The sequence below is a fragment of the Rutidosis leptorrhynchoides genome, chromosome 4 (assembly GCF_046630445.1).
Source record: "Rutidosis leptorrhynchoides isolate AG116_Rl617_1_P2 chromosome 4, CSIRO_AGI_Rlap_v1, whole genome shotgun sequence".
NCBI lineage: Eukaryota > Viridiplantae > Streptophyta > Magnoliopsida > Asterales > Asteraceae > Rutidosis > Rutidosis leptorrhynchoides.
In genome coordinates this window covers 170,656,933-170,729,021 of record NC_092336.1, presented here as the reverse complement: position 1 = coordinate 170,729,021, position 72,089 = coordinate 170,656,933, and the positions used below count along the sequence as shown (strand labels likewise).

The window sequence follows — 72,089 nt, the reverse complement described above, 5'->3', positions numbered from 1 at the left end:
CATGCAATCCATTAAACATTACCTCATTCGTAACAATCCAAATCGTCCAAAAGGTGGTTGGACCAATTAAACCCAAAATCATCGCCTATATACCTATTCTGTTACAACAATCGTATGAAAATTTCAAAATAGAAGATGGCATAACCTAACAAATGTTCCACAATTAAACAAAGCCGCCCAAATAATACACGTCCACAATCAATGTAAAAGAAGATGATCTATCGATTCACCATGTTCTAAACACCATCCACATTTATTATTCGATCCTTCCCTTAGACAATGTCTATAACTTAGAACTTATTTAACCGGGACACTTCCTTTGAGGGAACATGCTTATTTCAAATCACTTTTACCCATCAAACTCTAAATCCAAGTTTGAAACAAATCGTGCCAACCAGGGAGAAATGTGATACGAACATGGTTACGGTTTTTATATGTTCATTTGTGTTACATGTTCAAACAAGAAGAAGTCAAGAAACTTCCTGCGATATCCCATGATTTCCATATTCTAATATTTCATGCACTAGTTAATTGTTAGTGGTTAACGTGTCCCACTTTCAAATGTAGTAGTTTATTTTAGTTTACATTAGTAGTTTTATTAACTGTCTATCAGTTTAGTAACCGTATGTTATTAGCATTATAAATATGCACTTTGTTTTGTATTTGAGGATATGAATGAAAGATTGGTTTAATCCAAAAGTCAGTTTCTCTCTTATTTTCTTTGGAGACTCGTCATCTCGAATCGGCTTTATCCTAGGTGTGACGCCCCGTACAAAATCATCGTGTACGGTACATCAACAACAGGATCATTACAAGGTCAAACACTATATGCTGTTCGAAAACCAGTTTTGCATTCATGAACAGATAACGTTTTACAAAAGATGAATAGGAAACATTAACATGAGTACATGATACTAAGGTCATTACAAAGCTATTGTTTTGAAAATAACATAAGTTGGGAATGCAAAGTAAAAGTTTCATGCTTGAGACATCTCTAAGTAATGCAGCGGAAGTCTAACACAGCAAGTCTATAACAGCAAGTCTAACAGCAGAAGCAACAACGTCTAAACACCTGAGAAATACATGCTTAAAAAGTCAACACGAATGTTGGTGAGCTATAGTTTGTTTGTATTCAGTAATGTAATGTAATGTAGGCCACGAGATTTCAGTGCTTCAAACAAGCGTTTCAAATCAGTAATTCAAATCAATATGATAAAGTATATGTATAACCGTGGGCACTCGGTAACTAACTTAACGTTTATACCCCCTGAAAGTACACTTGGCAAGTGCGTATGTCTACGAAGTATTAAACACTCGTTAAATGCTAGCGCGACTAGCCCGAGTGGGGATGTCAAACCCTATGGATCCATATCTAAGATTCGCGTTCACGGTTCAAAAACCAATGATTAAACGTTACCGAGCTAAAGGGAATGTTTATGCCGTTGTATAACCCACACATATATAAGTTTAAGTACTCGTGCCTAGTATGTAAAACATAAAATCCGCATGTATTCTCAGTTCCCAAAATAAGTTAAAGTAAAAAGGGAATGCTATAACTCACAGTGATAAAAGCGGTAAAGTCGGTAATGAAAGTACGCAAGTAGTAAGTCGGTCCGAAAGGTCGTCAACCTAAATCAAGGGTTACTAGGTCAGTAGGTTGTTTTTATAAATTCTAATAGTAAATAAATTAAGTTTAAGTGTCATCATCATCATCATTCATCATCATAAAAGCTAAGTAAGTTCGACAAGAATAGAGATCGAAACAATAGGCTGACTTCGGTCAGCTGCTGCGAACTCTACGTAAATCTAAAAGATGCATAGTCAGTGGCTATGGCTCCGTATGTGAGTCCCCTAACCGCTGACCAATTTTCAGAACCTAACTCGTCTTCGTTTGACCGTGGCGACGGTTTAAGTGCGAGTAGGTCAGAAATTTCAGCACAACGTTAATAGGGTGTAGTGACTCTCGGAGGGCCATAAATCCTAAACCGTAACTCGGATTAAGACGAGGCTTAAACGGAAAATCATCTACTCGAACCGAACTAACTGAAAATAAACTTTCCAGTAGCCCAGGTGGTCTGATCAGATACGAAAATCAGTGGACAATTGCTCCGGTGAGGTTCTTGGTGCTTGATGCTCATCACGGTTCTCATCCTTGATGCTTGTAGCTTCAAGTGTACAACTCGTTGATGGTTTAGCATCACTTTTGACCAAGATTCTACCATCAATACACAATATGTTAAGACCAAGTGGTAACACAACTCATTTAAGAGTCTTAGATGGATGATGAACCAAGGTTACATCATATCCTTAGTCTTAACACAATTACAAGTCCTATTTACAAACAAAGTTACAAATTTTACATCAATCAAACAAGTATGAACATGATCCAAGTCAAAAGAGGTGATGGAACCCTAAGCTAGAGAGCTTGGATCCCTTTCACACAATTTATAAGGTCACAAAGCTAGAAAGCTTGAACCTTTAGTGTTCTTGAAGATCTTGAAGCATAAAGCTTGGATCTTTAAGATATATGAAGATAACAAACAAAAGTTTGAATCTTTATCACAAAATAACAAGATTAAAGTAAAAGAAAGATGAATCTACAAAGTTGGTGAAGATTCAAAGCTAGAAAGCTTGAATCTTCCATGTTCTTGAAAGATTCATGCTTGAATCAACAAGATATGAGCAAGATCAAAGCTAAAAGGAACTTTGATCTCCATAATATGATGATGATGGCCACGAAAATGAAAGAAAAAGAAGAAGAAAAAGAAGACTTACAAGCAATACTAGAAAGGGAAGAAAGAAAGAACAAGTGTGTGTGAAAACCAAATGAGCAAGTGATTTGAATGAGAGGTAAATGGCTAGTATTTATAAGCAAGGAATTTGACAAGGATTGATGACATGGACAAGGGCTAGTATTTATAAGCAAGGAATTTGACAAGGATTGATGACATGGACAAGGGCTAGTATTTATAAGCAAGAAATTTGACAAGGATTGATGACATGGACAAGGGCTAGTATTTATAAGCAAGGAATTTGACAAGGATTGATGACATGGACAAGGGCTAATTAATTGGGTCACTAGCTAGAGTAGGGTGGGCTTGAGCCCAACAAGGTAGAAAGTCCAACAAGACTAACTATTGTAAATAATTAAATTACTACGCGTAATTAAGCATCCAAAAACCCAGGTAATTATTATTATAAAATAATAATTAATATTTCGCAGTCATAATATTCCGATTATGACAAAAGTTAAACGTGCGCGCAAGTTCGCGGTTTATTTAAAACGTCAAATAACACTAACGGTTATAAAGGCTTCTAATGATCAAGTTATGTATCCTACGTACTCTAAGGCACGTTTTAACATATAAATGGAAGTAAACCACGTAAATCAAGTTTCCAGAGTATAAAGTAACACAGTACGCACAAATACGCAGTTTCGCAAAAACACAAGGCACAAAAGCAAGTCGAAAAAGCCGGGTCGTTACATTACCCACCTGTTAATGGAAATTTCGTCCCGAAATTTGAAGAGTGACAAAAAAAAAATGGTGCCGTATTTAAATAAGAAGTAGCGTATCAAAGTTCCAAAAGATTCGTGGGCTAAAAAGTGAGCTATTTACCTTGAAAGGTACTCTGGCGTATAAAAGTAAGAATAGGTATATGCTATTAATTAAGTCTCTTAGGAGATCAACAAATTGATTTCGTTTCTGGTTAACAAGAGTATGTTGTCTGAATATATCCACAAAAGAAAAGATGATGTTTTTAGCCTTACAGGCATCTTTAGTAAGCTGGATGCATGAAATATATCATGAATGTTACTAAACTCATCTAAAACATTGAGCGCTTATGTCGCAATACAAAGCTGACAGGCAGGATGGAAAACATGGTGATCATAACCATGCGATTTGATGTCTGGATAGTGTTAGATACGGATTTTACTAACCCCTTGATTTCGGAAAGAGACCATAGGCATAAAGAACTCGATATTTAAGAACGTTTCATTTAACTATATGAATTGAAACTTTTGCTGAAAGTGAATAATCAGACTTATATGCAATGCAAGCCATAATTATCTATAGTGCCTTCAGGACGGTCTGAACGAACAATGAAGGATATCACCCAGTTTACCATACTGCAGGTGAACTTATCCTTAGATGGAATGAAAGAACAGTTCCATAATGTAACTTTATCCTTTCAGTTACATGTTGAAGTTAGGGTTAACATTAACTAGAACAACATATAGTTGCAACCAACGAAGAAAGGAATGTGTAGAGTAACCATATCCGTATTACAGATGTTTTAAGCAGTCCCTTCCAAGAGGATAACAAGATTCATAGATTCCTAAAGTATGTTACTTTACATTTCTGAAAGAGAATCGCACGAAAGGTGTGATCTTTGAACCAGGGTGAACTCTTCGAGCGGTTTGTTCTGAATTTATCCTTATACTTAAGGAGATGCGCGGACAAGAAGATACGTGGACCCTTGGTCGTAAAGAACGGTTTACTCTAAGTGAAAAGAATCTCAAAACGATTCCTTGTACCTTAACCTACTAATTCATAGAGATGATTTTTACGAGGATGTTGCGATTAGCCGTGAAATATTGAGAATAGAAACCCACCTAGTGCCCTTCCTACAATAGGGTGACCATTGAGTGTACCTCAGAAAACTAATTTATCGGCCCGCGATTTTGCCATGTTTAACCTTAAAAGGAACATTTTTCGAGTACAAAGAATTCCTAACAAATTTTTTTTATAAATCTGCCACCCAAAGTGGCTCAAGCGTTTTTAACAAGGATTTTAATAGTAAGCTTCATCCCTAACGGAGGGAGAGAAGAAGTGTGATCCCTACATGGTGTAGTCTAATACGGAAACCTTTAATAAAATCAACCAAGGAAGTTTTGAAAAACCTTTAAACGTTTGATGCGACAACATAAATGGAATGAAGTTCTTGGTAAATTTAGAAGTATGTATAACGAGTACCATTTGCACAAAATTATTTGACTTAAAACAACTCAATAAAGGAGCGATTTTTAATCATCTTGAAGGTATAACTTAGTATGTACTAACCCAAAATAAGTAAGGGTAAATTTATACATATATGATTTTATAAATCGTGTAAGTGATAGAAAAGTTTTTAGTACTTTCATTTGTCCATAAATCTCGTGAGGACCGCACAAATAAGCAACGTGTAAATCAACGTGTAAAAATTTTGATAAACATAGTTTTTCCTTATTTCAGAGGTTACGAGTTGAAAAAGGTCGAGTGAAAAATCTTTGAATCATCGGTTGACATGTTACTAGGTAATGAAAACTAATGAATTAAATGTAGTTTTGATGATTATCCGAACTTAAGTCTTTGGCCCAAAAATGTTTACGTCCGAAGCCGTTGCTAAAAAGTGAGGTATGAAGGATAGAGCATGAGGATGAGAAGTTAATCGCTTCTTGACTTTGCAGAATGCCACACAGGTTATGGCTAATATTAAAGTCGGAATACTAATGATGTTAATATCGCTAGATGAGAATTTCCTTGGAATAGGTCAGGACTTTGAGTTATGTAAGATAGAGCATCGCTCCGACAGATGTGAAGAATAAGATCCCTGGGGTAACGCAGTAATTTTGAATGGTTTAAGTGTTTGTGGATGCCCGAAGGCTCTGCATGACGTGGTAGTAAGTGCCTTCATCACATACACACACATGAATCTCTTAGTTTCGACAGTTGTCTGTCTTCATGATGACTTGGATACGAATAAGCAATGAAAAATTTTATATTGACAAGCAACGAAAATTTTATAGAATTCATTTAAGGTGACGATGTAAGAAAAGAAATTAAGTTCTTAGCAAACTAGGGCTATGTACAACACGTACCATTCAAGGTAAAATATCCTTTGAATAAAAGATTTGATTTGTAAAAGTGAAAGTAAAATTTCATATGTATTTGTCAAAAAGAAGTAATTATTTACTTTATTTTATATAACGTATACGATTTCAAAAATTTGCACGAATGGCAAATAAAATAAATTTATTTTTATTAAGTTTTGAGAGGATCGCACAGTAAAATAGTGTAAGTAAAATTTTGGCAAACAAAATTTTCATATTTCGGAGGTTACAAGTTGAAAAAAGATTGATGAGAATCGAGTAAAAGACTTTTGAAAATCTCGGGTAATATTTGAGAAAAAATGTTACGAGGTAATGAAAACTGTTGAATTTTAATGTGGTTGATGACTATTAGTAGGGCATAAGTCCTTCGACCAAAAATGCTTAAGTATAAAGTTGTTGCTTATAAGTGAGAAACGAGAGGGAGAGTATGAGGACGGGGATTAACTACCCATTGATTTTGGAAATTCCGAACTGGTATGACTAATATCAAAGTAAGAAGGGTGATGGTGTGATTATCATTGATTAAGAATTCTCTCGGAATAAGTTAGGATTCAGTGTCGCATAAGAATGAGTATCAAATACGATTCTTGGGTAGTATAGTATTTGAATTGCTGAAGTGACGGGATACAATTTCCTTTATGTATCGTTGTCCATTGTATCGGTTTCTTTCATGGCTAGAAAGTGAGCAGATTTGGTGAGGCGATCAACGATAACCCCGATAGTGTCATAACTGCCGACTGTTTTCGGTAGTTTCAAAATGAAATCCATCGTCATCCCTTCCCATTTCCATTGTGGGATCTCGGGTTGTTGAAGTAATCCGGATGGCTTTTGGCTCACCATTCTCGCGAGGTATACGAATAATCTTCTTAATATAAATAACTTTCGCTTTCGTCCTTGAAATTCCGTCCGTTCCAACTATTTCCTCAAAGCTTTCTAACTCGATGAGTATTAGGTTAATTTTAAGGTCCATTCCAACCAAATCTTATTATACTGCCGTGAAAATTTTTATCAACCTTCTCAAATAACATCTGCTTGTGCGCAGGTAACTAATCCTTTCCAACTACTACTATAAAACTTCCAAGTTTTGTTGGCATGAGGTCATCTCCAAATGACCCACTTGTTAATTTTTAAGGTACTATCTTAAATTACTCCTCTATCTCTGCCAACTTACCATTAGCTTGTCCTATAGAATACTTAACTCTCATGATTGTTAATGGCTTATTAGTCATCACACTAGGATTCTTAGATATAAGGTTTCTATCACTCTAGTATTAAACAATTCTGAGACGATAAATCGTTGTGAAGAAACGTACCCTAACTAAAATCAGGATCCATGCGAGTCTCCATAGCTGAGATAACGATTGCTCTATCGTATGTGAGTCCAAAGTTTTTTTTTTTTCTATTTGAGAACTTTTTCCTTAAGTATCCAGGGTGTCTATATCTATAACAAATTTTCGGGTTATCAATTCTGCAGTCCAGGCCCTTCTCGTACAGTATCTAGAGTAAGTGGTTATTCCTGCCTTTATCAGACCATAATGCGTATACTCAAGTGGTTCCTACCAAAATTTCCTTTGAATCGCTTCATATTCCTTATGTAGTAACACTAGGACTTCTGCATAATTCACTTCAATATAATTACGCTGGCCAGGCGTCATTATATTGTACTAAATCGTACGTTCATTCCAATATCACTCCATATGGTCAATGGAACGTGATCACTTTCAGTTCTACTCAATTTCATCCAACGGTGCTTTATCTATGCTATCTCAAAACAAAATCTACATAATTAATCTCACGGTTTCTCGGTGTGGGTACGTAAGTTCCGTAGGTCATGCACCAATGCCTAAATGTCCTGAAATTTCTTCAAAATGTTCAGGTTCAGGTAACATCGTTAGGTTCCTTTCTAGAAATTCAATCTGGGTCTCGCTTCGAGTTGTATGTGTAGCAAGTAGTAGTACGATATGTCTTGAGGTGACTCCCAAGTCTTTGGGTATGGTTGAGCATCAGTAGAAGGCACTCTGACCTTGTGAAAGGAGATGTCCTCCTGACTTCCCCAATGCCTAAGAGTGTTAGGGTACTAAATCCAGAAATGTCGTCAGATCATCGAGCAGTGGTGAAGAACGAAAGAGATAAGTGACAGTCATGAAAGCATACGAGATACGAGCCATCTTGCAGGAACTGAACAACCTTTGAATGTTCACACGTCCTACGTGGCTATTTAGAGTGAGCTCGGGGTGCGGTTACTCCGAAAAATCCTCCAATATCTCCTCCTCCGAGGATCGACTTTAGTGGGCGTGTAATCCGAGGGGTACTCCTCCTAGATTGCGTGAAGAATCATTTCGATCTCTGGAACGGTGGAACAGTAGTAACAGGTGGATTACAATACTAATCCTTAGGGTTAGACGTGTGGGAAATGGGTTCAGAAGAACATCTGAACTAGGAAAGGTAAGTTTTTCCAAGTCGGTGCAGCGAATAGCAGGCATGAAGCAAGCACGTAATCAGGCACTACAGCAACCTAGCTCGTTTACAGCAGTATATAGCATGGCAATATTAACAGTACTAAACAGAAGTAACATGCAATCGAAAGCAGATAGTAGCATGCAGTAGCTAGAATAAGCAAAAGTATGCAGTGAGTTTACATAGCAGTAAAAGGAAACGGTAGCATGCAGTAAGTTCATACGGTAGTAAAAGTAAGTAGTGGCATGCAGTAGTAGTAAGCAGTAACATGTAGTAATATAACACAGTAGCATGCAGCAGGTTCCGCAGAAACAAGTAAACTAGCAAGTTGTAGATTAGTCCTATTAGTGAATCTTACTTGGGTCGGTCCTAGACTCACTAATGCAACCTAATTCCCTACAACCAATGCTCTGATACCAACTGTGACACCCCGTACAAAATCATCGTGTACGGTACATCAACAACAGGATCATTACAAGGTCAAACACTATATGTTGTTCGAAAACCAGTTTTGCATTCATGAACAGATAACGTTTTTACAAAAGATGAATAGGAAACATTAACATGAGTACATGATACTAAGGTCATTACAAAGCTATTGTTTTGAAAATAACATAAGTTGGGAATGCAAAGTAAAAGTTTCATGCTTGAGACATCTCTAAGTAATGCAGCGGAAGTCTAACACAGCAAGTCTATAACAGCAAGTCTAACAGCAGAAGCAACAACGTCTAAACACCTGAGAAATACATGCTTAAAAAGTCAACACGAATGTTGGTGAGCTATAGTTTGTTTGTATTCAGTAATGTAATGTAATGTAGGCCACGAGATTTCAGTGCTTCAAACAAGCGTTTCAAATCAGTAATTCAAATCAGTATGATAAAGTATATGTATAACCGTGGGCACTCGGTAACTAACTTATCGTTTTTACCCCCTGAAAGTACACTTGGCAAGTGCGTATGACTACGAAGTATTAAACACTCGTTAAATGCTAGCGCGACTAGCCCGAGTGGGGATGTCAAACCCTATGGATCCATATCTAAGATTCGCGTTCACGGTTCAAAAACCAATGATTAAACGTTACCGAGCTAAAGGGAATGTTTATGCCGTTGTATAACCCACACATATATAAGTTTAAGTACTCGTGCCTAGTATGTAAAACATAAAATCCGCATGTATTCTCAGTTCCCAAAATAAGTTAAAGTAAAAAGGGAATGCTATAACTCACAGTGATAAAAGCGGTAAAGTCGGTAATGAAAGTACGCAAGTAGTAAGTCGGTCCGAAAGGTCGTCAACCTAAATCAAGGGTTACTAGGTCAGTAGGTTGTTTTTATAAATTCTAATAGTGCATAAAGTAAGTTTAAGTGTCATCATCATCATCATTCATCATCATAAAAGCTAAGTAAGTTCGACAAGAATAGAGATCGAAACAATAGGCTGACTTCGGTCAGCTGCTTCGACCTCTACGTAAATCTAAAAGATGAATAGTCAGTGGCTATGGCTCCGTATGTGAGTCCCCTAACCGCTGACTAATTTTCAGAACCTAACTCGTCTTCGTTTGACCGTGGCGACGGTTTAAGTGCGAGTAGGTCAGAAATTTCAGCACAACGTTAATAGGGTGTAGTGACTCTCGGAGGGCCATAAATCCTAAACCGTAACTCGGATTAAGACGAGGCTTAAACGGAAAATCATCTACTCGAACCGAACTAACTGAAAATAAACTTTCCAGTAGCCCAGGTGGTCTGATCAGATACGAAAATCAGTGGACAAGTGCTCCGGTGAGGTTCTTGGTGCTTGATGCTCATCACGGTTCTCATCCTTGATGCTTGTAGCTTCAAGTGTACAACTCGTTGATGGTTTAGCATCACTTTTGACCAAGATTCTACCATCAATACACAATATGTTAAGACCAAGTGGTAACACAACTCATTTAAGAGTCTTAGATGGATGATGAACCAAGGTTACATCATATCCTTAGTCTTAACACAATTACAAGTCCTATTTACAAACAAAGTTACAAATTTTACATCAATCAAACAAGTATGAACATGATCCAAGTCAAAAGAGGTGATGGAACCCTAAGCTAGAGAGCTTGGATCCCTTTCACACAATTTATAAGGTCACAAAGCTAGAAAGCTTGAACCTTTAGTGTTCTTGAAGATCTTGAAGCATAAAGCTTGGATCTTTAAGATATATGAAGATAACAAACAAAAGTTTGAATCTTTATCACAAAATAACAAGATTAAAGTAAAAGAAAGATGAATCTACAAAGTTGGTGAAGATTCAAAGCTAGAAAGCTTGAATCTTCCATGTTCTTGAAAGATTCATGCTTGAATCAACAAGATATGAGCAAGATCAAAGCTAAAAGGAACTTTGATCTCCATAATATGATGATGATGGCCATGAAAATGAAAGAAAAAGAAGAAGAAAAAGAAGACTTACAAGCAATACTAGAAAGAGAAGAAAGAAAGAACAAGTGTGTGTGAAAACCAAATGAGCAAGTGATTTGAATGAGAGGTAAATGGCTAGTATTTATAAGCAAGGAATTTGACAAGGATTGATGACATGGACAAGGGCTAGTATTTATAAGCAAGGAATTTGACAAGGATTGATGACATGGACAAGGGCTAGTATTTATAAGCAAGGAATTTGACAAGGATTGATGACATGGACAAAGGCTAATTAATTGGGTCACTAGCTAGAGTAGGGTGGGCTTAAGCCCAACAAGGTAGAAAGTCCAACAAGACTAACTATTGTGCATAATTAAATTACTACGCGTAATTAAGCATCCAAAAACCCAGGTAATTATTATTATAAAATAATAATTAATATTTCGCAGTCATAATATTCCGATTATGACAAAAGTTAAACGTGCGCGCAAGTTCGCGGTTTATTCGAAACGTCAAATAACACTAACGGTTATAAAGGCTTCCAATGATCAAGTTATGTATCCTACGTACTCTAAGGCACGTTTTAACATATAAATGGAAGTAAACCACGTAAATCAAGTTTCCAGAGTATAAAGTAACACAGTACGCACAAATACGCAGTTTCGCAAAAACACAAGGCACAAAAGCAAGTCGAAAAAGCCGGGTCGTTACACTAGGAGTTAACGATCGACTCGAATAGACCGTATCAATGGTGTTTTCATTGAGTCAACATGAGTCATTTATGACTTTCGTTGAGGAGATGAGTGTCCTCGTTGAGCAAATGAACGAGAAAATGGATAAGCTGAACGTTTTTTATCGAGTGACTAACACCCGACTTGAATTGTTAACCAACCAATTCTCTACCTATGTCACCATCACCAATCACCGCCTTGAGCACGTCACTCAACCACTAGCAATCCATACCACCACCAATGAAGACATCATCACATCAATCTCAAAAATCCATGCTACTAACCCATCCAAACAGTTTCCTGACATCCTTACCAAAAACCCACCTCCATCCTTACTACTTGAGAAAAGTGCACCTATTACACCACCCATGAATTTGAATACCGTTCCCATGAATCATCACATGAACCTTCCTACTCTACCACTCAAAATTCATACCACACCGTATTCTAAAACTACTACACACCTCCTTGCCTTATCTCCAATCGCATTGCATGGGAAAATTTCTCTTCATTCAGGGTACGTTACAGGTCATCTCAGCAACCACCCCGTTACCATTTTGATTAGTACCGACGCCTTTATGGATGGCCCAAAAATATTCGATCCCGGTCCCACGTACAAATAACCGAAGTTTGTAGTTCTCCAAACTATTAAGGAACCACCGTGGCAAGTTTTTTTCCAACCTTGAGGACAAGGTTGATTTTTAACAGGTGGGTATTGATACGAACATGGTTACGGTTTTTATATGTTCATTTGTGTTACATACTTAAATGTTCAAACAAGAAGAAGTCAAGAAACTTCCTGCGATATCCCATGATTTCTATATTCTAATATTTCATGCACTAGTTAATTGTTAGTGGTTAACGTGTTCCACTTTCAAATGTAGTAGTTTATTTTAGTTTGCATTAGTAGTTTTATTAACTGTCTATCAGTTTAGTAACCGTATGTTATTAGCATTATAAATATGCACTTTGTTTTGTATTTGAGGATATGAATGAAAGATTGGTTTAATCCAAAAGTCAGTTTCTCTTATTTTCTTTGGAGACTCGTCATCTCGAATCGGCTTTATCCTAGGAGTTAACGGTCAACTCGAATAGACCGTATCAAAATGCCCCATTTTTACCCGTGTTAAATCGGATAGCATGTTTCCAGGGACCACTTCCAGGAGGTTAAGACTATTGACTTCCAAATACGATCGTTATTCGAAATAATTTGGCCACTACGTTGCCAACAACGTTAATCTTTTAGTCGCAAGGGGACAACACCAAGCCCTCAATACTTTTGATAGACAAACTTTACTCCACTTTACTAGTAATTTTTTTAACATTAGCATTGCTTTATGATCTGTAACTATCCCATATTAGTAATTAAATTATCTTTACTTAAAAAAAATTATTTCATACGGAGTAACATTAATTGTTTGCAATAGTATATTCTTAGTAAATTTAATACTCCGTAATCTAGATGATAAATAGATGACAACTGGATTGTGATGATTCATTAAACTCACCTCTCCAAAGAATCACCTCGATGTTTAGCCACATCCATCCTCAAGTCATTTCATCACTCCTTCAATTCCCAATACCTCCTACTATTACTATCTATCACGCTCAATTTTCCATTTTTACCCCTACTCCCTTTTCCTTGGCTTCATTCTCTATCCCTTTCTCTCTTCTTTCATTCCCAAGATGCTCAACTTGTTTCGTTATGTAGGGGTATTATCGTCTTTTTGCTTCCTGCACCTCTCCTAATTTCTCTCAATTTAACCGCTACCCTCAATGTTTTCAGAGATACTTCTGCACCAAAAACACAGTATCATCTCATGTCTCTCTCTCCAAACACATATAATTCAACGAGTATGTAATATGATTGTTTTGAAATTTGTTCAGGGTGGAAATTGTACTTAATATTTTAGAACTTACCCCTTTAACTTTCATGTCATATCAATTTTCAACCTCTCTTAGTCTCTTCCTACATCAATTCTACAACTCATGTAAACGTTAACACGTATGTTCACTTTAACTGGTTAACTAAATTACGTGTTGTATAATAAAAGTTAGTTTAGTGTTTGCATACATGTTGACGTGACATTTTTTTTAAAAATTAGTTCCTTACAAATCTGTAATAGATATTTAAATGCATTGAAATATAAGTTAGTTTTCCATCAATTGTATTATATAGGTTATAAAATAAGAATATAGTTGCTATTAAAATGATATATCGAAATTCACCTTGATGCAAAAACTAGTTTGAGACAAAAACATGTTGAACTTATAGTAAGATCGTTTTTTTATTAACGGCAAAAGGCAAAATATATATAGTAAGATCGTTTAAGGATTCCTTTTAAATATTTTATTTGATATGTGATTCCGTTGTTGTCATCTGGAAGTACTTTCTGTAAGACCACTCTAGCATCTCATGTGTTAAATTATTAACGTAAGCATCGTTGAAAACAAGATTTTTCTTCATCGGGGGCGAATTTTTTTTTTTAAACCGTAGCAACTTTTTTGGGCAAAATACGGATTTTTTAGGGGGAAAAATTGAAGGTTTTTAGGCAAAATATTGAGGTTTTTGAATAAAATTTTAAGGTTTGTGGGCAAAATTTTAAGGTTTTGGGAAATTTGGAAAATTTCGGGCAAAATTTAAAGGTTTTTGAGCAAAATATGTAAGTTTTGAGGGAAAAAAAAATTCTACCGAGGACAAAGTCGAATCTAAAATTTTAACACTGTAAAAAGGTAAAATCAATTATTTGTGGTCTTTCACTAACAAGTTCAATAGCTAGAATTAAAGAAGTAAATCCTATAATCTATGATTAACGGAATATATCAATATATGGAGGTTGAACTCATAATCTCCGCATTTAACTCATTTTCTCACCATTAAATAACCCTTCTGGGGACTACCCTTTCATGTATGAAATATCCAATAAATACTCCGTATTATTAGTTTAAGTTTTCCCACGTTAATGTTACTCTAAATTTGTTACTAATATAACGTGGTTGGTGGTTCAAAAGTTATTTTTTTTAAGGCATGAAACTTTTATCGATAAAACAAAAGAATATACAAGGAAGATCTCCTATACAAACAAAAAGAAGCTAAGCATAACTATACACAGACATGCAAAAAACGAAATAACCAGGCTAAAAACGAAAACATTTGCAATCGAAACAAACAGGAAGACAAGCGCAAGCATGAACTTAATTGAGATAACAAGTAGGATTGAGGACAAGCCGCATTTCTGAAAAAAAAAAAAAAAAAAGTGACCCGACCCTAACCCATTTTAGCTGCACTTGTATACCCGTTTGGAGATTACAAAGTAAAATCCCATCGAAACAATTGCAGCGGACAAGGCATGTTGTTTTTTTCTTTTTCTTTTTTTAACGGCAAAGTAAAGATTTTATTATATATGAAAATTAATACAAATTTACAGTCAGAAAGATCGTTCAAAACGACATTTACAACTAGGAAAACGATAAAATGAGGTCACAACGAAGTGATATATGCCCCCCGTTGTTGTAGGAAAACGTCGTGGTCTGTTCATTATCATTTAAGAGGAGATTTGACTTGAGAAAACTAGCTGAGATGGAACGAAATACAGTGTTGGCAATTCAACGACAAAGCATCCCGAACCAACCCAATTTCTCTCCTCCAAAACGACTACTCCGGGAGTGAGGCAAAAAACCTACAGGGGGGTATATCTGTTAGCCAATGCCGGATCTCCTAGTTTGTAAGGTAATCGAATCATACCCACGCGCATTTGCATCCACGAATCCCATTCTATGTTTGAACCCTTAATTCTATTGGAGAACCATTCGAAGCTTTTAATTTGTATTTCTTTAAACACCATAGCGCTCGTGGTTTTCGCTTTAGAAAAAGTGGTAGCATTCCTGCTATTCCATATCATGTAACCGGTTACCCACTCAGTGGCTTGCCATAGTTGTTTGCCCATTGCAGAGTTAAAAGAGTAGCCATTCCCCAAAAAAGATTCATTGATGCTCATGTTAGTAAATGGTCCCATATTCCACCAGTCGAAAACGCGTTTCCAAATGTCTAGGGCAAAGTTACATAAGATGATAGAATGTTCTACTGTCTCAAGTCCATCGTCACATACGGGACACTGAACCGTCCCTAAATCCATTCCACGCTTATCCAATTCTACCCTAGTAGGTAACCGTTTCCATCTAGCTCGCCATATAAACAGCTCGACCTTGAGAGGGACAAGATTATTACGAAGAGTCTTTGCATCTGAAGTTTGATTAGCCAGTTCCGCCCTAATCAGAATGTCTGTGAGCCTGCTTACCGAAAACGAACCGTCATTACTCCATGCCCATGCCCATTCTTCAAGACCCTGATCTACACGGGACAAAACTAGATAGACTGTTAGTAAGATTGGTGAGGTCACCGCTCAATCTCCCCGAGATATTGCGTGACCAACACCAAGACGTATGAGTATCATTACCCTCCCATCGGATATGGTCACGAATGGTAGCGTTTTTGTTTGTTTCAAGCCGATATAATCTATTAAATTTATCTTTTAGTAACTCATCACCCAACCATCTTTCTTCCCAAAAACTAGTGCTTGAATGGTCTACAATTCTTTTTTTAATCGAGTTGGCAAAAGCGCGTTCAAAATTATGTAAACTTTTACCCACCTTAAGAATGTACGCCCATGTTGCCGAAAGTGGATTAGGTGGAGGAGAAAGAGAGGTGCTAAGTCCTCCCTCCTCCCCATAAATACTTTTTATAATAGACACCCACAGTGACCCACTTTCAGATTTAAAACGCCACCACCATTTTGCAAGCAATGCACGATTTTTTATGATCAAAGGGGCAATATCTAACCCACCAAAATCCCGAGGCCTAAGACAAGTATCCCATTTAATCCATGCCATTTTGGAGACATCGGTCGACCCGCCCCAAAAGAACCGACGCCTCAAACCCTCCAATTTATCAATGACATAAGAAGGGGCCGAATACAGAGAAAAGAAATAAAGAGGTAGGCTAGATAATACCGATTTGATTAATGTGAGCCTTCCTCCAAACGAGAGTGACTTAGCTTTCCAGTCTGCTAATCTTTTACTGAACTTTTCAAACACCGGGTCCCATGCTTTGGATTGTTTCATCGACGAGCCAATCGGGAGACCTAGATAAGTGATAGGTAGAGTACCGCCACGCAACCCAACCATTCTGCCATATCTTTCGTTTCTTCATTTGAAACCCCAAGACCGTAAACACAACTTTTGTGAAAGTTTATTTTCAACCCCGAAGCCGATTCAAAGCATTTTAGGATTTTTGTGAGATTTTGCACATTTCTTCTATTCCATTCTCCAAAAAATAGGGTATCATCCGCATATTGCAAGTGCGTGACCCGGACATCTCCGCGCCCAATTTGAATACCAGAAAAACGATTATTTGCTACAGCAGTTTTGGTTAGATGATTCAAACCCTCGGCTACCATGATGAATAGGTAGGGAGATAATGGATCACCTTGACGTACACCTTTTCGAAGGGAAAATTCTTTTGTGGGGGAACCGTTTATCAAGATAGAGATAGATGCAGATGAAAGGCATGAATAGGTCCATTTCAGCCACCTTATACCAAAACCCATATGCCCCATGATTTCCATTAAAAAGTCCCAGTTAATACTATCGAATGCTTTCTCAAAATCCACTTTAAAGAGGAAACCTTTTCTTTTAGTTGCTTTGATGTCATGAAGCACTTCGTTAGTGATTAAAACCCCATCCAGGATGTACCGATTTTTGATGTAAGCACTTTGTTCAAAACCTATAACCGACGAGATTACCCTTTGAAGCCTTTTAGTTAACACTTTTGATAAAATTTTGTAGAAGCTCCCGATTAAACTAATAGGACGGTAATCGCCAAAACCTTGAGGGTCATTTTTTTCGGAATTAATGCCACAAAGGAAGAATTACACCCTTTTAAAATTTCTCCCACTTCCCAGAATCGATTGAACGCCGCGAGAAGTTCCTCTTTTACCAACTCCCAATATTATTTGAAAAACTTCATGTTAAAACCATCAGGTCCCGGGGCTTTTTCACCACCACAATCCTTTATAGCTTCTAGAATTTCGGTAAGAGTAAAAGGTGCTTCAAGACCCGACGCCTCTTCATTGGAAAGTTGCTTATTTAACGGATTTTGAACGTTCTAACATTTGAATCACTAAACCTGTTTTGGAAGTAGCTGAAAGCTGCCAATTTTATTTCCTCCGGCTTTTCTGTCCATAAACCGTTAATGTTAACACCCCGAATATTATTTTTATTTTGCCTTCGTTTGATACATGAATGGAAAGATTTGCTATTTTCATCCCCATCAGTACCCCATTTAATCCTAGCCTTTTGCTTCAAGATTTCTGCTTTTTCTTTGTCTTTTTGGAACCATTTTTTCCTAGAATCTAACCATGACGCTATTTCCGCATTTGTAAGGTCACGGGTTGCAACTAAATCATCCCACTTTGCAACTTCTTTTTGGATTGTGTCGATTTCAACATTTAAACTATAGAATTTTGGATTACATTTCTCTTTCAATATCTCTTTGACTTTCTTCAACTTATCTCGAAAAACACAGTTGTGACGACCCGGAAATTTTCTAGCAAATTTAAACTTAATCTTTATATAATTCCGACTTGATAAGCAATGAATTTTAATAAATCTAGAACCTCCGAAAAGAGTTTTACACAAGCTTTTGGTCACCCTTTTATTCCGATGACTCACGAACGTCATAACTTGATTTAATTGTTTAATTGTTTAATCATTGTGTATATATATGGATTTATATATATTTAACATGAAAATATGATAATTAAATATCTCATTAAGTATATTAACCAAGTATTATATATATATATTTTCATACTACTAATTTAAAGAGTTTTCAAACAATATATATATTACTATTTAAACGACGTAATTAACTTATGTTAAAATGTATTTACATATAATGTATTACGAGTGTAAATACATCCTTACAAGTATTGAATACATTTTATAATATACCAATACATATAAAGGATAGCTATACTCGTATTCCCGTTCAATTTTCTCAAAGAATTCTACTCGCATTCATACGGCATTTTACCCGTATTATACACAGCTTCTAGAAGTATTTACTATTGGTATATACTAATAGAAATCTGCAATTATTTGTGTAATATGTCATCCATGACCTAATCAATTTAATATGTCATGCATGACTTAATACAATTTAACTTATCTTAGATATTTTCACTAAAATTCAAAATTATAAGCTTATAAATAAGGACTATTTTAACTCATTTTTACTCCACATTTTCTTAAATTAAAAACACACACTTGAATGCTCTCATATCATACTTTAATCTCAGCAACTTTCCTCTTCATAATCAAGGTAAAATACTTCTCAAAATCCTTGTTCAGTTCCTTGTATAGTTGCTATCTTATTATACTTATAAAACTTGTAAAAACTAGAACTTGTTTTGGTGAACACCAAGCTTATTTGAAAAACTAATCTAATCTTTCTAACTTAACTCTAATTACAATTATTTATATGTATTATGATGTTATATTAAGTTAATATAAGAACTTATAACTTGTACATATGAAGAACACCTTGAAACTTAACATATATCCTTTAACAAGGGACTACTAACAATGGACTACTAACATAAAATGTTAAAAATTATTATATGAGTATTCTATGAACTTGCTTTATTTTATTCATATGTCGTATTATTATCTGAATCGTTATTATTGTTATAGGTTCGTGAATCCAAGGACGACGGTCATATTTTTAATAAGTTGAAAACTTATTATTAATATACTTTTTCTACTGTGAGTATATACTCCTATTTTTAAACTCTAAAAATATTTTGGGATGAGAATACATGCATTTTATCTTTTACGCCGTGGACACAAGTACTTAAAATATATTCTACGTTGAGTTGTACCACCTTGCATATCTTCCCTAATAGCTTGGTAACTAATATTTACATGTTGTAAGAACATGCAAGCGTTAATCTTATTGATAGATCTATCGGGTTTGACAACCCCAACCGGGCTAGTTGCTCTAGTATCGTAAACGGTTGCATAGTACTTCGTTTTTACTACACTTGGTACAGTGTAGGGAGATTTCATAATAAACGGAATATGCCACATTAATGGTTAAGTATGGTTATCGAAGTGCTCAACAACTTATAGAATACTTTTATACACTTGCGAGTGTACATATATTTATAACTATGAAATCTTGTGGTCTATATTTATATCGATGATAAACCTATATATCTCACCAACCTTTGTGTTGACTGTTTACGCATGTTTATTCTCAGGTCCTTAAGAAAATCTTCCGCTGTTGCATTATCTGAGCAAGATGTGCATGGAGTCTCATACTTTTATTTAAATAAAGTGTTGCATTCAATAAAACCTTTGTCATGTATTATATTCGACTGTTACGTCACGTGTGTAGTATTTGGAAACCGATGTATATTGGGAATTATTTCTTAAATAATCGCCCACTTGTTTAAAACATGCATTATGTATAATAATGATGTGCTTTTTATGAAACGAATGCAATATTTTCTAAAACGTATAATATAGAGGTCAAATACCTCGCTATGGGACCAATGAGAACGTATTGCGTTTATAGTAATATGGATGGGTCGTTTCAGTTGGTATCAGAGTTGTGGTCTTAGCAAACCATGTCTTGCATTATTGTGTCTAACGGATAGTTATTAAGATGCATTAGTGAGTCTGGACTTCGACCTTAACTGCATATCAAAAGTTTTGCTTATCATTTCTAGTCGGAAATCATCTGCTTATCACCCTTAGAAAATTACATGCTTATCATTCTTAGTCTAGACACATATTACTGCATTGATTGCATAAATAGTGTATAGACAAAGTTCATATTTTAGCGTATATGCTAATTCATATCTTAGCGTATCTGTTACTGTAAACTTTGCCTAACATATTCCGTAAATTCCTCCGTAATCTATGAAATCTTTTGCTCTATATATATAGTTATTCTATGTAATTAGAATACCATCCGATAGCCGGAAATCATTTCATATCGAAAAATCATTTATTCAATCGTACGAAATGGAACTCTCCACTAGTTCAAGTCCCTCGAATTCCGATATGGAATTTCACTCGAGCTCCGAAAGCAGTGTGACCGGAATGGATCAACCAATTAGCCATCATCTATTTTGGATGAATTGAGAATGGGTTCGTAGTCTACTTAATCATTGGAGACAAGAAGAAAGTGATCCCTTCCATCCACCACATTGCCCTCTTGGTGAAGAACATGAGGCACTTACCGGCGAACCCGTTTGTAACACCATTTTCTCTCTCCTTTCCAGGATATGCCGCAACGAGTATAATATTACTAATATTATTGAGGCTATCAGACCTTTTCTCCGTATCTTGCATGGTGAATTATTTAGTAAAAAAAAAAATTTACTGTCATGAAAAGCAAAACTTCATTAGCAAGTGCATCCTACATCATTTCATTCTCTTTATAAAGCTCTTGACCTCTCTTTTTATTCAAGAAACTTTAAACATCTTCTTTCACAATACAAAATAAAACAAATTCTCATCATCTATACTCACATCAAACCATTACCGGCATCAGCAGCAGCATTACCAACAACATCACAAGCCTCAACATCGCAAGCCGCATTACGAGCATCAACATCATACGCACCGCAGGCACTGAGGGATACCAACAATAATGAGTGATGAAGTATTAATTCATTATTTCATTTACGTTGAAGAAATATTCCGCGGAGATTATGTAATCTCTAAAGTTTTAGGGATTATTCATTTCTAGTTCCAACCGTAAACCAAATGAGATTAATATAATATTAACTCATTAAATCCATATTACATCTGAAGAAAATATACATACATATATTTTTATAAAGACTGTAATAAAAATTCTTTTGTACAAAATATTACTTGTGAACTTTTATTTTAACAGGTAGGTAATACCCGAGAAATACTTAAGTTCTGTAGTGACCCGTCCTAATCCATCTGGACGAAGTCCATATCGATTATAAACGATTCACAATAGTTGATTTCATTGCGAGGTACTTGACCTCTATATGATACATTTTACAAACATTACATTCGTTTTTAAAAAGATAAACTTTCATTACATCGAAAGTTGACGGCATGCATACCATTTCATAGTATATCCAAACTATAAATGACTTGATAATAATCTTGATGAACTTAATGACTCGAATGCAACGTCTTTTGAAATATGCCATGAATGACTCCAAGTAATATCTTTAAAATGAGCAAATGCACAGCGGAAGATTTCTTTCATACCTGAGAATAAGCATGCTTTCAAGTGTCAACCAAAAGGTTGGTGAGTTCATTAGTTTATCATAAACAATCATTTTCAATATTTTAATAGACCACAAGATTTCATTTTTCATAAACATCATTCTCGTATCAGGCATTTCGCAAACTGCATTTAGATAAAAATCATTCATATGGTGAACACCTGGTAACCGACCTTAACAAGATGCATATAGAATATCCCATCTTTCTGGGACAATATCGGACATGATAAACTCGAAGTACTAAAGCATTCCAAATTCCAGAATGGGGCTTGTTGGGCCCGATAGATCTATCTTTAGGATTCGCGTCAATTAGGGGTGCACTAATTCTCAAAATTAGTGATGTTCCCTAATTCTTAAGCTACCAAGCTAAAAGGGGCATATTCGGCTTCGATCCATTCAACCATATAATGTAGTTTCAATTACTTGTGTCTATTTCGTAAAACAGTTATAAAAATAGCGCATGTATTCTCAGTCCTAAAAATATATATTGCAAAAGCATTTAAAAAGAGAGCAAATGAAACTCACAATACTGTATTTTGTAGTAAAATATGCATACGACGATACTGAACAATGCAGGGTTGGCCTCGGATTCACGAACCTATATCATTTATTTTTATATTAACACACTTAATTGAAATCGAACAAATTTATATATATAAATTTATTTAGTCATTTCATTTTTATATTAATAATTTATGTGTTTCATCAATAACCTCATTAATTATATTTATTAATAAAAATTATTAATATAGTTATGTTAGATGTAGTAGATATAGTTTTATATAACTAATAGTTAATTGATAAAATAATATTATTAATAATGATAATATAGTTCTTATATTAATAATGAAACTAGTAGTAATAAAAATGGTAATAATAAAAATATTGTTAAAAATAATAGTAATAATAATAATAATTATAATATGCATAAATTTTATAATAATAGTAGTAATATTTATAAAAATAATAATAAAAATGATGATAAAAATAGTAGTGATAATAATAATGATATTAGTAATAAAGATAAAGATAACAATAGTAATAATAATAAAAGTAATAATAATAATGATATTGGAATTACTACCTTTAAAGAAAAAGTTTCCAAAATAAAAGTGACCATGTCCAGACTCGAACCCGCAACCTCTCGTTCAACTACCAACCCTCTAACCAACGCTCTGTATATACATTTCTGTCTTAAATACCACATAATATATCTATAACCCGTATAACTGTTTTAGTATCCCATTTGTTCTTGTGTCAGCCCAATAGAAAAATGGATAAGTAGATCACAGCCCAATAGCAATTTATAAGTCCAATAAACCTATTTAACCTAGCCCAACTTCATTGATAATACAGCTCGTGATCTAGGAATTATATAGGGAGATTTTGGTTCGTGATTTTTAATAGAAAATAGGAACACAAAAACAGCTGTATGTTCAGTTAAATCATCATTATTTGGTAACGTTTTGGATCATCACGATCATCATCTACTCATCCTTCATCATCATTAATAATCTCGCTGTACTAGTAAACAGAAACACCAAATTCGAATCTGGTAACAATAGATATTATAATTATTTTATTTATTATTATTATTTTTATAAACAAGTGGGACTAGGCTTGGTAAATGTCGGCCATGAAGTTTGTCCCCATCTAATCACCATGTAGTCGAATTGTCCCCGCATACAGTCCCAATATCTTTATGAAGTTGTTTGGTTTTAGCTTAATCAATTATAAACATAATAAATATAAGTAGTAGCAGTAGCTACGTAAAACAGGAGACAAAAGTGGGTTGTTTATGGTAGTGGTTATTGGTTGTCGGTGGTGATGATATGGGTATTGTTTGGGTTCGACAAAAGAAAGAAACAATAGAAGATATTCATGGTGGTTTTCGGATGCAACATAGAGATGGCAGGTGTAATAGTTCAACATTAACGAGTGTGGTGCACTTACAATTAAAAGGAAACCGAAGGAGGAATTGAAACAGCAGTGGCATCAACGAATATAGAAACAGAAAAACTTATTTGCAGCATCTGCAACTTGGTTCTTTTGGGTTTTTGATTTGAACGAAAAACAGTAACCAACAGGTGAAGTTCTTTGATTTACAGAAACATGACAGCGATTAGCCGTGACTAGTGATGTGTAAATGTATGTTTGAGGGTTGTTGTTGAGAAGTCTGCTCGAACAGGTCAGTTAGAAATGAAAAAAAATATAGCAGTGATGATGTGGTGGTTATCGAAACAAAGATAGGTAGATGGTTTCAAGGTGGTAGGTTTCGTGGTAGTTTTTAGTTATGGTGCGAGTGTTCATGGCGGTTAGTGGTGATCGAGTATGATGGAGTGGTGGTCTCGATGGTGAGGCCTTCGATTCAGAGAGACAAGGAGAAGAATGGTTGGGTGGTGAATGGGAAGAAGAAAGAAGAAGAAGGAAGAGAGAGGAGGGACGGTGGTCATGGTGGTTGCTACGGTGGTTAGAGACCGGTGTGGCTGCCCAATGGTTTCTTGGTTGATATCATTCCATCTAAATACCTCGATGGATATGTAGTAGATATATGTAATGTAGTAATTATAATATTAATTATAATATTAATAATAATAATAATAATTATAATAATATATGTTACTTGTTATGAGTCATAAAGTGGAAGGAAACAAAGAATGCACAGTATTCATGGTTCAAAATTTCAATATCACGGATATATGAAACTATTACATTGCCGACGCTTTTAGCACAGTTGATCATATCGTACCCGTTGTAAATTAGTGGCAGATAAAAGTTTCCAGAAAAATCTCATATTTTTAAATTAACTATATTTATTTATTTTGGTCATTATGGTATAAAATTCGAGCATTAACTATTAAATAAAAATTACATTAATTATTCACTTCCAACCACAAGTAAAATATAAAAAGTTTTAAAATTTAATAAATAGCTCCTAAATACATTTTTACTAAGCCTATAATTTATAAAACCCATTTTGGATCACCGTTTATTTTAAAATCACATAAATTCCTTTTTAACTCGTTTACTATCTAACGAATGATAATTGAGCGTCACCGTCGTTTACTAAATAACTTCGAAATCACAAAATATATATATATATTCTATATAATTATATATATATATATATATATATATATATATATATATATATATATATATATATATATATATATATATATATATATATATATATACTCTTTAAATAATAATTATTATATATTATTATTATTTTTTACATTGATTATAACAATTACAATATATAATATTTCATTTTATAATATACATATAGTTATATATATATATATATATATATATATATATATATATATATATATATATATATATATTTAATTATATGCATATCTATATATTATATATTAAATTAATAATATTAAATATACTGATATTATTTTATTTATTTCCAACAATTAATTCATATATTATTTCAAATAAAAATTATATATATCTATTTAAAAATTAGTTATTCGTGAATCTTTGGAATTGGTCGAGGTTCAATTGAATTCATGTAAACAGTTCCAAAATTTTAAGACTCAACTTTACAGACTTTGCTTATCGTGTCGAAATCAAATAAAGATTAAGTTTAAATTTGGTCGAAAATTCCCGGGTCGTCACAAGTTCACATTAATATGTTACACTGTACATTTTCAATGATGTTTCGACAATCGTTAAACATACTCTCTCCTTTCATAGCAATATACATCATTTCACAAAATTCAAGACAACCATTTTTCATACCAATTCAATTACATATTCTGATTTTGACAGATCAAAATCCAAGTCAAGATTTAAGAAGTGCCATCAATCTTAAATTCCTACATCCTTCAAAATCATACTTTAAATTCAAACTATACTAGAACATCACTTTCATTCACAGAACTCATAAAGATATTTGTATCATTCAAGATTCACGACGAATTCATTATACGAATATTGACGATGACAACCTACGTCTAAACCCTTCAAAATTCTTGAAAACATCTCAACTAAGGAACAATCGAGAGAATGAACCAATCACACGATACATACGAAGAATATATGCATATAGATATGCATTCGGAGGACACTTGAACCTAAGCAAAGGTCCAACACGTATCCATGTCAGATCCTTTAGCATTATTATTACCCAAAATAACTTTACAATCCCTTTTCAAAATAGCAAATTTTATCACAGCTCCAAAAAGACAACTTCAACTTTTCATCCGGAGTAGCCTTATTATAACTTTGATATATACGTTGTCTTTTCGCCATCGTTACTGGTGAACCTTTTATATTCCACCACATTAGTAGTAATGTTACCAGTAACTTTATTGCTCTTTGACTTAAATCTCTCTGAAAGATCACTATAAAACCTTGTCATGTACCCATCTACATCTTGTAACAATAAATGTCATACCAAACCCCAGGAAGCATCAATAGTTATTCTTGAATCTCACATCATTTCTGCATATACATATAACGTTATTTCCTGGAATTATAAATCTGAAATCCGAAATAGCACTTCAGCTTACGAATCAGTACTATGAAGTTTTAAAAAAGCTGAATGAAGCAGCAGAAACTGTAGACAACCGTAACAGCCAAAGTTGATGATAAAAAAATATTGTGTTAACAAAGCACAGAAAATGAGAACGCTTGGAACTGGAAAACGGATTGAGCAAACCCTGAAGGAGGCTGTGGACAAATCACAAGGACGAAATCTACCTTCAAAGAATCCAAATGATTCGGTGTCTGCTAAAATCCTTAGCAAATACCTTGCTCCTTACTCTAAAACCCTTGCGGACAATATTCTTTATCATCCTCTTATCTTAAATATTCTAAGATATCATCGTATCTTCCATTATAAATATCTTTCATATTTCTGAAGATATTTTCATAACCATTCTTATCTGAAATCATTTATTCCTTCGCGTTATCTATATCACATCATAAAGAAAACTGTTTTAGTTTCTAAATATCTGAAACCTCTGAGTGTAAAGTATGAATGTTTTTGAAGTAATGTTGGGAACTAAAGCATGAGTTAGTATAATATAATGACACTTGATCAACGTGATTATATTACAGTAAGTCATGCTGAGTTTCTAAATGGAACGTAATGATTCACAGACCATAACTTCATCATGTGCCATGTTACATGACTCTTACATTCAATCTAATCTCTAAACATATCGAGAACATATTCTATTGATAGTTCTATCTTTTTCTTTGGATTCTGGTAATTTCACAAGTCAAATTGTGCTATTACAATTTCTCTCTTAGAGCATTAGCTATGTTCATTCCGAATTTCATATCTATGAATTCTAGACCATTATTCGCTTAACTTGAAGTCGGGAAAAGAAGACGGAAGCATGAAACTCCAAAATATAAAGAAAAATATAAGCACGAAGACGATGCAGAAATTACAAACCGTGTATATTGATGCGTATAGCAATATAAAGACACGGGAAAACTAAGAACACTATAAACCCAAGAGCATAGTAGAAATTAACGGATTCCTCCGGTGGAAGATGAAAAAGAAGAATAACAGATGTGATAGTCAAGAATATATCAAGAATTAAAAATTGGGTGGAGCATATTGACGAATGTTTTGGAAGTACGAAGAAAGGAAGAAAGTATAAAAGATGGGAGATGTGGAAATAAGGAAACGTGGGAGGTTGATTTATAGTAAAATATCCGACAGAGAAATCGAGACAGATTATTGCATTAAATCGAAGAGGATCATAATTTCCTTAATCGCTGAAGAATCAAATCTTATATAAATTACAAAGATTTTCTTCAATCTAGAGATCAACCGTGATGACGTCAAAAGATAAGACGAATCCCTATTTTCTCATTTCACTCTTTTACGATAGCTTCACTCATACGTTTCGAGTAATCGAATTATTTTATCCATATTTCTCAATCATGATAAAACCCTATGAATCAACTTATATTCGTCATAATAACATTCTTATTGTTAGCCATGACTCCCTTGATCAAATTTCGGGACGAAATTTCTTTAACGGGTAGGTACTGTGACGACCCGAAAATTTTTGACCAAATTTAAACTTAATCTTTATATAATTCTGACTTGATAAGCAATGAATTTTAATAAATCTTCAACCTCCGAAAAGAGTTTTACACAAGCTTTTGGTCACCCTTTTATTCCGACGATTCACGAACGTCATAACTTGATTTAATTGTTTAATTGTTTAATCATTGTGTATATATATGGATTTATATATATTTAACTTGAAAATATGATAATTAAATATCTCATTAAGTATATTAACAAAGTATTATATATATATTTTCATAATACTAATTTAAAGAGTTTTCAAACAATATATATATTACTATTTAAACGACGTAATTAACTTATGTTAAAATGTATTTACATATAATGTATTACGAGTGTAAATACATCCTTACAAGTATTGAATATACTTTATAATATACCAATATATATAAAGGATAGCTATACTCGTATTTCCGTTCAATTTCCTCAAAGAATTCTACTCGCATTCATACGGTATTTTTACCCGTATTATACACAGCTTCTAGAAGTATTTACTATTGGTATATACCAATAGAAATCTGCAATTATTTGTGTAATATGTCATCCATGACCTAATCAATTTAATATGTCATGCATGACTTAATACAATTTAACTTATCTTAGATATTTTCACTAAAAGCCAAAATTATAAGCTTATAAATAAGGACCATTTTAACTCATTTTTACTCCACATTTTCTTAAACTAAAAACACACACTTGAATGCTCTCATATCATACTTTAATCTCAGCAACTTTCCTCTTCATAATCAAGGTAAAATACTTCTCAAAATCCTTGTTCAATTCCTTGTATAGTTGCTATCTTATTATACTTATAAAACTTGTAAAAACTAGAACTTGTTTTGGTGAACACCAAGCTTGTTTGAAAAACTAATCTAATCTTTCTAACTTAACTCTAATAACACTTATTTATATATATTATGATGTTATATTATGTTAAAATAAGAACTTATAACTTGTACATATGAAGAACACCTTGAAACTTAACACATATCCTTTAATCTCCATTCGGTAAAAAGCGGGCTGTTTTGGGTTGGGAATTAAAAACCTATCTTAGACTTTGAGTTAGAGGCTAAGACTTTGGAAATATGTTAATATGTGTAAATAAGACTTCCAGTATTTTTTTCATGATTTTAGACAAAGTGGAAGTATTTTATCAAAAATCATATATTGGGTGGATGCCGGGATTTTTCCAAATCTGTCCACCGACACAAAAAGAGGGTAAAGCTATAAAAATTACTACTTAGAATGAACTTTTAGAATTGGTTTTGTAAAATCTACTTCTTAATGAATCCATAGCAATTTGATTCACTTTAAACGGAGTTGTAATGAATATTTGGCGAGCAAAATAAAATCTGCTAAAATTAACGTTGTATGGACGAAATTTATATTATAAAAACTATATTAACCATATCCTTGTTAAATTTTCCTATATACTATATATATTTGGACATGTTATCATTAGTATAACAAAATACTATAATCTTGGTTAATTCTGTGATTGTATATATGTATAATAATATTCTTGGTACGTCCTAACACAATAAGTATACAATACGTTTTGATAAATCCTAAGACAATACGTATACAATACGTCTCTGGGTTGATACAAAGACAATACGTATACAATACGTCGTGGGGTAATTCTAAGATTATATATATATATATATATATATATATATATATATATATATATATATATATATATATATATATATATACCGATTATTGGACTGTTGGACTTTTCGGACTATTTTGGACTACTAACAAAGGACTACTAACAATTGACTACTAACATAAAATGTTAAAAATTATTATATAAGTATTCTATGAACTTGCTTTATTTTATTCATATGTCGTATTATTATATAGAATCGTTATTATTGTTATAGGTTCGTGAATCCAAGGATGACAGTCATATTTTTAATAAGTTGAAAACTTATTATTAATATACTTTTACTACTGTGAGTATATAGTCCCATTTTTAAACTCTAAAAATATTTTGGGATGAGAATACATGCATTTTATGTTTTACGCCATGGACACAAGTACTTAAAATATATTCTACATTGAGTTGTACCACCTTGCATATCTTCCCTAATAGCTTGGTAACTAATATTTACATGTTGTAAGAACATGTAAGCGCGAATCCTATTGATAGATCTATCGGGTTTGACAACCCCAACCGGGCTAGTCGCTCTAGTATCGTAAACGGTTGCATAGTACTTCATTTTTACTACACTTGGTACAGTGTAGGGAGATTTCATAATAAAGGGAATATGCCACATTAATGGTTAAGTATGGTTACCGAAGCGCTCAACAACTTATAGAATACTTTTATACACTTGCGAGTGTACATATATTTATAACTATGAAATCTTGTGGTCTATATTTATATCGATGATAAACCTATATATCTCACCAACCTTTGTGTTGACTGTTTACGCATGTTTATTCTCAGGTCCTTAAGAAAGTCTTCCGCTGTTGCATTATCTGAGCAAGCTGTGCATGGAGTCTCATACTTTTATTTAAATAAAGTGTTGCATTCAATAAAATCTTTGTCATGTATTATATTCGACTGTTACATCACGTGTGTAGTATTTGGAAACCGATGTATTTTGGGGATTATTTCTTAAATAATCGCCCACTTGTTTAAAACATGCATTATGTATAATAATGATGTGATTTTTATGAAACGAATGCAATATTTTCTAAAACGTATCATATAGAGGTCAAATACCTCGCTATGGGACCAATGAGAATGTACTGCGTTTATAGTAATATGGACGGGTCGTTTCAACAGTCAGCCCTCGGATTTCTAATATTAACTCCCCACGTAGCTTTTATTACCTCATCACTTTTACCATCCTCGAACCAGTTGTTAAAAATTCTAGTGGGTCTCGGTCCAAAGTCATTAGCCGAATTCTTCAACATGATGGGGCAATGATCAGAGTATTCTCTATCAAGAGTACACACAGTTATTCCATCCCATGAAGCTAACCCTGATTCTGAAACTAAGAACCTGTTAAGTTTGCTATACTTTAGACCGTCATCGCTTATCCTTGTAAATTTCATACCCCCCATAGGGATTTCAATAAGGTGAGATGTATCAATGAAGTCGTTAAACATTTTAGCCCTGTATTCAATAAATTCGCAATTTTTCCTTTCCGATTTTTGCCTCACTTCATTAAAATCACCACAAATAATCCAATCGTCAACGTCAACCTGCATGATATTCTCAAGACTTTCCCAAAATTTACGTTTCAAATTATCATTCTGGGGCCCATAGACATTTATAATGATCGAGTCCACTGACTCCCCCGCCCATCGACCTCTAATTCACAAAAAGATATCCTTTTCAACTGCCCCAGATACACAGAATCTGGAAGGGTCCCATATGAGTAATGACCTACCCGAAAAACCGATAGACGGTTTAAAAACGTAATTAAAATTTTGGTGTCCCCATAACAATTCAACCAGACCCTCTTTAACATTTTCCCTTTTTGTCTCTTGAATAGCGAGTATGTTCGGATTATGAAAACGAATCAATTTTTTTAGCCATTTAAATTTGTTTTTTCTAGTTTCCCCAACCCACGTACATTTAAGGAGATTATCTTCATTTAACAAGATTAAAATAAAACAAAAACGAATTACAGAGTAAGAAATTGCTTCCCTGTTGTAGACTCGACCCATTCCAGTCCGATGTCTTCACCAAATTCTTTTATTCCCAAGCTACCATTCGAAATCGCCTTATCGTTACTTGAATCAGAAACACTAGAAGCCTTCCCTTTCGTGGCAGTCTTTTTTTTTAATAGCCTTCTTGTTGTCTGCCTTGTGACTTTCGGAAAAATGCCTATCCCTTGGTGGCAGCTCACACACCAAGATCATATGTTGTTGAAACTGAGAAATCACGCATGATCATGAGGAGATCCAAGAAGGGAGGCAACATAATTAACCGATACTATACCAACCCTATTAGAAGCACCCACATCATAAATGAGAGGTTGTGTAGTCGATTTGTTGCCAATCGATGTTAATTTTTTTAATTTATTTGTCATCCACTCAAATAATACTAATATTGGGTGCAAAGAAGATCAAAACGAATGAGCTGCAGTTATCGTGTTCGAGTGATGTTTATCGTGTTTCAGTGATGTTTGTCGTGAAACGCGACAGTACTGAAAAGTGATAAAGTGTACCGAAAAGAGACAGATGTGGCAGAAGTGGATGTCTGAAGGTGTCGTGTTTGAAGCTGTTCTGTCGTGTTTGAATGTGGTTTGTCGCAATACGTGACAAGGTGTCGCGAAACGCGACAACGTTCGTATTCAGCAAGTAATCTGGATTGTTCCTATTTCGTTTTTTTCCCTATATAAACCCTCATATGAAACCTGCATTGTACACCTACAAAAAATATAATAAAATCCTCTTTGTTCGGCCGTGGAGTAAACCAATTCATTTGAATTAAACGATTGGACATAACCACGTTAATTCCTTGTTCTTTACATTTCTTGTTCTTGTCTTTATTTTTGTTTATTTGTTTGTTGCACGGTGGGTTTGATAACTAGGGTTATCAAGTTCTTGTTACGGCTCACCTAGATTTCCTAACAAGTGGTATCTAGAGCACAAGGTTTACGTATTACCTGGATCAATGGCAGATAAAGATACAATAAAGATAGATAAGTTTGATGGGTCAGCTTTTAGCTTCTGGAAGATGCAGATCGAAGACGTGTTATATCAGAAGGGTTTATATCAGCCGATCACTGGTGATAAACTTGAAGAGATGAAGCAAGAGGAGTGGGATCTTCTGGATAGAAAAGCACTCAGAGTAGTTCGGCTTTCTCTGGCCAAGAATGTCGCCTACAACATCGTGACTGAAACCACGACTAAAGGAGTGTTTACTTCTTTGTCAAATATGTACGAGAAACCCTCGGCTTTAAATAAAGTCTTCTTGATCATGCAGCTTGGTAATACAAAGATGAAAGAAGGATCTTCTGCAGCGAATCATGTTAATGAATTCAATCTGATTTTGACTCGTCTTAAATCAGTTGATGTTAAATTTGAAGATGAGCTGGAAGCCTTGTTTCTTTTGTCTTCGTTACCCGAGAGTTGGTCTGGCACGGTTACAGCAGTTAGTGGTTCATCCGGAACTACTAAGTTAACGTTTGAAGGGATCCGTGATTTAATTCTCAGTGAGGGAATTAGAAGAAAAAATTGTGGAAATCTGGGTTCTCTTTTGAATGCATCTGGCAGATCTAGGGGTAGAAGTAGAAGCAGGATAAGATCAAAGAGAGATCCATCTCAGGGAAGAAACATTGTTTGTTGGAATTGTCAGCAAGTCGGTCACTTTAGATCGCAGTGCCCTGGTGTGAAGACGGGTGAGAGCACAGCGGCGGTGATTGAAGATGCTTTGATTTGTCATGAGGAATTTCTTGATGAATCTTGGATTTTAGATTCGAGTGCCTCGTATCATGCGTCCCCCTACATGAACGAAATGTTTAATTTCAGGCGGTATTCAGGTAGAGTTCGAGTTGCGGACGAGAATCTACTTGAGATTGCAGGTATTGGTGATCTTGCTATAAAACACTTGGATTATATTTGGATCTTGAGAAACGTGAGGTTCGTTCCCAAGCTCGCAAAAAGGTTAATTTCAGTTGGGCAGTTGGATGATGAAAATTGTCATGTTTTGTTTGGAGATCAAAGGTGGAGAGTGTCTAAAGGCGGTCGAACCATTGCTTGTGGGGTAAAAAGGGGAACCATGTATATGGTTGAGATTCCTATTGAGGAATGGCTAGGTGAGCGGGTAGGTGCAAAAAATCCTAGCATGCTTGAACTTTCTGATTTTGTTGAGGGATCTTGTTTGAGTGGGAGCTCAAGAAGACTTAGAACTAGTGGAGAATCGGGTTTGAGTGGGAGTGTTGAAGCCACTAAACAGTTTGGTCAATTAAGAAGCACTAGAGATTTCGAGACTTCGGTTAGATCACCTCCAATGGCAACTATGTTGCAATTGACCGGAGAAGATGAACGAGATATTCTTGTGGGAGTCATTGGTGTTACAACATCCGTACAGTGGGAGTTGACTCGGGTTAAAGAATTAGGTTCGATTGAATTTGTGCGCGCATATGTGGTCAGTGTTCTAACGGTGAAAGGGAAAGCGGTAAGGTGGAGGATCAAGGATGTGGTGGTGTTTTCTCATGAGTATCTTGATGGTTGTATCCACGCGTTTGTTCTACCAGGTAGTCTATTCTTTGTTGAAAAAATAGATTGAGTAGATGGTTTTGTGTACGGATGGATCATTTGGGTAATGGGGTTAATAAAGTCGGGTCGGACTCCGACCCGGTATGTCACAGTCTAGTGAGATGATTGCCAGAAACAGAGAGGGTTTAGTTTATTTTGGTCCCAAGCGAGTAACGGTGATTCGATTGTAGCTCAGTTTAAAGGTGTCGAAAGTCTTCCTTCTCATGGCGTAGAAGTGCGGCGTGTCCCGGGTTTGTTTATCCGGCGGTATTGTTTAAAGAGGGTTACGGTCAGGAAAATCAAATTGTTGCTGTGGGATGATGTTTGTAGATTACATTTCTTGACAAGTTGAGGTGCTCTTTATCGAAAGCTGCTAGCTTGATGGTTAGAGTGTGTGTGTCCCAAGAAGTTTTCTTGGCGGTATAGATGGGTACGTTCAAGAGTCGAAGTGTTGATCGAGTACAGGTTAAGGTTGGGTTTTGATCTCCTTTGAGTGGGAGAATTGTTGGGTGCAAAGAAGATCAAACGAATGAGCTGCTGTTATCGTGTTCGGGTGATGTTTATCGTGTTCCAGTGATGTTTATCGTGTTTCAGTGATGTTTGTCGTGAAACGCGACAGTACTGGAAAGTGATAAAGTGTACCGAAATGAGACAGATGTGGCAGAAGTGGATGTCTGAAGGTATCGCATTTGAAGCTATTCTGTCACGTTTGAATGTGGTTTGTCGCGATACGCGACAAGGTGTCGCGAAACGCGACAACGTTCATATTCAGCAAGTAATCTAGATTGTTCCTATTTCGTTTTTTTCCCTATATAAACCCTCATATGAAACCTGCATTGTACCCCTACGAAAAATATAATAAAATCCTCTTTGTTTGGTCGTAGAGTAAACCAATTCGTTTGAATTAAACGATTGGACATAACCACGTTAATTCCTTGTTCTTTACGTTTCTTGTTCTTGTCTTTATTTGTGTTTATTTGTTTATTGCACAGTGGGTTTGATAACTAGGGTTATCAAGTTCTTGTTAGGGCTCACCTAGATTTCCTAACAACTAAAAGGTTCAAAGGTTATTTTGTAGCAAAGACGATGAAGTTTTTTTTTTTTTTTTTTTTTAAAGTCAACAGATTTATTATTATAACATATTAATTTACGATATTTTGGATCCAAAATAGGCCCAATCCGAGAAAGTCCAATATCAGTAACGCTATGGCTCGAGAGAAAAAACAAACTCAATTACATAAATAGTTATACACTAGAACATATACACGTTGCAGATCAGAGTGACACTATGCAGATCCTGTCACCTTTGCTTGACCATGATAGGAGATCGAAACATATGATTTGAATTAGCCAATGCTTGATCTGTCTGAAAGATTACCACCGATATCAAAAGGGTTTGTGAGCCAAGTGTTCCTATCGAGAGAGATAGATTTCAATCGATTATTGATCCACTCGAAACATCTTAGTTGGATTTCGCTCAAGATCTTTGCACTACCCATCTTGCTTTTTTCGAAAGTCGCCGCATTTCTAATATACCATATCATGTAACAAGTGACCCAAACCGCCGCTTGACAAATATCTTTACTGAATGAAGATTGAAGGTTGAAACCATCATCCGAGAAGATGTCAACAGAGGATAGAGTGAATTCTTGATCGACTTCCACCATTTTAAAATCCATAGCCATATCTCTTTTGCAGATTTGCAATTGAATAAGGCGCGATTGACATCTTCAAGTTTGTCATCACACATTGGACATCTAATGGAACTTAGATCAATTTCACATTTATCTAATTCAACCCTCACTGAAATTCTGTGTCTCCTAGCTCTCCATATGAATATCTCGACTTTAAGAGGAACTATCCTATTAATCACGTTGAATATTTCAAGTTTAATCATGTTATGGGCACTTCAAATACGAAGCTTCTGGATCTCCAAGTGTACTCTTTTCGTCTAGATCAAGGCAATGTGAATTTTGAACAATCGAAAAGGAAACTTATCAAACCTGGCTCCAATTGTCGTAAAGCCTCGTTCATGCCGGATAAATTAGCTAGGTGTTAATTGATTTGTTTTTGTTTTGGCGGTATTTGAGCTTTTAACAGATTATGTGCATTTTGTTAGTTTGGTATGTAGTTTGTTGTAGTTCTTGATGGTTGGTACTCGTATTTATTTCGTTTGTAAATTTGGTTCGGCAAGGCTAGTGCTTAGATAATGGTGGTTTTGGTTATACATTTTGCATGGGTTCGTTAGTTGCTAGTATACATTTTCTAATTACGAGGCTTGTCGAGTCATTCATTGTATTTGTTTTTTATCGGCTCGTTAGTTGCTCTTTGCATATAAACTAGCCCATTAATTGTTAGTTCTAATAATCCAAATAAAGAGGATGTCGTGCCTAATACATTTCACACTGGGCTGGGGCCGATTGATCTAAATGATACCCCAGTTGATTCGTGCTCTACTGATTGTGTTAAAGAGTGCCTTGAATCAAATCATCAAGAGGCATCTAGAAAAAAGGGACATTCGGTGACAGCGAAAATTAGGAATACACCTAAGAGACTAAGAAAAACGATGGTGGGAGATCTTAACTAAGGAATTGTAAGCATCTTCTAGGATCCTAACTCACAATGTTACTGCCAGGAAAAGTTCGAAATCGTCCCGATCTGCTGGAGAGAATGTTAGACTGAATTCAGAGAACAATAGCAGGCAAGTATCGAATTCAAATTCCCTTTCTTCATCGTTTTCTATAGACAATGAGGGGCTGAAGGAGTTTGGGCAACAAATTGGGTTGAAGTGGGTGGAGAAATCCAATCACTAACTCACTGTTTCCTGTTTATTGTTCGTTCATTTAATTTTTTTCATGATATTCCTGTCATTAAACATTATGGGTTTTGGGGTGGGAAAGGAAAGTAAAGTTGGTTGGTTTAAAGGGTTGTGTCGTAGTGTAAAGCCTAATTTTGTGATGCTTCAAGAAACGAAATTGCACACTGTCGATCTAAATTGGGTTCGTGGTCTACGGGGTAACAATAACTGTAACTTTATTCAAAAAGAGATGGTCAGGAAGTCAGGGGGTCAACTAATCATATGGGATGTTGATTGTTTCGATATGACTAACTCATTTATTCATGATCATTGTATTGGGATTCGAGGTAAATAGAAGAACACGGATAAGGAATTCAACATCTTGAATGTTTACGGACCACATGATGATCCCAACAAACTAAAATTGTGGGACTTTCTCCATAATTTAATGTTGAGTAGCAATAATCAGGCTTGGTTAATTGGAGGAGACTTTAATGAGGTTCACAATGTTAACGAAAGATTCAATTGCAATTTTATTGAAGCCAGGGCGAAAAAGTTCAATGATTTTATTGAAAACACCAAGTTAGTTGATATTCCATTGGGGAGACGTATTTTCACACGGGTTAGCGATGATCTAACGACCCGTCCTAATTCATCAGGATGAATACATTACATTTGGTTACATCGCGAGGTATTTGACCTCTATATGATACATTTTACAAACATTGCATTCATTTTTAAAAGACAAACTTTCTTTGCATCGAAAGTTGACGGCATGCATACCATTTCATAATATATCCAACTATAATTGACTTAATAATAATCTTGATAAATTCAACGACTCGAATGCAACGTCTTTTGAAATATGTCATGAAAGACTCCAAATAATATCTCTAGAATGAGCAAATGCACAGCGGAAGATTTCTTTCATACCTGAGAATAAATATGCTTTCAAGTGTCAACCAAAAGGTTGGTGAGTTCGTAGGTTTATCATAAAACAATAAAATTCATCATTTTGATAGACCACAAGATTTAAATGTTGCATGGTACAAATGGGCCCGAATCCTACACCCACCTGTAATGTACATGCGATATCTTTTAAATACAGTACACCTTTCTCGTGTACAAAATCCATTTTTCATAAATCTTAGTAACCGTACACATATCTCGTGTATAAAATATAATACACATAACCTGTGTATAAAAATCATTCTCTCGATACATAACATTCACATCAATTGGTGGCAATTATCATGTCCACATAATTCAATGGTGGCAATTATCATGTCCACATAATTCAATGGTGGCAATTATCATGTCCACATAATTCAATGGTGGCAATTATCATGTCCACATAATTCAATGGTGGCAATTATCATGTCCACATAATTCAATAATATTTCACAGAACTTCTGTCTGCATAATAATTCATTCGAGGAATGTTTTACTTGTGTCTATCTCGTCAAACATTTATAAAAACATTTCATGTATTCGCAGTTCAAAATATATTTCAAAAGCATTTAATAAAGTAGTTGTAAAAACAGCACATGTATTCTCAGTCCTTAAAATTTAAAGAGTAAAAGGGAATCAAATGAACTCACAATACTGTATTTTGTAGTAAAAATACATATGACGACATTGAACAATGTAGGATTTGGCCTCGGATTCATGAACCTATATCATTCTTATATATATTAACACATATAATCGTAATCGAGCAAGTTTGGTATTATTATCAATTGTTATTTTAGTAATTTGTATGTTTCATTAATAACTAAATTATCTATATTTCTTTTATATACTTTAGATAGATAGTTAATATTTATTATGAAAATGTTATTGTTGTTATGTGATATGTATTAAATATATTCTTATATAGTTATTTATTTGGTAAAATAATATCAATAATAATAATATAATTTTTGATATAATGATAATAATAATAATAGTAGTAATAATAATAACTATAATAAACATAAAAATAATAATTTTTCCAATAATTATAATAATAATAAAAGTGATAACAATAATAAAAATGATAATTTTAATATTTTTAATAATAAAAATGATAATAATAATGGTAGTAATGATAACGATACTTAATAATTTTAACAATAATAATAATGATCATACTAGTTTTAATACCATTATAGATTTAAAATAATGATACTTTTAGTAATAATGATAATAATAATACTTTATAATTAAAATTTACTACTAATCATAATCATATCAACAATATTAACAATGATAATATTAATACCTATGTTAATGATAACGATAATAATTCTATGATTTTATTAATACCACTTTTATTAATCTTGCTAAGATAACTATAATAATACTACCTAAATGATAACCTTACAAATAATAATTACATTAATAATACTTATAAGATTAATAATAATAATAATAATAATAATAATAATAATAATAATAATAATAATAATAATAATAATAATAATAATAATAATAATAATAATAATAATAATAATAATAATAATAATAATAATTACACTACTTATAATTATGCTAATAATAATAATAATACTAATACTTATAATACTTGTAATAATTATGATAAATGAATAATAATAATAATAATAATAATAACAATAACAATAATAATAATAATAATAATAATAATAATAATAATAATAATAATAATAATAATAATAATAATAATAATAATAATAATAATAATAATAATAATAATAATAATAATAACAATATCAAAATTAGAAATGAAAACTACCTTAAGAAACCCTTTAAAAAGAAAAATTGCCTCAAGCCAGGATTGAACCCGCGACCTCTCGAATACCCAACAACACCCACGACCACTCTTCTGTTCTTATTTATCTGATGTTATATAACCCGAATTATTTATAACCCGTATTATTTGTTCATCTTCTTCTTCTTGTCCACCATTAATAAAAATCCAACCAATTCTTAACCGCGAACTACAAATCGTTTTAGGACTTGATATTAATTTATAAAAAACATAAGTTGGATCATTTAGCTAATCAAAAAACAACAACAAAAAATAAAAAAAAAAACAATCAGCAAGGCTGTTGTCGCTGTTTATAAAAAAAAATTGTTTTCGATTTTAAACACGTTTTAGCTAATACTTGCAACATGAATTGTGTTTCAAATAATTCATAGAAAATTTCTTAATCATTAATTTTGACTGACTTGATCTATAAAACTTCAATTTGATCTTACAATGACATTTGACTTTTTTTCCTAAAAACTTTGACTCCACAATTCGAGATCATTAGGAAGAATTAATGTTTGTAATTTTGCAGATAGTTCAACTATACGTATCCTAACACATCTGCATTCTTAGATTTTGAAAATTGATTAAAAATCGAAATATGGTATAAAAAAAAAAGTTCAAGAACAGAGGACCTTGCTTTTGATTTTTGAAATATCTGTTTTTCTTTTTACGAATTGCAGTTGTAGAGTTATATAATGGGATTGAATACCTGATATGGCAGCTAAAATCTTTCCTAATTGTTTTGTAGTGGGATGGTGGTCGACATGTAGTACTATTAAGAACAGAAGAAGAAATAAATAAAAGAGATAAAAATCTGTTTAATTGAATTCTTACACTAAATGATTCTTGATGTTCAACGACAATAGCTAGAAAACAAGATTACATATTGTTGATGTGGATGTGTAACGATTTCATTATTTATCTGTATATGCATATAACAGTATTCATATATCTATCCGCATATGTATTTGTATATATACATATATAGAACGTATTTTATATATATGTATATGTATTTATATATATAACTATATTTATATATATGTCTGTATTTATATAAATTATATATTAGGTATATATATATATATATATATATATATATATATATATATATATATATATATATATATATATATATATATATATATATAAGGAACATAATAATATTAATTACACAAATATTATAATATAATCTTAATGAAACAATTAATAATAATATTTATAATAATAACACCAAAATAATACTAATAATAATAATACTATTAATGATGATACTCAATAATAATAAGGATTATAATAATTAATGATAATAATCATAATACTATATTAATTATAATAATTATTTATATTATTAATGATATGAATATTATTAGTAATAATATTATAATAATTTATATATATCAAGTTTCCTATTTGTATGTTATATTGATAATACTAATTTTGATATTAATACTGAAAATAATAATAATATTACTATGACATTTATTTCTAACTTGTAATTACATTTAATTTATTAATTATGTAATAATTATATTATATATGATATGATAATATTTATTGAATATTTAATATTTATATATTTCATATATTTTACAATATAATAGTTATAAATAGAAATCATATATATATATATATATATATATATATATATATATATATATATATATATATATATATATATATATATATATCCTAATAGAACTTAATTATTTTATTTATTATTTTTACATTTTAATTCTAATGATTCATTTATATTTTATTATTTTCAATACCCTCCTTTATATATTTATTTAGATATATATATATATATATATATATATATATATATATATATATATATATATATATATATATATATATTACAACACTTGTTCGTGAATCGTCCGGAATAGTCAAGGGTTAAATAGATATATGAAATAGTTCAAAACTTTCGAGACTTAACATTACAGCCTTTGCTTTTCATGTCGGAAGCATTAATTATACAAAGATTAAGTTTAAATTTAGTCGGAAATTTCTGGGTCGTCACAGTACCTACCCGTTAAAGAAATTTCATTCCGAAATTTGAGTGAGGTGGTCATGGCTAACAATAAAAATGTTTTCATGACGAATATGAGTTGATAAATAGAGTTTTATTATCATTGAGTAATATGGATAAAACAATTCGATTATTCGAAGAGCACGAATGAAGTTATCACAAAAGATTGAAATAAGAAAAGTAAAGAGTCGTCTTAACTTTTGACGGAGTCAGGGTTAAATTTAGAAAATAAGGTGCGTCTTAACTTTTGACTTTGTCTTAGTTGAATTCTAGAATTCAAGGGATTTAAAGAAAATCTTCGAAATCTAAAAGATTTTATTCTTCGGTGAATAAATCAAGATCTCTATAATTAAATACGGTGATCTGCCTCGATTACTCTGTCTGATATTCCCATTATAAATTAAACTTTTTCTGTTCCATTATTTTCACCATTCCTATACTTTATTTCTTAGTTCATACATCCAAAAGATTGTGTAAATACTTAATCCCGTTCTAATCCTTGATATCTTCCTAATTTTCATTTTTGTCATCCTTCTTTTCAATCTTCCACCAGCAAAATCTGTTTACTTCTACTATTACCTTGGGGTGATACTATTCTTAATTCTACCGTGTCTTTATATTGTTATTCGTATTAATATCCACGGTTTGTAATTTCTGTGTTGTTATTGGGTTTTATATCTTCCCTTATATTTCGAAGTCCCTGCTTCTCTCTTCTATAATCATTGTCATCCACAGTTAATGCTCTCTTTTATTTGCTGCGATTTATACTCCTATTTCTATTTCGGAGTTCCATTCTTTTGCTTTCTCTCTGCAAATAATGGTCCAGAATTCATAGGTATGGAGTTTCGAATGAACATGACTAATGTTCTAAGAAAGAAATGGTAATAGCACAATCTGACTTGTCAAATTACCAGAATTCAAGGGAAAATATAGGACTATCGAGAAAATATGTTCTTGATGTGTTTATAGATTAGATAGAATGTAAGAGTCGTATAACATGGTACATGATGATGTTATGATATGTGAATCATCACGTTCCATTAAAAACTCAGCATGACTTACTGTAATATAATCACGTTGATCAAGTGTATTATATTATTCTAACTCATGCATCAATTTCCAACACTACTTCAAAAACATTCATAGTTTAAACTCAAAAGTTTACAGAATATAGAAACTAACAGTTTCTTATATGATGTAATACTGATAGCGCGAAGAGATTAATGATTTCAGATAAGAATAGTTATGAAAATATCTTCAGAAATATGGAGGATATTTATAATGAAAGATATGATGATATCTTAGAATATCTAAGATCAGAGAATGATAAAGAATATTGTCCGCAAGGGTTTAGAGTAAGGAGCAAGGCATTTGCTAAAGACTTCAACAGATACAGAATCATTTGGATTCTTTATGTACAAGTTTAGTCCTTGTGATTTGTTCAGAGTCTCCTTCATGGTTTGCTCAATTCATTTTTCAGTATCCAAATCTTTGAGCTTTTTCAACACTTCATTCTTTATCATCAAACTTTTGACTGTTAAGGCAGTCTTCAGTTTTCACTGCTTCATCAGCTTTTTCAAAAGTTGAAGTATCGATTCGCAAACTGGGTGCTTTTCAGAATGGAAGACCATAATTCTAAGAGATAAATGTTATATGTATACATATAACTGTTGTTGTAGAATTGTTGCGAGATTCAAAATACTGATTGCTGATTCCCGATAATTGGTATGGCAATTATTGTTACGGGATGTAGATGAGTATATGATAGAGTTTTAATGAACAAATATAATGGTTCTTCGGAGAGTCTTAAGCTAATGAGTAATGGAGTTTGTAGAGACCCGTCCTAATCCATCTGGACGAAGTCCATATCGATTACAAACGATTCACACTAGTTGATTACATCGCGAGGTACTTGACCTCTATATGATACATTTTACAAACACTGCATTCGTTTTTAAAAGACAAACTTGCTTTACATCGAAAGTTGACGACACGCATACCATTTCATAATATATCCAACTATAATAGACTTAATAATAATCTTGATGAACTCAATGACTTGAATGCAACGTCTTTTGAAATATGTCATGAATAACTCCAAGTAATATCTTTAAAATGATCAAATGCACAGTGGAAGATTTCTTTCGTACCTGAGAATAAACATGCTTTCAAATGTCAACCAAAAGGTTGGTGAGTTCATTAGTTTAACATAAATAATCATTTCCATCATTTTAATAGACCACAAGATTTTCATTTTTAGTTCTCATAAATAAACGTCCCATGCATAGAGACAAAAAATAATCATTCATATGGATTGAACACCTGGTAACCGACATTCACAATATGCATATAAGAATATCCCCATCATTCCGGGATCCTCCTTTGGACATGATATAAATTTAGAAGTACTAAAGCATCCGGTACTTTGGATGGGGCTTGTTGGGCCCGATAGATCTATCTTTAGGATTCGCGTCAATTAGTAGATCGGTTTACTAATTCTTAGGTTACCAAGCAAAAAGGGGCATATTCGGCTTCGATCATTCAACCATATAATGTAGTTTCGATTACTTGTGTCTATTTCGTAAAACAGTTATAAAAGCGCATGTATTCTCAGTCTCAAAAATATATATTGCAAAAGCATTTAAAAAGGGAGTAATGAAACTCACCTAATGTATTTTGTAGTAAAAATACATATGACAATATTGAACAATGCAGGGTTGGCCTCGGATTCACGAACCTATATCAATTATTTATATTAACACATTGTAATCGAACATATTTATTTATTACAATTGTTATCTTAGTAAATTATATGTTTCATTAATAATTTAAATATATCTATTTTACATACTCTAAATAAATAAAATATATAATATAGTTTTATTAAATATATTTTTATGTAACTAACTTTTATTGTAATTATTATGATAGAAATATTGGTAATAATAATAATAATATAATTTTAATAATAATAATGATGATTCTAGTAGTAAAAGTGTTAATAATAATATTGCTATTAAAACTTAATAATAAAAGTAATGTTAATATTAATAATAATACTAATGATATTAGTTGTTATCATAATAATAATAAATGATAATTTTATCCTAATACTTGTATTTGTAAAGATAATAATAATTGTATTACTAATAATCGCAATAACAATATCAATAATAATAATACTAATAACAATAACAATAATAATGATAATAACAAAAAGGGTGGTGACTACCTCAATAATAAGCTCCAAAAAAGAAAATAAAATGTCATTGCCCGGGATCGAACCCGCGACCTCTCATTCACCGAAAACACCCTTAAACCACTCATCCGTTCCATTTTATCTTATATAATCTCATATGTAATTTCATATAAACCGAAATTGATTCTATCCCTAGTCTGCCATCGGCCCAACTGCACAACTCTCGGCCCAACTACAATAAATCATTTACGACCCAATACCCCACCTTTGCCAACAGCCCAGCTAAAAAAATAATACATTTGTCTATGCCAAGGTTCGAACCAGGGACCTCTCGATAAACAAACACCACCCCAAACCACACCTCCATCCTAAACTTTCTGAGATACTTAAAACATTTAATTCTTTATTACATAGGGGCTGTTTATCATCATCATCATTCGGTATTATCATCAATCATCATCATCAAACATTCACGCCTCATATTCATCGTGATATCGCCTTCATCAAAGTATTATCATCATCTATCATCACCGTTTCCTAATCATATTATAATCATCGTTATTTATCAACATCAACCATCATCTTTATCATCATACCATCTGTTATCATCATCATCATTGTATCATAACCCATCGTCATCATCATCAAACAATCTCCATCGTTCATCTTCTCCCCCCTCCATCACCATCGTACCTAAACATCATCATTTACTTCGTTGTTTTAATATAAACAGAAACGGGAAAAGCACTGCAGCAGCAGTCTGTTTAGCGAAGAGAGAGAAAGAAAAATGGCGGGTGGTGGTTTACGGTTGTTTTGCACTGGCCTGTGTTTGTTCGATCGGGCATTAACAAAAATAGAATTTGCTGCTGTAGCAGCGACAGTAGGAAAAAGAAACAAAAATAAAAACGGGAATGATCTAGAAGGAAAGGGAAAAAAAAATATAGTGAGGTGATGGTGGACTTACGGTGGTGATGATGGTTGTTGTTATGATTAGGGTGGATCATGATGGTATTGGCTTCTCAAAGTGATGGTGACAATGGCGGTTTTGGTTGATCACGACAAGAACAAACAACAACAACAACAACAAAAAAATGAAACAGTTTCAAATATTAAGGTGATGATGATGGTTTGATGGTGGTTTTATTGTTGAAGGTGGTGGCGTGTGTTGTATGCTGTAGTGATGCTCCGGTGGTGACTGGTGGTGGCCGATTCTGGTAGCCGGTGGTTTCCTTTTCTCCCTCTCTTTGATACTCATTCACACCTATATAGATATATGTTATGTATTATATATAATATTTATTATTAATAATAATTATATTATATTAATTAACAAGAGAATTATTGAAATAGTAATCTGTGTACATGTGAATTTTCTTCTGCCGACACTTCTTCACGGAAAGCTATATCGTGTCCATTGCTAAACAGTTAATGTATAAAAGTGTCCCTAAAAATCCCAAATTTTTAGATTAAATATATTTAATTATTTCACTCATTAACTTTTTGAAACCTGATCAAAAAGATTCGATAATTATTTATTTTCTGTTCCAATTTATATGTACGGAGTACTAATATTTAACCTTAAAAAGGTAAAAATATATTTAACAAATCTAAAATCTTCGTAATCAATTTACATTCCAACTTTTATTTCAATCCCTCATGAACATGTACTATATCTATATTAAAACTAACAAAATGTCAACCGAGTGTTACTGACGTTTACTAATTAAGCTCGAAATCATTCATATTTCATTTTCTCTCTATATATATATAATCAGTTTTTAAATAACAAGTTTTACCACATAATATATGTTATATATTTTTAAACAAATAGATTTAATATTATTTTTATATATTTACAAGTAGTATTTATACATATATATATATATATATATATATATATATATATATATATATATATATATATATATATATATATATATATATATATATATAATAATAGTTTTCATTATATCTCATATTATTTTATATATTTATTTCTCAAAATTAAATCATATATTATATCAAATAATATTTCAAATTATTATTATATATATATACTTCAATATATATGAAACTATTTACAACTAATTGTTCATGAATCGTCAAGAATGGTCAAAGGGTAAATGCATATATGAACACAGTTCAAAGTTTTTGAGATTTCAATATTACAGACTTTGCTTATCGTGTCGGAAACAAATAAAGATTAAGTTTAAATTTGGTCGGAAATTCTCGGGTCATCACAGAGTTGCTGGTAAGTTTACTGTTAATGTGGTGGGATATAAATGGTTCCCCGATAACGATAACGAAAGGAAACTGATATATCACAGTTATAATAAGGCTAATCCGAATGAAAGTCGAAATTGTCTTGTTGGAGCTGTGACAAAATTGGCTAATTTGAAAAGGGATTGTACGGCTATTTTCGGTAATAACACTGCCAAAGGAGCTAGCACAGATACGTGTTAAACGTTTACTCAGGTTCCAAGTATTTTTCAGGTGCATAACTATATGCATCAATCTTTTCTTCCGTAGATGAAGTGCGGTTGATTCATCCTCTCGATTGAGGTGTTTTCAAGAATCATGAAAGGTTTGAACGCAGATTGTAATCTTCAAGATTCAAATGAGGTTTAAGATGAAATCAAGTGACAACTTGAAGAAATGTTTAGTTTCATATGTTATAATCAATATTTTAATTCATTTTAACTGTCCAATGTTATTAGTCCACAGTTAGCAGTCCACAATTAGTAGTTCAACAATTCATATATAGGTTGACATATAATATTTGAATTAATTAATACGTGTCGTGACCCGTTATATACATGTCTCAGACTCAGTCACAACTCAAAGTATATATATTATTGTAGAATCAACCTCAACCATGTATAGCAAACTCGAACATTACTGCATATAGAGTGTCTATGGTTATTCCAAATAATATATATAGATGCGTCGATATGATATGTCAAAACCTTGTATACGTGTCCCGATATTTAAAGTGCGTAAAATAAATAACAGAAATTAAATGACGATAAATAAAATTGCGAGAATTAAAATTGCGATAAATAAATTGCGATAAATAAATGTAATAAGGAATTAACAGTTAGCTAGGAACAGTTAGCTAGGATTTTGTTAGCGTGGATTCTTAACAAAATTTCTCATAGTTAATTTGTCTGTTTCTAACAAATTTTATTTTTTGTCAAATGTTTTCTTCATTATGCCACTTGTTGGATTCTGATAGGTAAAAATCCAATATATGAAAATGGTTATTCTGCGATGAACGGATTCGTATATCTGTGGATGTAAGTAGGATAGTAAATGACCGTTGAATCAGATTCGAAGAATGTACAATGTAACTTATTAATGTGAAATCTAAATATTCCTCGGGTATTACCTACCCGTTAAAATATTTTCACCATTAACAGTTTGTACAAAGAATTTTAATTATAATCTTTATGAAAACATATATACATATATATTTTCTTCAAATGTAATCATAGATTTAATGAGTTAATATAATATTAATCTCATCTGCTTTTTGGTTTGAGCTAGAATAAGAAATCTCTAAAACTTTTAGAAACCACATATTCTTCGCAGAATATATCTTCAATGAAGTTATGGATCAATACTTCATCGTTCATTGTTGTTGGTACTCCTTGGTATCTATAGTGCGTATGATATTGATGTTCGAGGTAAAGATTGTGATGTTGAGGTTTGCGCTACGAATGTGGTTGTTGTGGATGGTGGTACTGGTTATGTTGCTGGTGTTGCTGATGCTTGTAACATTTGCACCATATTCTCCAATGCTACTGCCCGAGTACGAAGCTCGTTGACTTCTTCTATTATACCGTGATGATTGTCGGTTCGGACGAGCGGACTAATAAGATCTAAAATTTAAGATAGTATATAATCATGACGAGATACTCTGGAAATGAGAGTGAAAATGGTATTACGAATAGATTCGCCGGTAAGTGCTTCAGGTTCTTCGCCAAGAGGGGAATGTGCGGGATGGAAGGGATCGCCTTCTTCTTGTCTCCAATTATTTAATAGACTACGAACCCATCAGATGAATTGGGGATAGCTGATAGGTTGATTCATTCCGGTCACACTGCTTTCGGAGCTCAAGTGAAACTCCATATTGGAATCCGAGGGACTTGAACTAGTGGCGAGTTCCATTTCATACGATTGAATAAAGGATTTTTCAATATGAAATGATTTCTGGCTATCGGTTGGTATTCTAATTACATAGAATATCTATATATATAGAGCAAAAGATTTCGTAGATTACGGAGGAATTTACGGAATATTCTAGGAAAAGTTTACAGTAACAGATACGCTAAGATATAAATTTGTCTATACACTATTCATGCAATCAATGCAATAAGATATGTCTAGACTAAGAATGATAATCAGGTAATTTCCTAAGGATGATAAGCAGATGATTTCCGACTAGAAATGATAAGCAAAACTTTTGACATGCAGATACGATCGAAGTCCAGACTCATTAATGCATCCTAACAACTGCTAGTTAGACACACTAATGCAAGACCTGGTTCGCTAAGACCACCGCTCTGATACCAACTCTAACGACCCGTCCTAATTCATCAGGACGAATACATTACATTTGGTTACATCGCGAGGTATTTGACCTCTATATGATACATTTTACAAAAAAGACAAACTTTCTTTGCATCGAAAGTTGACGGCATGCATACCATTTCATAATATATCCAACTATAATTGACTTAATAATAATCTTGATAAATTCAACGACTCGAATGCAACGTCTTTTGAAATATGCCATGAATGACTTCAATTAATATCTCTAGAATGAGCAAATGCACAGCGGAAGATTTCTTTCATACCTGAGAATAAACATGCTTTCAAGTGTCAACCAAAAGGTTGGTGAGTTCATAGATTTATCATAAAACAATAAAATTCATCATTTTGATAGACCACAAGATTTAAATGCTGCATGGTACAAATGGGCCCGAATCCTACACCCACCTGTAATGTACATGCTATATCTTTTAAATACAGTACACCTTTCTCGTGTACGAAATCCATTTTTCATAAATCTTAGTAACCGTACACATATCTCGTGTTCAAAATATAATACACATAACCTGTGTATAAAAATTATTCTCTCGATACATAACATTCACATCAATTGGTGTCAATTATCATGTCCACATAATTCAATGGTGGCAATTATCATGTCTACATAATTCAATGGTGGCAATTATCATGTCCACATAATTCAATGGTGGCAATTATCATGTCCATATAATTCAATGGTGGCAATTATCATGTCTACATAATTCAATGGTGGCAATTATCATGTCCACATAATTCAATGGTGGCAATTATCATGTCCACATAATTCAATAATATTCCACAGAACTTCTGTCTGCATAATAATTCATTCGAGGAAGGTTTTGCTTGTGTCTATCTCGTCAAACATTTATAAAAACATTTCATGTATTCGCAGTTCAAAATATATTTCAAAAGCATTTAATAAAGCAGTTGTAAAAACAGCGCGTGTATTCTCAGTCCCAAAAATGTAAAGAGTAAAAGGGAATCAAATGAACTCACAATAATGTATTTTGTAGTAAAAATACATATGACGACATTGAACAATGCAGGGTTTGGCCTCGGATTCACTAACCTATATCATTCATATATATATTAACACATATAATCGTAATCGAGCAAGTTTGGTATTATTATCAATTGTTATTTTAGTAATTTGTATGTTTCATTAATAACTAAATTATCTATATTTCTTTTATATACTTTAGATAGATAGTTAGTATTTATTATGAAAATGTTATTGTTGTTATGTGATATGTATTAAATATATTCTTATATAGTTATTTATTTGGTAAAATAATATCAATAATAATAATATAATTTTTGATATAATGATAATAATAATAGTAGTAATAATAATAACTATAATAACCATTAAAATAATAATTTTTCCAATAATGATAATAATAATAAAATTGATAACAATAATAAAAATGATAATTTTAATATTTTTAATAATAAAAATGATAATAATAATGGTAGTAATGATAACTATACTTAATAATTTTAACAATAATAATAATGATCATACTAGTTTTAATACTATTATAGATTTAAAATAATGATACTTTTAGTAATAATGATAATAATAATAATACTTTATAATTAAAATTTACTACTAATCATAATCATATCAACAATATTAACAATGATAATATTAATACCTATGTTAATGATAACAATAATAATTCTATGAATTTTATTAATACCACTTTTATTAATCTTACTAAGATAACTATAATAATACTACCTAAATGATAACCTTAACAATAATAATTACATTAATAATATTTATAAGATTAATAATAATAATAATAATAATAATAATAATAATAATAATTACACTACTTATAATTATGCTAATAATAATAATACTAATACTTATAATACTTGTAATAATTATGATAAATGAATAATAATAATAATAATAACAATAACAATAATAAGAATAATAATAATAATAATAATAATAATAATAATAATAATAATAATAATAATAATAATAATAATAATAATAATAATAATAATAATAATAATAATAATAATAACAACAATATCAAAATTAGAAATGAAAACTACCTTAAGAAACCCTTTAAAAAGAAAAACTGCCCCAAGCCAGGATTGAACCCGCGACCTCTCGAATACCCAAAAACACCCATGACCAATCTTCTGTTCTTATTTATCTGATGTTATATAACCCGAATTATTTATAACCCGTATTATTTGTTCATCTTCTTCTTCTTGTCCACCATTAATAAAAATCCAACCAATTCTTAACCTCGAACTACAAATCATTTTAGGACTTGATATTAATTTATAAATAACATAAGTTGGATCATTTAGCTAATCAAACAACAACAACAACAACAACAACAACAAAAAAATAAAAATAAAAACGATCAGCAAGGCTACTGTCGCTGTTTATAAAAAAAATTTGTTTTCGATTTTAAACACGTTTTACCTAATTCTTGCAACATGAATTGTGTTTCAAATCATTCATAGAAACTTTCTTAATCATTAATTTCGACTTACTTGATCTATAAAACTTCAATTTGATCTTAGAACGACATTTGACTTTTTTTCCTTAAAACTTTGACTCCACAATTCGAGATCACTAGGAAGAATTAATGTTTGTAATTTTGCAGATAGTTCAACTATACGTATCCTAACACATCTGCATTCTTAGATTTTGAAAATTGATTAAAAATCGAAATATGGTAAAAAAGTTCAAGAACAGAGGACCTTGCTTTTGATTTTTGAAATATCTGTTTTTCTTTTTACGAATTGCAGTTGTAGAGTTATATAATGGGATTGAATACCTGATATGGCAGCTAAAATCGTTCCTAATTTTTTTGTAGTTGGATGGTGGTCGACATGTAGTACTATTAAAACAGAAGAAGAAATAAATAAAAGAGATAAAAATCTTTTTAATTGAATCCGTACACTAAATGATTCTAGATGTTCAACGACAATAGCCAGAAAAGAAGATTACAGATTGTTGATGTGGATGTGTAACGATTTCAGTATTTATCTGTATATGCATATAACAGTAATCATATATCTATCCGCATATGTATTTGTATATATACATATATAGAACGTATTTTATATATATGTATATGTATTTATATATATAACTATATTTATTTATATGTCTGTATTTATATAAATTATATATCAGGTATATATATATATCTATATATTAAATATATAAGGAACATAATAATATTAATTACACAAATATTAAATATATAAGGAACATATAATATAATAATATATATTTACAACACTTGTTCGTGAATCGTCGGGAATAGTCAGGGTTAACTGGATATATGAAATAGTTCAAAACTTTCGAGACACAACATTACAGCTTTTGCTTATCGTGTCCGAAGCATTAATTATACAAAGATTAAGTTTAAATTTAGTCGGAAATTTTCGGGTCGTCACAGATGATGGTCTCAAATTTAGTAAGCTTGATCGATTTCTTGTAAATGATTTTTTCCTTAGTTTGTGGTCATATTTATCGGTAGTTGCATTAGAACGAGGGAAGTCAGACCATTGCCCGATCATTTTAAAGAACGATGTCAGAAACTTTAGGCCGAAACCGATTAAGGTGTTTGATGACTGGCTAGATATCGAAGGTGTCGAGGAATGTATAAAAGAAGTTTGGGCTAAAGAAGTTGGTGGTGGCTCACGTTTAGATTGTCGTTTAAGGAATAAGCTTAAAAAAGCCAAAGTTACTTTAAAGTCAAAGAGTTCACAAAAATTTGGCAATTTAGAGGATGAGATTGAGTTATTTAGATCGATGGCTAATGCGTTTGAACTCCGGGCTAAAGTGGGGCAATTAAATGATGACGAAAGAGTTGAGTGGTTGAATGTTAGGAAGGAATGGTTCCAAAGGGAGAAAATCAAAAGCAACATGTTGAAACAAAAGGCGAGAGTTCGTTGGGTACTCGAAGGTGATGAGAATACTAGGTATTCTCACTCGGTAATAAAAAGGGGTTACAACAAATGCAATATTAGAGGTTTAAGTATTAATGGCGTATGGTGTGAGGATCCTCTTGACATAAAGGAGGCGGCTTACAATCACTTTAAAAACATCTTTAGTGAACGCTCGGGACCCAGATTTAGACTTAATGAGCTAAATTAACCGACTTTATCCAGTGAAGAGGCTTACGGGCTAGAGTTAGCTATCGAGGAGTCAGAGATTGTAGAGGCAATTAATGATTACGGTAGCGAAAAAGCCCCGGGTCTGGATGGTTTCAACTTAAGATTTTTTAAGAAGTTTTGGGATGTGATTAAAGGTGATGTGATAAACGCTATCTCGTGGTTTTGGGAAAAGGGAGAATTTTCGAAAGGTTGTAATGCCTCGTTTGTTACCTTGATTCCTAAAAAGAATGATCCCATCACACTTGGTGACTATAGACCTATAAGCCTAATTAGTAGCTTTTATAAAATAGTTGCCAAAATCCTTTCTAATCAGTTACAGAAGGTAATTCCTAGGCTAGTTGGTTCGGAACAAAGTGCATTCTTAAGAGAAAGGTACATTCTTGATGGCGTTCTTGTTGCAAACGAAACTATTGAATACTTGAAATCAAATAGGAAGAAAGGGCTTATATTTAAGGTTGATTTCGAAAAGGCTTTTGATAGTTTGAATTGGGATTTCCTCCTAGAAGTCATGAGATGTATGGGATTTGGTGAGAGATGGTGTAAGTGGATCCACGCTGGTTTGAAATCGGCTAGTATCTCCATTCTTATCGACGGATCTCCAACCCGTGAGTTCAATCTCGGGCGAGGTGTTCGACAAGGAGATCCGCTATCTCCCTTTCTTTTCATTCTTGCTGCGGAAGGTCTTAATATACTCACCAAAACTGCGGTATCTAGGGGTCTATTTAATGGGGTGGAAGTAGGTAGAGATAAGGTTTTACTTTTGCATTTGCAATATGCAGATGACACGATGTTTCTTGGTGAATGGTCTAAAGTTAATGCACGTAATCTCACTAATATTTTGAAATGCTTTGAATAAGCTTTGGGCTTGAAAGTTAATTTCAACAAGAGTTGTCTTTATGGAGTGGGTGTCAATGCGGGTGAAATTGAGAGTCTAGTTAGACGAATGGGATGCCAAGCCGACAAATTCCCATTTATTTATTTAGGATTGCCTATCGGTGCCAAAATGAAGAAAGTAAAAGATTGGGATCCGGTAATCTTAAAGATTAAGAAGAGACTTTCGGAATGGAAAATGCGTTCGATGTCCTTTGGTGGACGGTTGGTTCTCCTAAAATCGGTGCTCAATAGTCTTCCATTGTATTATTTCATGCTCTTCCGTGCTCCACCTTGTGTGCTTAAAATCCTTGAGAGTGTGAGACGTAATTTTTTCTGGGGCGGGGATCTTTCGGGTAATAAAATTTCATGGGTTAATTGGAAGACCACTTGCTTAACTTACGTGTGTGTGTGGGGGGGGGGGGGGGGCTAAACATCGAGTCGTTCAAAAGCAAAAATCTTGCTCTTTTGGCCAAGTGATGGTGGAGGTTTAAAACCGAAGCCAATTGCTTATGGGTTAAAATTATTCGGAGTATTTATGGAATTGACGGTGGCTTGAGGTTGGGAGGTGGGCTTGCTCGCCTCTCGACTTCCGGTACTTGGAACAACATTATTTATGCAGGTTCTCAAATTGAAGGCCTAAATATCCCTTTCTTAAGTTCGTTCAAGAGATCGATAGGAGACGGTAGCTCTACGGAATTTTGGAACGAAGTTTGGTGCGGTTCGGAGAGTTTCAAAAACATGTTTCCCAGGTTGTACAGGCTTGAAACAAACAAGAATATTGTGATTTTTGGGCGGATAAAACAGTGGCAGCAGCATGATATGGGTTCGGGTCAGTCAAGTGGCAATTCGGGTCCAACAGGTCAGCACCATTTTCGTGAACAGGCTATTAGTTTAGGTGATTATTCGGAGGCAGAGGGCGAAGGAGATTCAGCTGGTCAGTCTAATATTACTCGTCATAGCCGAGAAGGTCAGCCTTGTGGAGGTTTGGATAATTCGGGTTCGTCACTTATTCGCTTCGAATGGGAATGGTCAAGAGAACCCACAGGGCGTACAGCGGGTGAATTCGAGGAATTGAACAACTTGCTAAGATTAATCTCCTTTGATTTTAATCAACAAATGTCATGGAATTGGGCACTTGCAGTAATGGTATGCTCGCGGTAAAAACACTCTCGAAACTCATTGATTTGGTGTTACTAGGCAGCGGGTCTCATTCGGCACAAGAGACATTAAGAAACAATCTCATGCCAAAGAAAATCGAGGACTTTATATGGAGGGTATTGGAAAAAATATTACCGGTTCGGATCGAACTTGACAAAAAAGGCATTGACTTACATAGTATTCGGTGTCCCATTTGCGATGACGGTCTTGAATCGATTGATCATGCCTTATTCGAATGCAAGTTTTCATCGGATGTGTGGACTCGTGTTCTCAAATGGTGGAACTCCAACACCAACATAAACTCTCCCGATTTACTTCGGGGAAAATCTTCTCACAATATGTCCTCACTTGGCTCAAAAATTTGGCAAGCCGTGGAGTGGATATGCGCTTATTTCGATATGGAGGAATCGTAACTCTTTAGTGTTTCAAGACAAAAGTAGTATCTCACCGGTGGTTCTTAATGAGATTCAAGCGAAATCTTTCGAATGGATCTCGGCAAGAATCAAAGGCGTTTATATCGATTGGCATAGTTGGTTAGTTAGTCCTTATTTGTATGTAAACGCTTAATCGCTTAGGTAGTAATCTTTGCTTCCTAAAATGGGTATAGGTTCAGTGATGTCACTTGAATAGGTTCGTTGTTGTAAAATGGTATATCCGATGCTTGTGGATGTACCAATGTTGTACTCTTCATATTTATAATATTATTACCTTGCCTTTCAAAAAAAAAAAAAAATGGCGAAAGAGGCCTCCTTGCATTGCCCAACTAGAGCGAAAAGCCTTATTACGTTGCGGCCCTAAGTAGCTATATATATATATATATATATATATATATATATATATATATATATATATATATATATATATATATAAGAGGGAAGTAACCAATCGGGGGGAAGCGGGGGGAAGCAACAAATTTTTTTTTCGTTTTTTGAAAAAACTTTGTTCACGAACATTATAGATGAGATGAAAATATGAACATTTAGTAGAGACACTTTGTGATAAATGTTTTTATTTTGGCGGGAAAACGCTCGAAGAAGTAATATATAACAATTATCGTGTTTTTCGAGCGTATGTTGAGGTTTTAGCTATTGGGGTTTAGATATTAGGGTTTATAGGGTTTAGATATTAGGGTTTAGAAATTTAGGGTTTAGGGTTTAGATTTAGGGTTTAGATTTAGGATTTAGATCGAGTCATAAACCCAAAACACCAAACCCTAAACCCTAAACTCTAAACCGGGCTAAATTTTACTTCACAAAACATGAAGAAAAAAAACGCTCATATTCTTCACGAACAATATTATCTTGAATGTTATTTTTGTCGATCGTTTTACCGCATAAATAATAACATTCATCACGAAGTGTCTCTTCTAAATGTTCATATTTTCGTGTGATCTTGATGCCGGAAAAAAAGAATTCCAAAAAAACGGAAAAAAAAAAATTTGCTTCCCCCGCTTCCCCCCGATTGGTTACTTCCCCATTGATCCTGCCCATATATATATATATATATATATATATATATATATATATATATATATATATATATATATATATATATATATATATATATATATATATATGCATTCGCAAGTATTAACCTTTGGTTTAGATACGTTAGGATGTTACATCAAGTGGATTATGTGTATAGTTGAGTGAAGATTTATTTTAAGAACAATAATTTGTAATTAAGGTGGTTATTTATGTTGTCATTTTCTCTAAAATCGGTATATTAACAACTTTGAAATTTTTTTAAAACATATAAATACATGCAAACATAAAGCCATAATAAATTTCAATTCACGAGTAGGATCATATATCTCTTGGATTTCTTAAAAACCGATCCACAATTCACAATACAATTTTCAATTCACGGGTAGGATTTTTTGGAAACCACATAAACCTATCACCTATTCCACAAATACCTAAAAACACAAAGGGACTATAATTGTCATCCCCACAAAACTCCAAGGGTAAAAATAGTCAAATCACCACCCTGTTTTTCCTTTAAAAAGGAGTTGCATTTTTTGTAAAGCCCATGCAAATACTACTACTAAAAGCTAAAGAAATCAAACAGTCTCAAACCAATTTAATGATCATGGAATTAGCCAAAAACACTAGCCCCGATGTTGTTACAACGATGGCCGGAGAAGTTCCTGCCGGAGCCGCTGCACCGTGCCGGTGGAACCCAACTAAAGAACAAATAAATATGTTGGAGAATTTGTATAAACAAGGTATGAGAACACCAACTGCTGAAAAAATTCAAGATATAACAACAAGGTTACAAACTTATGGACATATTGAAGGGAAAAATGTATTTTATTGGTTTCAAAATCATAAAGCGAGACAAAGACAAAAACAAAAACAAGATCATATGTCTTGTGTTCATCAATATTTGCACAATTATCATCACAACTTCAACCACCCCCTGCCGCCGGTGGTTTTTCCGGTAGCTCATCATCAAAATGGTCAGTATTTTTTTATATATATTAATACTCCTTATTTTAATGTTTATTGTTTGTGATAATTTTATTGGCTTCTTTTCATGATTAAGGGGTGGAATTTCATTACTGTTTACCTTTTCAAGATTATATATGCTGTGATATTGTCATTAACTAGTACTTCGTACTAGATTTAGACGTGTAGGACTATGGTTTAACATCAAAGTACAATTACCAAATCTTGAATCTAATCTGATCAGTTGTTAATATCTTTCTAGGGTGAAATTAATCTATTTTTTATACATAAATGATAGGAGTAACTATCTATATTTCAAATTAATGATTTACTCGAACGTATTTTATTTATATGCATTGTACAAAGGAAACAAATATTTTTCAAATATATTATTTTATGAATGTTAATAGCTAGTTATATAGTTTGAAAACTTAATTCATACTCGGTGTTTCTTGAAGGTTTTGAAGAATCACAATTGTATACTTGTCATTTTAGGAAATTTATATGATGATATTTATACTATGTTTATATTTATTTATATATTCCGTACCTAAAAGTAGTTCTACTTACAATTATTTACGGAGTAGTATTTATTTATATTTATATAATATATATATTCATGGATTGGAAGTCAAAAGGAACAGTAGATTGCAACCAGTATTCATGCATGGGGAGTTAAACAAGATAGTACTTGTAAAAAATATTAATTAAGTGTCTGTCTTTCTGTCTGTCTCTATCCATCTGTTAGTTTCTGATTTTTGTACTGTATATGTAATCCAATAGTTTCTGATTTTTGTTTGTTTATGGGCTTTCACTCATAATCTTTGTCAAATTAATTATTTCTACTCATATACATAGATTCTAACTTTTTTACACATTTTTACTGACATTTCATGTCTTTTTTTTTTCAAGATTTATGTGGAGTATGTACCATGTCAATCACCTTGTCAATAATTTCTACATGTTTTACAATTATTTATTGTACCACACCTTTATACCTACTAACATTAAATTTTGATTGCCATACAACAACTTTCTTTAATAAATTTGTAACCTTTTAAATTATGAGTACTTTTCAATAGTTTAGTAGAAAAGCAATTGATAGTTGCCTTTTCAATATTAGAAACAATTTTTTTAATTTTATTGACGTTTTAACAATGATATTTTATTATGCATCTTCACTAGAGCGCAATATTGCACATTTCTGAAAATACATCAAAATAACATCAACAATTTACTCAAAATCTGTGATATATGAAGAGTTAATATGTAGACAATCGTACGTTTATGGCGAATGTAAGGGAGATTCTAGTATTTACAAAAAATGACCGATGAATTAATTATTGAAACTTGGAGACTATTTCACTTGAGAAAAAAGTTACCGTACATGGTACTAAATCAGTGAGAATCATGCATCAGTCTTTTCTCTTGATTGATTAAATTTAATATAAGTTGTCCTTTTAATTTTTTTCTTTTTTAATTTCCTTTTACATGTTTGAATTGTTTTACAGTTTTATATGGCCAATATTATATGCCACAAAATGAGCTAGGGTTCTACACTCAATTCCCAAAGATGCTAATGCCTAATCCTGCCACCACCAAGAGAAGATCACACCGAACTTTCAAACACAAGGTCTCCACTGGTGCCGGAAATTTAGCAGGAGGTAATATCCCGATCAAGTCAAAGATAGTCAACGGTCAAAACTTAGGTCATTCAGAAACTTTGGATCTTTTCCCACTTCATCCTACTGGAATTTTGCAACAAAAAGAAGTCACTTCAAACAATATAGATGCTATTGATTTGAGTGCTTGTACATCGGGCTCTTCGGAATGTTCTCAAGATCAACTCTATTTTGACTTTTTCTCTAGTTAATGGAATTAGTGTTGACTTTGGGAGGTCAAAATTGGTATATCTAAAGCCAAATTATAATTCTTCACTTACATGCCTGCACATGTGGCTGATTAGTTGGTGTTACTTTTTGGTTTTAAATAATGTAAGTTGGCAAAAATATGTTTTCTTAGTTAAGCTTAACTAATGTTACTTTTTTATTTATGGCTTAATGTTACTTTTTTATTTATGGCTTAATTGGATTCTTACTTGCTAGTGAAGTTATGAGAGTATTTTTTGTTTTTAAATATATATCAAGCAGTATGGCCGATTTAAAACTGTATATTAGAAAAAAAATTGGCCTCTGCAAGATTTTTCGTAACGGCAGGCAAAGATCCACTTGAAAGTTGAAACAAGTACGGAGTACTACTCAAAATTCTTAAGTGGGCCGCTAGCAAAGAATTGGGCTGTAAGAACTATACTTGTGCGAGTATATGTGGCCCAAAAGTAAGGTATAAAAAAACAATAGATAAAATGATTAACACCATGTGATGCCGTGATGGTATCGAGGTATTCCATCAATTTTTTGAGATTGCGAAATATGGCTTCGGGGGAGGTCCGAAGGTAGAACAAAGTAATTTATCGTTCAGAGCTCATGATTTTCAGGAGTTCAATTTTTTTTATATAATATAGACATAATCAAAAATTTGAAAAGAAGGAGAACTAGAGAAACACAACTAAAACAGCGAAGGCAGAGCAGAATAGACCAAAGTAAAATAATCAAATGCCCAAAAAAACGAAGTCTACTAGCATCCTAGCAAAGTCGGAAATTCAATTTTTTAAATAACTTATATTATTGGTTAGAGTCTAATGACTTTTTTTTAACCTCATTTTAGGTACCTAAATTCTCGAGACCGATCTTGCAATGACCTCCATCAACTTTGAGGTTGGAGTCATGTGGTGAGGCCATTTATAAAGAGTTTAATAGACTTGGGTCCAATTCAACTCCAAAAGTTAACTCAAGGGGATGGGGTACCCGAGCTATTATAAGCTACTTAATTTTTAGTTCACTAGCCGATGTGAGATAACTTCCCAACAATTTATCCAACAATTTATGAATGTTGGTGGATATTTTATGAACAAGTGAATCGTCGTCATGCTAGTTTGTGTGAATAAGTGATAATCCGAATTTAGCAAAAACCCGAAGAAAGTTTTAACTTACCGAATGTTTTCACGCAAACAAATATATGAAACACCCGACATAAAGACATATTAAAGCCAAAGCTCAATCTATCAAACACCTAATAAAACTGATCGTGCATCAAAAACAATACGTCCTCAATCTATGGAGAAAGCCACCTCAAACATAAAACATATAAGGGCAAAATTCATAAAAAGGTAACATATTTTACCATTTTTCCTATTTTAGGTAATCTATTTCATTTCACTACAAAAAAAGAAGTCCTTTTTCAAAAGTTAAGCAAATAAAGGGGTGTCGTTTACTTTCTTCGTTAAATGCCACTGTGGCATTCCACGTCACCTGTTTTTCCACGTCACTAGCTTACATGTACTAGCATCATCACCACATCATTTTAATTTTAATTTTATTTAAGTTTAACTTATTAGATAAAAATACAGATCAATGGTGGTATTCATCAACATCTTCAATCATCAGCATCTTAACTCATCATCATATATTTTTGTCACCAACTGAAATCATCATCATACAAATAGAAAACCTAATTATAAATAACAAATATTCACAATATCATTAGGTTTACAACCCAATGGCTGACATCAAGCTGCTTGCACAAATTCATCCGGATAAAAATCAGCAACTCAAAACAAATATCTACAACTTATTTCATATCTGACGAAAATGAAATACATTAACCATATTTAACGATATTGCAAACCAGATCCGACTAGATCTCGAACACTCCGATGTTTACCACTAAAACGGGCGGTAGTGGTCGTATTCTCCGTGGTCATCTTCGCCGTCGGTGGTCATCTTAATGATTTTAAGGCGTCGTGTAATACATCGAGTGAGCAATTCGTCTTTGTATTATGTTTTTAAATGGAATTGAGATTTTGTTTGTATAAGGAATTGAGTTTGTGAATGGAATTGAGTATATGTAAACGGATTGTCTTTGAATTAGTGTATCTTCGTATTAATTTTGTTTCTTTTGTTTTTCTTTTGAAAAAAGAAATAATAATTGGGTTTTTAAACTAATGATATGGAATTCAGATATGTACATGTAAGCAATTCACATGGATAAAACTGATGATGTAGAATGTTACATTTGCATTTAACGAAAAAAGTTAACGACACCCCTTTATTTGCTTAACTTTTAAAAAAGGACTCCTTTTTTTAGTAAAACGAAATAGATTACATAAAATAGAAATAATGATAAAATAGGTTATTTTTGTTATAATAATAACAATATTATTTATATGTGGATAGTCAATTTTGTACCAATACTTAGTCAATATTGGGTAGCTTTGTTTTTGTATAAATAGCCATGTATTGCAAGCTAAAACAGCACCATTTTCTCACACTTACAAAGTGTTTCTTTCTTTCTCTCCATTATCATCTTTGTTCTTACACTTCATTATTAGTATTCTTAATCAAAAATCAAACCACTAAAGGTAGTTATAAGCCTACTGAATTATAACACGTTATCAGCACGAAGTGCTCCGTATAATCAAGGTTTATCTAAGCAAGCACAAGTTACTAATCAAGGTAAGAAATTCTTTAACGATATATTCTATTATTTATTAGTAAGATAAATATTATTATCATAAGTAAAATTTATATTTATGTTATTTAAGTTATATATGGTCGGTTATACCGCCTGAATTATATTTCTGTAATCTAACTTTTATTAACTTCACTAACATTTATATTTATGTTATTTAAGTTATATATGGTCGGTTATACCGCCTGAATTATATTTCTGTAATCTAACTTTTATTAACTTCACTAACATTTATATTTATGTTATTTAAGTTATATATGGTCGGTTATACCGCCTGAATTATATTTCTGTAATTAACTTCACTAACATTTATATTTATATTATCTAACATTTATTTATGATTACTTATGCAACTAATCATTATTTATTTCATGTATACTAATGTTTATTCCTTAAATTTATTATTTATGCATAATATGTTTATTATTTTAATCATCGTATTTCTACTAAACTCAAATTCCAATTTGAATTAATATGTTTTTGCTTTTATAAATAAAAATAGATTAAAGTCCATGTTACTAATTCGTTTTTATAATTCTTACAACAATTAATTATTAATTATCGATTTCAATAAACTATTATTTTGGAACAATATTAAAGAGCATGGAGCATCTTCACATGTTTTGGAAAGTAGATAAAAGTTGTTTCTTGAAATGAATTATTTAAGTTTGTAGTATTTGTTTGAGGTCTTCCTTGGTAGGCTCACCAACCATGTTATATAAAGTTACATTTTTGTTGAGATTCGAATATCACAAGATTAGTGGGCATATGTATTATATATTACTAATTATAATTTGACCTTTGACTTTGCTCAAGTCTTTTTACAACATGGACTATATTCTATAGATGATAACTGGGCAAACATAGTTCCAAAGCAATTTGTGACCCAGACACTAGATTTCATATTTTGCTAGTGAAGTTGGAAAATAGTATAGAAAATAGGAAAAGGTTTTTATTTTTATTAAAAAAATTTTCATAAATTTCAACAAAAGGCTTTTCTAATGGGAAGTAATACTTTATTTGTGAATTCCCTCAAAAGACCTTCATTCATGTCTCATAAAATAAATATAGAGATGTATACTAATAATTCAACTTGTTATGATACTAAAGTCAATGAAGGTGGATGCCAATTTTCACATGAATCCAAATGAATTTAGATCTAGTGATAAATGTACAGTAAATTTAGATAATATATTTCATTACTATTTCACCTACTTGCACAGTAAAATTTGTATCTTAAATAAGTGATCGAATGTAATCACTAGGGTCACCATTCTTACTGATACATAATATATATATATGTTTATTAAGTGTTATCTTTTATGTACTTCAGATTGTAACTTGGTTGCAGGTAAATTAATTTGATTATTTTGCTAAAATATTACTCATTATTTGCTTATCTTATTTGAAGTTTTAGTATGATCTTGCTGAAATACAGCATCAATTAAATGGTAGAGACCTATGTATTGCATATAGTGGTAACACACACTATAATCAAATCTAAGAAATGTTTCATTCATTTGAAATCAACTGAAAGAATTATTAATACTATATCAGGTCCTGCGAACTTGATAAAAAGAAAGGCAAAATTCATGTTACCAAATGGTACAAATTTTCTGCTAAATAATGATTTGTTTTCTCTCAAAATCAAAGAGAAATTGATTAAGTTTCTCTATTATATATCATAATGGATATGATCATCAGTAAATGATAACAGAAAATGAGAAATATTTATGCATCACCGACAAGAATCATGTGGTTGAAAAACTACCAAGGCTTAGTCCTGGTTTACATTATACATATATAAATGTACCAAAAGCGCATATGATAAAAAACGCATATGATGAAAAGCGCATATGATTAAAAGCACAGTGCATATGATTAAAAGCGCATATGATGAAAAGTGCATATGATGAAAAGCGCAGCGCATATGATTAAAAGCGCATATGGTGAAAAGGATATATGATGAAAAGCGCATATAGTGATTAATGAAAAAGCACATATGGTGATTAATGAAAAGCACATATGGTGATTAATGAAAAGAATATTGAGAAAGAATCACCAATGTTTCTTGAAATAATTCAAGGTTATATATATGGACCAATTCATCCATCATGTGGACCATTTTGATATTTCATAGTTCTAATAGACGCATCTATCGGATGGTCTCATGTTTGTGTTTTATCAAGCCGTAATATGGCATTTGCAAAGTTTCTTGCACAAATTATTAAATTAAGAACACATTATTCTGATTACATCATTAAAAGGATGAGACTTGATAATGCTGGTGAGTTAACATCTCAAATATTTAATGATTATTATATGTCTACAGGGATTGTTGTTGAACATCCAGTTGCTCATGTGCATACACAAAATTAGTTTAGCTGAATCAATAGATAAACACTTGCAGCTAATAACTAGACAATCGGTAATGAGTACAAAACTCGCAATATTTATATGGGGACATGTAAAATTACATGATGTGACATTAATTCACATTAAACCAAGTGCAAGTTATAAATATTCTCCATTACCAACTTAATTTTGGTGGAGATCAAATATTTTCCATCTTAGAACATTTAGTTGTGCAGTATATTTTTAATTGCACAATCACAACAAATGGTTCCTCAAAGAAGGATTGAAATATCTGTTGGATATGAAACATCTTCAATCATAAGATATATTGAATCCATGACGGGTGATGTTTTTACAGCAAGTTTTGCTGATTGTCACTTTAATGAAACATTGTTCCCTATATTAGGGGGAGAAATGAAATATAAAGAAAATGATGTTTCATGGCGTGAACATCAATTAAGGAATATTGATCATCGCACAAAAGAATGCGAAAAGAAAGTTCAAATATAATGTATATGCAAGAACTTGCAAATTAATTACTTTATGCATTTAAAGATACAAAAATAAGTGACTAAATCATATATACCAGCAGTAAATGCTTCAGCTAGAATTGAAATTACAAAAGCTGGCAATAATGTCACTCATGAGTCTTTGCTACGGCAGAAACGTGGGAGACCAATTGGTTCCAAAGATAAAAATCCTCGAAAAAGAAAATCAGCTGATAATGAGGTAAAAGAAAGTGTTCAAGAAGAACTACAAATCAATACTCCTTCTGCAGAGGAGATTGATGATGTCAATACGGAATTTTCAATCAATTATGCACATTCAAAAATATTATGGAACCGAAATGAAATGAAAAATCTTGATGAGATATTTTCATATAATGTTGCATATGACATCATGAATGATGATGATGATCCAGAACTAAAATCTGTCATGGAATGTCAAAATAGACATGATTGGGATCATTGGAAAGGAGCAATACGAGCTGAATTTGAATCGCTCAATAAAAGAAAAGTTTTCGGATCTATCATTCTCACACCTAAAGATGTGAAACCTGTGGGATATAGATGGGTTTTTGTGCGAAAAAGAAATGAGAAAAATGAAGTTACAAGGTATAAAGCTATACTTGTAGCTCAAGGTTTTTCTCAAAGACCGAGAATTGATTATGATGAAACTTATTCCCCTGTTATGGATGCAATTACTTTTAGATACTTAATCAGCCTGTCAGTTTCTAAAAATCTAGAAATGCATTTCATGGATGTTATTACTGATGATCTTTATGGATCACTTGATAGTGATATATATACATATATGAAGATACCTGAAGGATTTAAAGTATCAGAAGCATCAAATGCAAAACACAAAGAAATGTACTCAATTAAATTACAAAGGTCTTTATATGGGTTGAAACAATCGGATCGCATATGGTATACCCGATTAAGTGATTACTTGATGAGAAAAAGGGTATACAAATAATCTTATTTGCACATGTGTTCTTATTAAGAAAACAATGTCCTGATATGTGATTGTAAGTTGTTTATGTCAATGATCATAACATCATATGAACAAATAAAGAGATCAGTATTGACTTGGATTGCAAATTTAGCATATGCCTAATGGTTTACTTGTACATCAAACAACTTACACCGAAAAGATTTTAAAACATTTTTTTTAAAGACAAAACCGTTGATTGTTAGATCACTCAATATTGACACTGATCCATTTCATCACCGTGAAGATCATGAAGATCTTAACGGATCAGAAGTTCCATATCTTAGTGCAATTAGAGCTATTATGTATTTTACAAATTGTACAAGACCTGACATTTCTTTTGCAGTTAATTTGTTGACAAGGTTCAGCTTAACCCCTACAAAAAGACATTGAAATGGGATCAAGCAGATATTTTGATACCCTTGAGGAACTGCTGATTTAAAATTATTTTATTCTAACGCTTCAAAACAAGATTTGGTTGATTATGTATATGCAGGTCATTCATCAAATCCTCATAAAGATAAATCCCAAACTCGATATGTATTCCTAAATGGAGGTACCACAAAATCATGGCATTCTTAAAACAAACACTTGTTGCAACATCATCAAATCATGACGAAGTGATTGCATTATATGAAACTACTCGAAAATGTGTTTGGTTGAGATCAATGACACAAATTATTATTGATTCTTGTGGACTAGAGCGCTATAAAAGACCAACAACTATCTTCACCAACAACTATATATGAAGATAATGAAGCTTGCATAGTACAAATGAAAGAAGAGTATCAAAAATGACAGAACAAAACATAAATGCAGACAAGATGCTAAAGCCATAGACGGTCTTAGCGGTCATAAGTTTGATGGGAAAGAACGGTATGTAGGTAAAGCTTAGAAAAAGACTGAAAGGGAATAGGAATTGAAACAACGTTGAGCTAACCATGAAGGAGACTGTAGACAAATCATACGGACTAAACTTGTACATAAAAGATTTAGATGATACAGTTTCAGATGAAAACCTCAGATTCTTCTCATATACTCAAGATCTCATAAAGGCCAACCAGATTGAAATGAGATACGTTCAATCAACAACTCTGCTGATCTTTATACCAAAACACTGTCAACTGCTATTTCCAGAACACACGTTCACAATATTGGCATGAGTCAAGTTCAAAAGATGTGACGACTCAAGTAGATACTTGAGGGGGAGTCAACTCCATGCTGCACTCTTTTTCCCTTAGCTAAAGTTTTTTCCCACTGGGTTTTCTTTAGCAAGGTTTTTAACGAGGCAATAACTTATAGTTGATCTTCAATAAAACAAAATTGATATCCAAGGGGGAGTGTTATAATAATAACAATATTATTTATATGTGGATAGTCAATTTTGTACCAATACTTAGTCAATATTGGGTAGCTTTGTTTTTGTATAAATAGCCATGTATTGCAAGCTAAAACAGCACCATTTTCTCACACTTACAAAGTGTTTCTTTCTTTCTCTCCATTATCATCTTTGTTCTTACACTTCATTATTAGTATTCTTAATCAAAAATCAAACCACTAAAGGTAGTTATAAGCCTACTGAATTATAACAATTTTTATGAATTTTGACCAACATATAATTCTCCGTTTAAAGCTAAACAAACTCATTCATTCTTTTCTCTCACTTATTTGGTGTCGTATCTTTTACCTAAGTACACGTGGCACAACCCTATTGGTCGTTGTGTAACATCCCACTTCACAAAACATAATCCTTCAAATTAATTAACTTTTATTATTTTTAATTGTTTGTCTGATACACAAAACCCGGATAACACAACACGCACTATCTCCCCTTCATTTTCGCACAAACAAAAAAATGGGAAGGTGATGGAATTACAGAGATAAACAAACAAACAAGTAGATACATACATACAATTACACTATATCTATATCTATCTATTATCTATATAACCTAAAATGGCGAAATCTCTAATTTCATCACCTTCTTCATTCACCGGAACACCGTTTCCGTCACAATTTCGTACCGGACGTTTTTCTCCGAGAAATAATAAACTTATTTCAACTAAAGTTAAATTCAGCTTCAATGGATTACCACCGATTTCTTCGTTTGATGGTGCCTCCGTTGATTTCGCTGCAATTGTTAGCCGTGCTGAAAGCTTAATGTATACTTTAGCTGATGCCGCTGTTGCTGTTGATTCTGCTGCCTCTGTTTCCGGCGACACGACGGTTACTACGACGGTGCAGAAGTCCGGAGGATGGTTCGGATTTATTTCCGATGCCATGGAAGTTGTTTTGAAGGTAGCTTATTCTGAATTTTCATTAGTTTGGTTATTATATGCACGTATTTGATATAAATCTTTTGTATACAAAAGTTTTAAATATATGTACGAATAAGTTCAGTAAATATTAAATAATTAGGTTAAATACCAACATCGGTCATAACAATATTTTTCATAACTGCTAGATTTTGTGGATTATAGGCCCATTTGGATTATGGACCATGTGCAAGCGCACGTGTTGCACGCCATCAAATCCGCCCATGATAGCTGTATAATATGAGTATTTTCCAAATTTTTAGCAAGTAAACGATGATGTTATAAAAGAACTGGTTATTGTGATTATAGGTTATAATAATTCAGACGATTAGTTTCAATCACATGGTTAGAAATGGCCATTTATTGCGTTTTTTAACGAATTTTCCTATTTTGATTCATCTTGTTCTCGCACGGGTGAAAACAGATTTGGTTTTGTTATGTAAATCGTTTGAGTTCACTTACTTTAGCCTGGCAAGTTACAATTGTTGATGTAAATTTGCACTATATTGACCAGGTACTGAAGGATGGACTAACTGCCGTTCATGTGCCATATGCGTATGGATTTGCAATTATATTGCTTACTGTTCTTGTTAAGCTTGTTACCTTGCCATTGACAAAGCAACAGGTGACGACTCCTGTCAAATATGTTTTATGGTGTTGGCAATTTTTTATCTCAACTTTATATGCATGTTGATATACGTAGCCATATACTACTACGTTTTGACAAATTTACGTGTGTTTAAAAGGTTGAGTCCACTCTCGCTATGCAAAACCTTCAGCCGAAGCTCAAAGCAATTCAACAAAGATATGCAGGAAATCAGGTGCCACTTTGTAATTAAAATCTTTTATATCGTATTTATAACAAATGATGGGTGTACGCAAAAGTGAGTATATTATGTATTAAAACTTTTGAGTTTATGTCCCTTTATTGGGAATATAGTGTGCATCTCAAATTTGTCATATAAGGTCTACTAAACAGCCTGTATGTAACTGTGTATTGATCCCTAGAAGCGATCTAAGTATTTTGAAGCAAACATGAATATAAAAGCTACTTGTTGGATGGTTAGTTTAACAAACTTAAAATAGTTATGGTAAGATGGTACATCTTTACATACAAAGACATTTATGGCAGTCAAATGAAGCTTGACCTTTAACCTCAGAACTACATCATCAGTGCAACTACTGCGCTTCTCCTTCAAAATAACTAATACAATCATGACTTGGGAATATGTTTGTGATGTTTGTGTTGAGCCTACATTTATCTTTATATGTGTTTAATATGATCGATATTTTTTTCCAGGAAAGAATACAACTTGAGACATCACGGTTATATAAACAGGCTGGGGTAAATCCTTTGGCAGGTTCGTATTATGGTTGAAAGTATCTTCTTTAGTCAAAGTGTTACAGCAGTTAAAATTTCTCGTTTTGCTATTACAAATATTCTTGAGTAGTAAAAGTTCATGTTATGCTGAATATCATCTACGATGCACTTTTAGTAAAGACAAAGTATATTATAATTGTGGACCAAAATGATGATAATGAGCAAATGCGTAACTTAAGTTAGACCACACTACTTTCCTATGAAGAAAATATTGCAGTTTCAAGCGTCAGTCAGCTGCAATTCGTTTGCGTACATGTTTCATCACATAGTTACATGAACTTCATCAGTTTCATAGTGTGATTAATATGATATGAACAAATATCTTACCTTTTTTATGTATTGATAGGATGTTTACCTACTTTGGCCACAATACCAGTATGGATAGGCTTGTATCAAGCTCTTTCAAATGTTGCAAATGAGGTATGAACATTTGAACCATCATTTTCCGTATATAAAAGTGTTGTTTAACTGCAATATTTTTATATATTCCCTTTGTACCAAAATAAACACAACAATTTCAATTTTGGGGAGTTCAACATCTCTCTCAAGTTTTAAGTCATATTTTCCAGTTCACGTTCCTGCAATCATTTCAAAATCCAAGTATACAGCCTTTTTCTCCACAAAATTCCTCATTTTTGTCCTGTTAAGTTGTGTTTATTTTACAACTAAGGGAGTAGTCAAATCAGTGTTGGAGAACTCGGAATTACTCCGCGAGTACTCGGTTTTTGCAGCTCGTGGAGTACTCGGTCATACTCGGAAAATCGGTCAAAACTCGGAAAATCAGTTAAAACTGGTCAAAACTCGGTCAAAATTGGTCAAAGTCAACTTAGTCAATGTCCAAGTACTGCCCGAGTAGCGATTTTTGAAACCTTGAGTCAAATATTACGAGAGAGATATAACTTTTAATTTATGCAACCACTTATGCTACAGGGACTGTTCACTGAGGGCTTTTTCTGGATTCCCTCTTTGGGAGGCCCGACTACGATTGCTGCTCGACAAAGTGGATCCGGAGTTTCTTGGCTCTTCCCATTTGTGGTAACATAATCTCCTTCAGCTTCATAACTTAATATTAATATATGTTGTGACCAGCAAACTTAAATATTTATTTATTTAAATATTATGGTTTCTGTAATTGGCAGGATGGGCATCCACCACTAGGTTGGCACGACACAGCAGCTTACCTTGTTTTACCGGTTCTTCTTGTTCTTTCTCAATATGTATCCATGGAGATCATGAAGCCACCCCAAGTCAGAACCTACCTTAATATAATACATTGTATAGCATGTCTTATACCTGCTTGAAGTCTCGTTTTTCTTATATGTTTCCAAACTGTCTTGTTTCTTGCCAGACTGATGATCCGGCTCAGAAAAACACTCTTCTCGTCTTCAAGTTTCTTCCACTCATGATTGGTTATTTTTCTTTGTCCGTCCCATCAGGGTTATCAATTTACTGGTTAGTGTTCATTTGTTCTGACAATAAAAATTATAACTATTATCTATCATCAAGGAGATCACTTGTTTCATTATAAATAGTTTTCACTTATACAGACAATAAAAGTTACATAACTATTATCTATCATCAAGGAGGTCACTTGTTTCATTAAATTAGAGCCACTGTTCTAGAACTCGCCGATTACTCGTGAATAATCCTTGATTACTCCTTACTGAGAACAGGCTAATCCAATTTTTCAAAATTTGTTTTCTGTCACCGTCGGTTTATGGGTAAAATCGGATTTGTTGGTCAAAATCATCAAAGTCAAAATTGGTGACAGTTTAATATGAACTTTAGCTAGAATTTAAGAGTTTTTGAGCAAATGAACGG

The 72,089-nt window shown here is 32.8% G+C and overlaps 4 protein-coding genes across 4 annotated transcripts in view; 3 read left to right on the top strand and 1 right to left on the bottom strand.

Annotated features, from left to right (window-relative positions):
- Window positions 1-30,656: 30,656 nt before the first annotated feature.
- Window positions 30,657-31,091, bottom strand: LOC139841219 (uncharacterized). Its single transcript, XM_071831448.1, has one exon. The coding sequence runs from the start codon at window positions 31,089-31,091 to the stop codon at window positions 30,657-30,659; it is 435 nt and encodes a 144-aa protein (XP_071687549.1).
- A 5,879-nt stretch (window positions 31,092-36,970) lies between these two features.
- On the top strand, window positions 36,971-56,099 carry LOC139841218 (uncharacterized). The gene is made up of 6 exons (XM_071831447.1): window positions 36,971-37,235; window positions 53,016-53,460; window positions 53,650-54,476; window positions 54,528-54,851; window positions 55,148-55,585; window positions 55,726-56,099. The coding sequence occupies exons 1-6, from the start codon at window positions 36,971-36,973 to the stop codon at window positions 56,097-56,099; spliced, it is 2,673 nt and encodes an 890-aa protein (XP_071687548.1).
- A 1,720-nt stretch (window positions 56,100-57,819) lies between these two features.
- On the top strand, window positions 57,820-60,009 carry LOC139841217 (WUSCHEL-related homeobox 2-like). Its single transcript, XM_071831446.1, has 2 exons — window positions 57,820-58,147; window positions 59,648-60,009. Exons 1-2 carry the CDS (start codon window positions 57,820-57,822, stop codon window positions 60,007-60,009), a joined length of 690 nt encoding a protein of 229 aa, XP_071687547.1.
- Window positions 60,010-68,371: 8,362 nt separating this feature from the next.
- LOC139840379 (inner membrane protein PPF-1, chloroplastic-like) overlaps window positions 68,372-72,089 on the top strand; it is a 5,312-nt gene continuing 1,594 nt past the window's right edge. The window contains exons 1-8 of the mRNA XM_071830645.1: window positions 68,372-68,870; window positions 69,402-69,512; window positions 69,634-69,708; window positions 70,188-70,248; window positions 70,615-70,688; window positions 71,199-71,303; window positions 71,408-71,515; window positions 71,617-71,720. Coding sequence (XP_071686746.1) covers window positions 68,529-68,870; window positions 69,402-69,512; window positions 69,634-69,708; window positions 70,188-70,248; window positions 70,615-70,688; window positions 71,199-71,303; window positions 71,408-71,515; window positions 71,617-71,720 — 980 coding nt within the window. The 5' untranslated portion in view covers window positions 68,372-68,528. The remainder of the gene's footprint in view (window positions 68,871-69,401; window positions 69,513-69,633; window positions 69,709-70,187; window positions 70,249-70,614; window positions 70,689-71,198; window positions 71,304-71,407; window positions 71,516-71,616; window positions 71,721-72,089) is intronic.

Coding starts and splice junctions, on each gene's coding strand:
- LOC139841219 (XM_071831448.1), bottom strand. CDS start 31,091: ATGCAGGTTGACGTTGACGATTGGATTATTTGTGGTGATTTTAATGAA.
- LOC139841218 (XM_071831447.1), top strand. CDS start 36,971: ATGGGTTTTGGGGTGGGAAAGGAAAGTAAAGTTGGTTGGTTTAAAGGG. Junction 53,461..53,649: donor GAAGGTGATGAGAATACTAG/GTATTCTCACTC, acceptor GACTTTATCCAG/TGAAGAGGCTTACGGGCTAG. Junction 54,852..55,147: donor AATCCTTGAGAGTGTGAGAC/GTAATTTTTTCT, acceptor TTATTTATGCAG/GTTCTCAAATTGAAGGCCTA.
- LOC139841217 (XM_071831446.1), top strand. CDS start 57,820: ATGGCCGGAGAAGTTCCTGCCGGAGCCGCTGCACCGTGCCGGTGGAAC. Junction 58,148..59,647: donor GGTAGCTCATCATCAAAATG/GTCAGTATTTTT, acceptor ATTGTTTTACAG/TTTTATATGGCCAATATTAT.